The 57,247-nt window shown below is 48.7% G+C and overlaps 3 protein-coding genes and 1 pseudogene across 4 annotated transcripts; all 4 read left to right on the forward strand.

The window, feature by feature from the left end:
- The first annotated feature begins 17,024 nt into the window (after positions 1-17,024).
- On the forward strand, positions 17,025-17,434 carry LOC100762462 (annotated as a pseudogene).
- Positions 17,435-18,644: 1,210 nt separating this feature from the next.
- On the forward strand, positions 18,645-20,657 carry LOC113837381 (paraneoplastic antigen-like protein 8B). Of its 2 annotated transcripts, XM_035449309.1 has the most exons (2): positions 18,645-19,532; positions 19,602-20,657. In XM_035449309.1, exons 1-2 carry the CDS (start codon positions 18,645-18,647, stop codon positions 20,655-20,657), a joined length of 1,944 nt encoding a protein of 647 aa, XP_035305200.1. The 2 variants fall into 2 exon arrangements, with proteins under 2 accessions (XP_035305200.1, XP_035305199.1); XM_035449308.1 differs by having other exon boundaries at positions 18,645-20,657.
- Positions 20,658-30,706: 10,049 nt separating this feature from the next.
- On the forward strand, positions 30,707-32,107 carry LOC100762167 (paraneoplastic antigen-like protein 8A). The gene has a single exon (XM_035449107.1). The coding sequence runs from the start codon at positions 30,707-30,709 to the stop codon at positions 32,105-32,107; it is 1,401 nt and encodes a 466-aa protein (XP_035304998.1).
- A 16,398-nt stretch (positions 32,108-48,505) lies between these two features.
- Positions 48,506-49,096, forward strand: LOC113837378 (paraneoplastic antigen-like protein 8C). Its single transcript, XM_035449562.1, has one exon. The coding sequence runs from the start codon at positions 48,506-48,508 to the stop codon at positions 49,094-49,096; it is 591 nt and encodes a 196-aa protein (XP_035305453.1).
- The last annotated feature ends 8,151 nt before the right edge of the window (positions 49,097-57,247 follow it).

Genomic DNA, 57,247 nt, shown 5'->3' on the forward strand with positions numbered 1-57,247 from the left:
CTTTTTTAAAAATTTGATTTATTTATTTTTCTGTTTGTGGGTGTTTTGCCTGCATGTATGTCTGTGCACAACTTCCGTGCCGGGTACTTGGGGAGACCAGAAGAGGGCTTTGGATCCTGTGACCCTGGAGTTACAGATGGTTGTGAGCTGCCATGTGGGTGCTGGGAGTTGAACCCAGGTCCTCAAGAACAGCAGCCAGTGCTCTTAACCACTGAGACATCTCTCCAGCCCCAAAGGAAGTTTCCTTAAGCAAATGTCATAGCAGATTATTTCTTTCCTTGTGTGTAGGTGTCTGTGTGCTGCTGGATGACATTAGAAGAGGGTATCCCGTGTCCACTGTCTATTCCTTTGTGACAAGGTTTCTCCCTCAACCTGGGACCTCTGGTTTCTTTTTCTTTTTTAAACATCTCCCAATTTTTAAAAATGATTTGTTTATTCTCATTTTATGTGCATTGGCGTTTGGGCTGCATGTGGGACTGTGTGACAGCATCAGATCCCCTAGAACTGGAGTTACTGGAGTGAGCTGTCCTGTGGTTGCTGGGAATCGAACCCAGGTCCTCTGAAAAAGCAGCCAGTGCTCCTAACCACCGAGCCATCTCTCCAGCCCATCTTCACATCTTGCTATTGCGTTTTGTTGTTTAATTATTTTTTTAAATCATAGGCAAGCTCTCAGCTACTTCTCCAGTCCATGTCTACCTACCTCCTCATTGCCTGAAATTCACACCACCCTGCCCCAGAGTCTCAAGCGCCAGAGCTCAAGTTTGAATTGTGACACCAGAGGCAATCTCACCGTTTCTAAACTTCTTCTCCTTTAGTGCATCCCATGGTCCCTTCGTTAGAAGGTGTTTGCTTGTTTTTAATGTTTTTTTTAAGATTTTTGTTTATTTTATGAATATTAGTCTTTTTTGCTTAAATTAGAAATAAAGAAGAGGCTCAGGATGAGACATGAGACTATTAGACATATCAACCAGTTTATTATAGGCCCGGCAGAGTAGAGAGACTGAGAAGAGGAACAGGGTTAATGGCTGACCGCCATCGCCGGTCTTGAGACAAAGAGACAGAGAGAAGAGGGGCAGAGAGAGCATAAATGGGCAGGGGTCTGTCTTTTAAAGGGGTCCTCTACACCTGCGTGCAGACTTAGTTCCCATAGAACCCTGGGCTGCCCAGGATACTGCCTGAGTGGATTCTACCGGGTAACAGGGGCAGGCCAGCATAATGCCTGAACCTTTCAATGTATATGAGGACTCTGTTTGCATGTGCACCTGCTGGCCAGAAGAGGGCATCAGATCTCATTAGAGATGGCTGTGAGCCACCATGTGGTTTCCGGGATTTGAACTCGGGACCTCTGGAAGAGCAGCCAGTGCTCTTAACCATTGGGCCATCTCTCCAGCCAAATAATTTATTTACTTTTTTGTTTTATGTATATGCATTGGTGTTCTGGCTGTGTGAGGGTGTCAGAAACACTGGGACTGGAGTTACAGACGTGTGTGAGCTGCCAAGTTGGTGTTGGGAATTGAATCTGGGTCCTCTGGAAGAGAAGCCAGTGCTTTTAACCTCTGAGCCATCTCTCTAGCCCCTGCTTCTTTGCTTGTTTTTTTGACAGGGTCTCACCCAGTCCAGACTGGCCTTGAACTCACTGTACAGCCAAAGATTGGCTTGAATTTCTGATTCTACCTCCCAAATGCTAGGATCACAGGTGTTTGTCAACACAGTCAGTTTATACAGTGGTAGGATGGACCCTAGGAGTGAACCCTGCACAAACATTCTAGCAACCAAGGTATGCCCTCAGGTCCTGTCTGTCCTTTTATTTAATCACAGCCTTCTTAGAGGGTGTGATGTCACTGCCCACTGTGGTTTGTATTTAAGTTCCCTAGTAACTAATGGTAATAGCCACACTGAGTGTGTGTCTTTTTTTTTTTTTTTTTGGTTTTTCGAGACAGGGTTTCTCTGTGTAGCTTTGGAGCCTATCCTGGCACTCGCTCTGGAGACCAGGCTGGCCTGGAACTCACAGAGATCACCTGCCTCTGCCTCCCGAGTGCTGGGATTAAAGGCGTGCACCACCAACGCCCGGCTTTTGTGTGTGCCTTGACCATTGTCTGTGTACTTTGGAGATGGTTGATTCCAATTTCTTGCCCATTTTAAAATAAGGCTGTCTTCTTATTGTTGACTTGATATTCTTCCAACATCCCGGGCATGGTGGCACACACCTTTGATCCCAGCAATCATGAAGCAGAGGCAGCTGGACCTCTGAGTTTGAGGCCAGCCTGGGTCTATATAGTGAGTTTGAGGCCAGTCAGGACTACATAGCGAGACCCTGTCTCACAAAACAAAACAAAGGGGGCTGGAGAGATGTCTCAGAGGTTAGGAGCACCAACTGTTCTTCCAGAGGACCCAGGTTCAATCCCCAGCACTCACATGGCGGCTCACACCTGTCTGTAACTCCAGTTCCAGAGGATCTGACACCCTCACACAGACGTACATGCAGGCAAAACACCAATGCACATTAAAATAAGAATAAATTGTAATTTTTTCATTTTAATTTGTAAGTGTGTTACTGTGTATATATGCCACGTATGTTCTGATACCAAAGGAGGCCAGAGCTCGGCTCCAGACCTGGTTTTCTTGTTTGTTTTCTTTTTAAAATCTGTGTCATTCTTTACATTGTAACGATAACTCTTTGCACCAGCTGTCTGGGTTCTGCTGTCTCTTTCCGGCCCCCAAATATCACACAGAGTCTTATATTACTTACAATGCGGCTGGCCAATGACTAGGATTTCTTATTTGCTATTTCAGTCTTAATTATCAACCACAATTACTAATCTATCTATCTATCTATCTATCTATCTATCTATCTATCTATCTGTCTGTCTGTCTATCTATCTATATTTTAAAGATTTTATTTATTTATTATGTATACAGTCTATACAGTCTTCTGCCTGCATGCCAGCAGAGGGCAGGAGATCTCATTCAAGGTGGTTGTGAGCCACCATGTGGTTGCTGGGAATTGAACTCAAGACCTGTGGAAGAGCAGTCGGTGCTCTTAACCACTGAGCCATCTCTCCGGCCCCTAATCCATATATTTTTATAAGGACTTATCTTACCGAGGACGACGGCCTTATGCGTCCTCTCTTCCTGGGACCACATGGCGACCCTCTCTCTTTTCTACATTTCCCAGAATCCTTCTTCTCCCCTATTCCTGCCTAACTTGCTTCCCTATTGGCCAACAGTGCTTTGTTTATCAACCAATAAGACAAACATACACACAGAAGGACCTCCCCCACCAATTTACGTTCTTATTTTTATTCCATCCATGGGTGTTTTGCCTGGATATATGTCTGTGCACCATGCTCCTACCTGGTCCCCTTGGAGGCCATAAGAAAGCATCAAAGCATCAGATCTCCTGAGACTGGAGTTACAGGCAGCTGTAAGCCACCATGCGGGTGATGGGATTTGAACCAGGGTCCTCTGGGAGAGCTGCCAGTCCTCTTAACTGCAGAGCCATCTCTCCAGCCCCGAGGCCTGGATTTAAATATGAAAATCATCACTCATTTGTTTCCTAGCTGTATGATTTCAGGCAGAAGACTTAACTTCTCTGTTAGGTACTACAGTGACACGTGGGTGGAGAACCCGCAGGGCATAGGTGACTTGCAGTTAACGCACATGCCACCAGGGGGCGCTCTGGTAAAGATTTTTTAGTAACTCGCCTAGCTTGAATTCTATTCTGTTTGTGGGAATGATCCTCTTCTGACTTGGTACGTGTTTCTCTTTGACAACGTCAGAGGTAATGGTTATCATCATGGCCACAGAGGAAGGCCAATCAAAACTACTGGCTTTTTCAGGGTCAGGGCGGCGATTTGCCTCAGCATAGATAGAGTAACATTTTATGCTGGAATTTCACAAGACTCCTTTAACTATATTTCCAAGAATTGTCTCTGTTTATTTCAATATTTTTTCAGATGGTAGGAATTGAATCCAGAGCCTACTATAAGCACTCCACCACTAAGCCATTATCTCCAGTATCTTTAATTTTATTTATTTACATTTTCCCGCTTGTTTGTTTGTTTGTTTGTTTTCAGACAGAGTTTCTCTGTGTAGCCCTGGCTGTCCTGGAACTCACTCTGTAGACCAGGCTGGCCTCAAACTCAGAGATCCGCCTGCCTCTGCCTCCCGAGTTCTGGGAGTAAAGGGGTGCGCCACCAACACCCCGCCTGGCTTTTTTATTTTTTTTTTAATAATTTTGTTTTCACATCTATTTTTGTCTATTATCTATCTATCTATCTATCTATCTATCTATCTATCTATCTTTGTGTGTGTCATAGAAAATGTGCAGAGGTCAGAAGACAACTTGCTGGAGTCCTCTTTCTTCCACTCTGGGTTCTAATTTTATGCCATCAGAACTGCACAGCAAATTCCCTTACCCACCAAGCCACCTAGGAGTCTCCGCTCCCTTGTTTGAGACAGGGTCTTTCTACATAACCCTGGTTGTCTTGGAACTCGCTCTGCAAACCAGGCTGGCCTCGAACTCACAGAGATCCACCTGCCTCTGCCTCCCGAGCGCTGGGATTCAAGGCAGACACCATATGCTCAACTTCATCAGTTTTGAGGTTGCATCTTCACAAGAGGTTCAGGAAGACCGTGAATTCACTAAATGCATAGGGCAGGTGCGCCTCGTATTCCAGTCCTCTTGCCTCAGCATCCTGAGTGGTTGAGGTGACAGGCATTGAACCACAGAACCCAACCTCGTCCTTCAATGTCCCCTCTCTCGATCACTGCTAGCCGCCATGGTCCACCAGGTGGCGCTATGGGCACAATTATGACCATCTTCTTGCCTCCTAAGGTTTAGGTCCCTCCGTGATCTAAGCCTCTCTGAATGTAGCTTGGAATGACAACGTCCAAAAAAAAATGGATATAGCAAACGGGGTGGGCTGCCGGGAGTCGGATGAGGATACAAGAAGAATCTGGCTGCGTCATCCATTTTCTGGCTGCTGTTGTGACAGATTGCTAGGGAGAGTCACTGGGAGGGAGGGAGAGAGGGAGGGAGGGAGAAAGGAAGGAACATGTCTCCAGCACACAGCCAGTAAGACTTGAGGACTTCCTTCTGCAAGGAGTGTGTGGAATTGGAGGTCCACACTGAGATACCTGCAGTCCCAGATGTCCTGTGGTGACAGCCACAGATACCTACTTACCCTAAAACCAGGAGATAAAGCCTGGCATGATATCTCATACCTGTCATGCCAATGCTCATGGGGCAGAGGCAGGAGAATTAAGAGATCCGGAGGCCAACCTCGGCTACTTAGTGAGTTCTAGCAAAGCCTGAGCTACAGAGTGAGACTCTGTGAAAAAGCCAAAACCAAATCAAACAAATGAAGGAAATAAAAGAAAAAAATGAATTGTTAATTGTTACTTTTTTTGTGGGAATAGGGATGAAATCCAGGATCTAATGGATGCTAGGCAGGGGCTCTACCACTGAGCCACACCCCCAGCCCCTCACTGGGGGATTCTAGGCAGGGGCTCTACTGCTGAGTTTATTTATGTAAATATGAAGGTTAAAAAGGTATCAGGAAGCCCAGCATTGGTGGCATGCTCTTTTAATCCCAGCATTTGGGAGGCAGAGGCAGGCAGATCTCTGTGAGTTCGAGGCCAGCATGGTCTACAGAGCGAGTGCCAGGACAGGCACTCAGAGTGCCAGGACAAGCTACACAGAGAAACCCTGTCTCGAAAACCAAAAAAAAGGGGGGGTATCAGGAAGTTGGTTAATTGTCAGTCACTTGCAGCCAAGCCTGACTTCTTGAGTTTGAGCCATAGATTCCATAATGGAAAGAGAGAAACAGCTCCTGAAAAAATTGTCCTCTGTCTTGCACACAGACACAGACACATACAGACACACACACACACACAAACACAGAGACACACACACAGACACACACACACACACACACACACACACAGACACAGACACACACACACACACACACTTTTAAAGAAGAGTCTTGGTAGCATACCCTCGTGCTATTCTACTATGAACCACCAGATGGCGCTCTGCATTCGGGAGCCATCACCGGAATTTAAATCTGCGCCACATCGAGTTTGTGCTTCTGCTAATTTATGTAAGACAAGAACCTCTATTTTCTTGTTAAAATCTAAACCTCGAAGATCGTAATGCTCTCATTTCCTCGTTTTCACTGAAGGAGAGAAACAACCGTTTTCCGTTTTTATAGAGAAACCCTCGTGTATTTATTATTCTCTACCAAACAGAGGTGAGGGTTAACCGCCATGTCACCATAGCAACAGATAATAAGGGAAGCAACCAATCAGCAATCGGGCTTCTTTGGGGGATTCTTTGTGTTCCGAGCTGGCAACAGTTTCTGAGAGAACCTCAGATTCTTTTGTTCAAATTATCCTGTCAAGGACAGACTTACATAATGAACAGTCTTCCGGCTGACTGTGTTATGCAAAATGGTACCTTTCCCCAAACACCGGCAGGAACAAACACACCTCCTTCACCTCACTTTCGCTTTTGTATTCCATTTATTTGCTTGTTTGCTATCTTTTCCACACAGGGTCTCAGGTAGCCCTGGCTGGCCTTGAACTCCCCATTCTCCTGCCTCCTAACTCCGGATCCTCCTATTTCCACTTCGGGAGTTCTGAAACGACAGGTGTGAACCAATACATCTGGCTTCATGTGTTGCTGGGGATCAAACTCAGGGCTTCATCATGCTAAGCAGGCATCCTACCAAAGAAAGCTACACCCTAGTCCTTGATTTTATTTGAACTGCTAAATGGAACGGTGTTAATCTAAGGGTTTGCCTCATTTCCTGGCATCCAGAAAGGTTTGTTTTTTGTTTTTGTTTTTCTCTTCTTCTGAGACAGGGCTTCTTTGTGTAGCCCTGGCTACACAATCCCTGTAGTGCTGGGATTAAAGTCCTGGCTCAGAAAGTTCTTTATTGGTTCATTAATAATGGAACCTCCAGCACTCGGGAGGCAGAGGCAGGCGGATCTCTGTGAGTTCGAGACCAGCCTGGTCTACAAGAGCTAGTTCCAGGACAGGCTCCAAAGCCACAGAGAAACCCTGTCTTGAAAAAAAATAAAAATAAAAAATAAAATAATAAAATAATAGAACCTCCAGCACCTGAAGTATGACCCCCAGATGCTCCATAGTCTCCGAGACTCCTCTTGACATATCCTGGGTGCTGTACTTTCTCTGTGCAGGTGGATTCCAGGGCTACTAAATCTCAGATAAGCCAGTCAAACCCTCCTTGTGTTTGAGCAAAATATTAGACATAATCTGTTCACCCCTCTTCCTTGATATTTTCTGAACCCTAGATGTAGGGCTTGTGTTGTAGCTGTACCAGTGGAGGGCTGGACACTCCGTGGTCATCTGCTGTCTGTATTATAACAGTTGTGGGTTTCTGTAATGGTCTCTGTCATGCCAGGCTGGAGCTCTGAGATCGTGTATATGACAACGCACAATCCCTCTGTAGATGACAGGGAAACTGCAACCATGAAATCTCAACAGTACAGCCACCTGAACAAGTTGACATGCCAGTGTGGGCGGAGGAAAACTCCCGGAGACTCCCACACCCCGAAGAAGAACTCCAGACAGTTAATGACTGCTGAGGGAGGGAGAGAATTACCGTCTTCCCCAGGGATGAACCTCTAATTGATTATCCAATACAAGTGGTCAGTCCTAAAAAGCACAGACATACGAGCAACAATAAGTGGACGGAACGCTAAAAACTGCATTAGAAGTAAACAAAATCAGCCGGGCGTTGGTGGTGCATGCCTTTAATCCCAGCACTGGGGAGGCAGAGGCAGGCGGATCTCTGTGAGTTCCAGGCCAGCCTGGTCTACAGAGTGAGTTCCAGGCCAGCCTGGTCTACAGAGTGAGTTCCAGGCCAGCCTGGTCTACAGAGTGAGTTCCAGGCCAGCCTGGTCTACAGAGTGAGTTCCAGGATAGGCTCCAAAGCTACACAGAGAAACCCTGCCTTGAAAAAGAAAAAGGAAAAAAAAAGTAAACAAAATAAAAATTAAAGCTAGTGACTTCTTTACCCCGAGTCCCTCCATGGGGAGCCACAGAGAGGCTCAGAGGAGCGGAGAAGCCGGGCTAAATTAGTAATGGATGCTTGGTGAAGGAATGGAAACAGCCTGGAGCTGGGCCTGAGGCGGCTGTGGAAGGTTCAAAGCGTCCAATCGGGGAGAGATGAGAGGGGAAGAGGCATCTCCTTCCCCCCCAGCGGAGTGGAGGGAAGAGGGAGAGAGAAGGAGACACAGGGCAGGGTCCCTCTTCAATTGCCCTTCTGCCCACCAGCTTCTAAGGTCTGGGGCAGGTGGCCACACCCTTCCTCTTGGAAGACTTTGGCCCTCCTACCTAGGAAGCCCCAGGTTTGCCCAAGGAAAACGCCTAGGCATGGTGTGACCACGGGAGGGGGCGGAGGGGCGGAGCTCCAGAGAAGCGGGTTAGCATGTAGCTGGGGCTAGCCCTGAATCTGATCTCTTACCTCTAGCTCCCTAGAGTTGGGATTACAGGTGTGCACCACCGGCCCAACACTGCTCTATTTAGATGCATCTTATTCCATGTTCTCTGGTTATCTTTAAAGACCTAAAAATTAGCAAAGAAAGAAAGCCCAGATAAGGAAACTCCCCAAACCGAATGTAGGGCGGCCTGACCCAGAAACTGACCAAGGCCACTACTATGACTTATTGCCTGGAATTTACCACCCGAGGGTCTTTCAATCTTACCTTGGGTTTGGCACCCTTAAAATTACTTTTATTTGTTTATTGTATGTGTGTGTGGGTAGGGACATGGCTCACACGGGGAGATAAGAGGACAAACTTCTGGAGCCAGTTTTCTTTCCATCATGTGGGATCCAGGGTTTGAATTCAGATCGTCAGGCTTGATAACAAGTGTTTTTACCCACTGAGACATCCACCGGCCCCTGGCTCTCTCTCTCTCTCTCTCTCTCTCTCTCTCTCTCTCTCTCTCTCTCTCTCTCTCATTCAGGGTTTCTCTGTGTTGCCCTGGCTGTCCTGGAACTCGCTCTGTAGACCAGGCTGGCCTCGAACTCACAGAGACCCGCCTGCCTCTGTCTCCCCAGTGCTGGGATTAAAGGTGTGAGCCACCACTGCCTTGAAAAAAATCCTTAAAATTAAAAAAAAAGGGAGGGGAGGGCTGGAGAGACGGTTGAGTAGTTAAGAACACTTGCTGCTCCTCCAGAGGACCTGAATTCGGGTGCCAGTTCCCGAGTCGGTGGCCCCGCAGGTGCCAGGAGCTCCAGCTCCAAGGGATCCAGCGCCCACTTTTGTTTTCTATGGGCACTGCGCTCACACATACACATTACACACACACACACACACACACACACACACACACACACACACGTATATATATTTTAAGTTTATATATTTATTTACTTAACGGTATTTTGAACCAGGGTCTTGCTGTATATAGCGGCCCTCTGGCAGCGACGTCCACTTTCCAAGACCATGTGAAAATAAACCATTAGCATTAAAAAAAAAAAAAAAAAAAAAGCGAAGGGCCGCTCAGGCAAAGGGAGGAAAAGGAGAGAGGAACCATTTTGTTTGTTTGCTTGCTTGTTTTTTAAAGGAGGATTTTACTGGACACCGTGGGGCACGTTCCTCCTTCCAGCACTAAGGAAGCAGAGGCAGAAAGATCAGAGATCCCAGGCTAGCATGGGTCACAGGAGATCCTGTCTCAAAACACGAGTAAGCAAACAAACAAAAAAAAAGAGTGTGCGTGACATTTTAAATGCTGCGCGGAGGCAGGCGAGAGCAACAGCTCTTTGTTTTAATTAATTTATTTTTAATAAACTACTATTAACTAATTGAAAAAGAAACAGCTTTTTGATACACGCATTCGGGGCCGGGGGTGGGGCTGTGGGGGTGGGGGTGGCATTTCCTCCATCAGGACTCAGAAGCGAGGTGGTTAAATTGATTTTGCGCTAATCTGGTTGCCAAGGCAACGGTGCCGGTGGGGCTGAAGAGGCAGCAGAAAGAGGCGACAGAGGACCAACCTGTGTGCTCTCAGCGCCCACGCAGCTCAGTCATAGCCCGCTGCGGAAAACAACCCCGCAATCATTTGCTTATCTGGGGGCGCCAGGGAACATTGTGATGTCTCTAATGCAGTGCTGCCTCTGACTCAGAAAATTCCAGATTTTTCTTTTACATTTTCTTTTAGCTGTCTTAGAGACGACATTTTCTTTTTCTTTCTTTCTTTCTTTCTTTCTTTCTTTCTTTCTTTCCTTCCTTCCTTCCTTCTTCCCTCCCCCTCTCTCTCTTTCTTTCTTTCTTTCTTTCTTTTTTTTTTTTTTTGAGACAGGGTTTCTCTGTGTAGCTTTGGAGCCTATCCTGGCACTCGCTCTTGTAGACCAGGCTGGTCTCGAACTCACAGAGATCCTCTGCCTCTGCCTCCCGAGTGCTGAGATTAAAGGCGTGCGCCACCACCGCCCGGCTCTTTCTTTTTTTTTGAGACAAGAAATCTCTGTGTAGCCCTGGTTGTCCAGGAACTCACCCTGTAGGCCAGGCTGGCCTCGAACTCAGAGTTCTCCCTGCCTCAGCCTCCCAAATGCTGGGATTAAAGATGTGCGCCCTCACTGCCCGCTTTTTGTTTGCTTTCTTATTTATTTATTGTGTATGTATCCTCTTGCACGGGAGTGTGCCACAGTGTGTGTGTGTGTGTGTGTGTGTGTGTGTGTGTGTGTGTGCGCACGCGCACTTGTGTGTAGGTCAGGAGACACTTGCAGGAGTCAGTTCTCCCGTCTATCATGTGGGTCCTGGGGTCGGAACTCAAATTGCCAGCCGTAGGGTCAAGAACCTTTGCCTACTAAGCCAAATCAGCCATCCCTACCTTTATTTTTATTATTTGGGAGTCAGGCTCTCACGTAGCCCAGGCTGGCCTCAGACTCCAGGAAGACCTTAATGTTCTCAGCCTCCTGGCTCTACCACACTGCAGGGTAGATTACAGATGCACAACACCACGCCTTGCTTTGTGATGTTGGCGTGGTACCCAGGGCCTCGGGCGTGCCAGGCAAGCAGTCTTCGGACTGAGCTACATCACCAGTCTTTTTTTTTTTTTAAGATTTATTTATTTTATGTGTGTGAACGTTTTGCTTGGATGTACGTATGTATCTATGCAGCACAGGTGTGCTTGGTACCCTCGGAGGTCAGAAGATGACATCAGACTTCCTGAAACTGGAGTTCAGGGGTGGAGACGCGGTGTGGGTGCTGGGAACCCAACCTGGGTCCCCTGCAAGAGCAACAAGTGCTCTTAACCCCTGAGCCATCTCCCTGGCCCCCTACCCCACTCCAGGCATCTCCGTTTGAGACCACCATATAGCCCTGGCTGGCCTGGAACCCACAGAGATCCGCCTGCCTCTGTCTCCCCCGCTCCCCCGGGGCTGGGATTAAAGTCGAGTCTCACGCACACAGCCCTGCTCAAATATGTTTTCTTTGTGGACAGAGGTTCTGTAAATGACTATATGTTATGCGATTAAAACAAAAGGCCAGAGAGATGATCCAGTAAGTAAAGGCGCTCACTGCCGAGCCTGACTGCCCTGGTTCAATCCCGGGCTCCCGCTTGGTGGAAGAGGAGAAGGAACCCTTCAAGATGTCCTTAAATCGCCGTACAAGTTTGCGCATGCACGTTCCCTCCTCGCACAGATGGCCCGACAAAATGAATAAAACATAGTAAAAGCAAAACAAGCCAGGTGGTGGCGCACGCCTTTAATCCCTGCACTGCGGAGGCAGAGGCGGATGGGTCTCTGCAAGATCGAGGCCAGCCTGGTCTACAAGAGCTAGTTCCAGGACAGGTCCCAAAGCTACAGAGGAACCCTGTCTGGCAAAACCAAACCCAAAACTAAACAAACCAATTCAGATATCTTTGACCTTTTTCCAAAAAGCACTTCAATCCTAGTCCTTGGAGGTAGAGTCGGGATCGTTAATTCAAGAAAGAAAGAAAAGGGAAAACAAACAAACAAACAAACCCCATGCAATTTCCTAAGAAGCTAAAGGGATTGAGTTTGAGGTCAGCCCGGGCTACACAGAGAGATGTATTTCAAATAAATTATACTTGTTCTTGATTACTTGACTACATAAGACGTGATGAAGACCCTCCAACAAACTATTACTTCTTAAAGTGCATTTTCTTTCTTTTTGTTTTTAAATTTAATTTTGGCAATTTCATGCATGGATGTAACATATTGTCATTAGGCGAACCTACACCTTTCCAGTTAGTTGCCCTCCTACTCTCCTGCTTCTCTCTCTCTCTCTCTCTCTCTCTCTCTCTCTCTCTGTGTGTGTGTGTGTGTGTGTGTGTGTGTGTTCGCGCTTGCTCAGGTCTTGAGCACATAACCACAGCTGCTGTGGGTTTGTGAGTGCATATGCTACGTCATAGCCAAAAGACAGAGTTTTCTGGGCACTTTTCCCAGTTCTCCAGCTTCTACCACGTTTCCACCCACCCCCCCTCCTCCTTTTTTTTTTTTTTTTGGTGCCTTTCCCTGGGCCTGGGAGGGGAATTTTTCTTATGGTGTTTTTGCAAATCTCATTCATGTGTCACTCCACAGCCTGCCTACTTACTCCCTCCTTGTCAGTTGCAATATCAAATACCACGCAGGCTCTGGAAAATTCCACTGAGTTCTGGGATGAGAATGGCAGGGAAAAGAACAGCTAATGTTCTTGTTTTAGAATTCTTACTCCACCATCGCTTCAGAATGTACATCCCCCCACCCCAACCTTCTCTCTCTCTCTCTGTGTGTGTGTGTGTGTGTCTGTGTGTGTCTGTATGTGTCTGTGTCTGTGTCTGTGTGTGTGTGTGTGTGTGTGTGTGTGTGTGTGTGTAGGCTGAAGGTTGGTATCACATTTCTTCCTCAAATCATCCTCCACCTCATTTAAAAACCAAAGAATTGCAGGTCAGTGATGGTGCACGTCCTTAATCCCAACACTCTGGAGGCAGGCAGATCTCTGTGAGTTCGAGGCCAGTCTGGTCTACAGAACGAGTTCCAGGACAACCAAAACAGTTATACAGTGAAACCCTATCTTGAAAAAAAAAAAAAAAACAACCAATCAACCAACCAAACAAAAACAAAACAACAACAACAACAAAAAAAACAAATTAAAAAAAAACTTAAGAAAATCATTTCATTCATATGTGTGTAAATCTCTGTACGTGCCGCATGAATGCCTAAGTTAGAGGATAGCTTTTGGGAGTTTGCGCTCTCCTTTTTTGAGGTGGTCTTCAGGTATCTTACACAGGCCCTCAGGCTTGGCATCAAGGGTCATTACTCATTAAGCCAACTCACTGGCCCTCGACCTTACTTTTTGACCCAACGTCTTTTGTTGAAGCTGGAGTTCGCTGATCCAGCCAGATTGGGCAGCCCAGAGAGCCCCAGGGATTCTCCTGTTTCTACGTCTTCAGCACTGAGATTACAGGTGTGTAGCCTTGCTAGCTTTTATGTGGGTGCTGTGAGACCAAACTCATTTCATTAAGCCTATGTGGTGAGTATTGTATTGACTAACCCATCTCTTCAGCAACCTCCCTCCTTTTTTCAGTGCCAGCCTCATATAGCTCAGGCTGGACTGGCACTCCTTCTCCAGCAGCAAAGTCCTGGGTTGCCAGGGTTCCAGGTGCTATCATGCCAAGCCTGCAGCCTCATACGTAGGTTTTTTTTTTTTTTTTCCTTCCTCAAACACAAGAATCAGGAGAGAAAAATTCCATTTGCTCGTTTCTTCCAGCTGTTTCCATGGGAACCTCAGGGGCTGCAGCTAAGCGAGTCACAGGTCCTTCTCAAGTCTGGAGAGGCTTATGACTCTAGCGGAAGTGCCCAGGGGAGGGCTGGAAGGGACATTTGTGGGGCTCTGAATGTCACCGGATGGTCCCCACTTGATCTTTTGCTTAGGGGGATCAGGGTTCTGTCCATACTCATTGGATGCTCTGGAGCTTTTGCACACAAAGGGGCCTCTGCTTCTTCAGTACCACATCCTACCTTCTGGGAGTTTCTGAGTGCCATGTTCTCCATCAAATTTACTTAAGAAAAACAAAAAGCAGACCAAAACCCCAGGCATGGTGGTACCACACCAGTATTCCCAGCACTTGGGAGGAAAGTCAGGAGGATCCTGAGTTCAAGGAGAGCCTGGGCTACATAGCAACACCGTGCCTCAAACAAAACAAAATAACTCAAAATTGCAAAGGCTTAGGGTGGGTGTAGTTGTGCATACCTGCAATCCTAGCTCTGGGGATGCTGAGACAGGAGGATTCTAGGCCAGCCAGGGCTATGTAGTAAGACTTAATGCTGTCCCCTCTCCCACAGATTTCAAGCCAGTGTATAGACAGACTGACCAATGACTTGTACACTTTATACTTTTTTTTTTTTTTTTTTTTTTTTTTTTCCGAGACAGGGTTTCTCTAGGCTGGCCTGGAACTCACAGAGATCTGCCTGTCTGTGCCTCCGGAGTGCTGGGATTAAAGGCGTGAGCCACCAACGCCAGGCACTTGGTATTTTTAATTAAAAATTCATTACATTTATTGGTTTAGTCATTCATTGATTTACTTTATTTTGTATGTGTTTGGGGATCCATGTGTGGGGTTCGGGATCAAAGGACAGCTTGCAGCAGGGATTTCCGTTTCTCTCCTTCTACTCTGTGGGTCCTGAGCATGGAACTCAGGCTGGGTGACAAATGCCTTAATCTGCTGAGCCATCTCAAAGGCTCATTTGCTTTAATTAATTTTTTTTTTCTTACTGACACTGTGTGTCTGTTAGTGTGCACGAATGCCTGCCACATGTATGTGGGGGGGTCAAAGGAAAGCTTGCCAAAAAAAAAAAAAAAGTTCTCTTCTTTCACTGTGGGTCCCAGGAATTGAACCTGGGTCCTTGGGCTTGTCAGCAGGTTCTTTTACCTGCTGAGTCATCTCCCCTGCCCTGAATCATATGCAGAGATGGGTGAATTTATTTGTTATACGGGGTTCATTTTCACACGAGCTTTACCCACAGCTGCCTATGGCAGACGTGACAAAGCTCCAACTTAGGATTCTCATCTTGTCTTGTGGGTGCAAATCACTCCGGTGCCTGCATGGTCATATGCACCCACCCCTAGCGAGTTCCTCGGAATGAATTCCTGGAAGCCGCGTGGCCGTTGAACCCTTGTCTCTTTCAAAGAGACTCGTTATGAACAAGAGAATGAGCAATGGGCCTCTCGCTGCTTTGTGTAACGTCACTTGCATGTAACAACGGGGACCACAGTCAGGAGTTGTGGGCCACTTTATATAATCCCAGCAACGGTGGGCTGAGGCAGGAGGATTGTTGAAAGTCCAAGAACAGCCTAGGCTACAGAGTGAAAGCCTGATGCAAAACAGGACTCAAACTAGGGTATCACAAGATGGCTCAGTGGGTAAAGGTGCTTGCTACCATGACTGAAGACCTGGGCTTAATCCTTGTCCAGCATTGTGGAAGGAGAGAATTGATAGAGTTGCCTTTTCAACGCTACACATGTGCCAAGGCACATAGGTATTTGCACGGACACGCGCGCACACACACACACACACACACGCACACACACTGAAATAAATACATGAATTTTTTTTGGAGCCCAAGCCAAATAACCCTGTGTCTTTTGGGGATAGATAATTATCTATTCATAAAATTCACTTTTTAAAAAATTTACTGATGATGGCTACTGTAAAATGTCACATCATGCAGATATTTTGCGTTTGAGGCTGGCATGGCGTTTCTGTCTGAGGGACATCCATTTTAGGATCAGGAAGACGACAGAAAAGCAGGGAAAATAAAGAGTAGGTGAGCGGTTTGCACAGCACCCGGTTGCCATGGGAACCGTGCCAGCAACCTTCTTTCTACGGAAAAAGCAAATAACAAAAGCCAGAGGAGGAGGATGGGAACCTGAGGTGGTTCTGTTCTGTTTATTTCCTTATTATGTAATGGCCAGCTTCAGTCAACAATACACAGAGCCGTTGTTCAAGGAGGGGCCCCTCCCCCGGCCCTCTCATGGGTTAGGGTCCCTAGGAGAACCCTTAGGAGGAGGAAGGATGGCTGTCACCGTTTCACAGAGAGCAAAGAGGCCTGGAGAGGTTCTAGAAGACTCTCAAAGTCGCAGCTGGGAAAGCAATAAGGATAGGGTGGGTGTAAATCCAACAGCAAGCCTTCTAGACCCTACGGAGTAAGGGGACAGGATGCTCAAAAGCCTTTAAGGACTGGGCCATGGAGATGGGTCCGTGGGTACCCCAGAGTTCAATTTCTGGGGCCGCATGATAGAATGAGGGAGCCAACTTCCTGAAAGTTGTCCTCTGACCTCCATACATGTTCCGTGGCACGCACATGCACCGTACACACACACACACACACACACACACACACACACCAAATAAAACAAAGATTTAAAAATAAAGAATTTGGAAGATCTGATTACAGTGGTTCACACCTAGGATCCCAGCAATTGGGAAGCAGAGGCAAGAGAGGATTGCCAGGAGTCCAGCCTGGGCTATACATAGTGATACCCTGCCTCAAAATAATAATAATAATAATAATAATAATAATAATAATAATAATAATAAAGGATCCGGGTGTGTTAGCATACAATTTTAATCTCAGCATTTAGCCTGGGCTACATAGTGAGATCCTGTTTCAAAAACAGAGTATAGGGCCGGGCAGTGGTGGCACACACCTTTAATCCCAGCACTCGGGATTAGGCAGGCGGATCTCTGTGAGTTCGAGACCAGCCTGGTCTACAAGAGCTAGTTCCAGGACAGCCTCCAAAGCTACTCAGAGAAATCCTGTCTCGAAAAACAAAAACAAACACAAACAAACAAACAAACAAAAAAAACAACAGAGTATAGGAACATTCATGAATGAAATGTGGTCTCCCTTTCCTCAGCTGCCGCTAAGGTGCTCGGTTCTTCTCAGGAAGCTAACTAATGACACTATGGGGTGAGGCCCTGTCTTCATCACTTCATCGGTGGCGGTAGTGACAAGCACCGAGCACAGGTGCAGGCAGTCTGAAACATGGCCTCCATCTCTGAGCTCGCCTGCATCTACTCCGTGCCCTCATCCTTCATGGTCACGATGGTCACGGATGATAAGATCAACGCCCTCATTAAAGCAGCTGCTGTCAATGTTGAACCTTTCTGGCCTGGCCTGTTTGCAAAGGCCTTGGCCAATGTCAACATTGGGAGCCTCAGATGCAAGATAGGGGCGGGTGGACCTGCTCTAGCAGTTGGAGCTGCGCCCGCCTGCCCGCCCGCCTGCACGTGGGCCTGCCCTCTCTAACCGCTGCTGCCCCAGCTAAGGAGAAGACAGTGGAAGCAAAAAAGGAAGAATCTGAGGAGTCTGATGATGACATGGGCTTTGGGTTTTTTTTTTTTTTTTTGACTAAACTTCTTGCTAACATGTCCAATAAAAAGATGAACCTGTAAAAAAAAAAAAGAAAGAAAGAAAGAAAGAAAAAGAAAAAAAGGAAAAGAAATGTGGTCTCCCTAGGTGAGACTGATACCCACTTACTGAGTACCCTATACCGGAAATGATGGCCCTCGGCTCATAAAGGACAGCTAACCTTGGCATCCCTGTTTGGTATTGAGACCTCTATGCCAGGAAGAGAGATAGAGCCCGTGTGAGGTCACACCTCCAAAGAACAATTTAATTTAAAGCTTTATAAAGCAGAGTTGTATCTGTCCCCAGGGGGATTGGGTTGTAGTTCAGCTGGTTGAGTGCCTTGCATGGAATGCTTGGAACCCTGGCCTCGACCCCCCAGAAACGCATTAAAAAAATAACGCAGGCAAGAAGTCGCCTGCATATGCCCGCAATCTCAGTATTTGCGTGGAGGGCGGAAGCAGGAGGAGCCATCGGAAGTTCAAGGTCATTTGTGGTGGCTGCTTGGCAAGTTCAAGGTTAGCCTCGTTTAAAAACCAAAACCAAAGTAAACCAACAGCCCTTGTGGAAGCATCTATGCCTTCCAAGGAGGTCTCTGTCCCCTGAAGGGAGACTGATCCCCTTCTGTGGTGTGCAGGCCCCAGTGACTTTTTTTTTTTTTTTTTTTTTTCTTCAGTCCCCAAGCCCTCCTTCCCACCTGGCCCTTTAAGAGCAGCTGCTGCGATCACAACAGCGCAGACCCCAGCTGCTGCCTGCAGTGTTACTATGGAGACAGGACTAGCCGGAGGGGGCGGGGAGGGGGACTGGGTCCGCGCAGGCGCAGTCTGAGGCTGCTGTGCTGCAGCGGACCCGCTGAGCGTCTAGACCTGGGTGCGCGCTTCGCTTCAGACTCAGAGGGAGCGCAGGCGAGCTGCCGCTCCCACCCCTCACGCCCACCAGGTGCGTTGATCGTCGCCCTCCTGCATCCCACCCTCGGTAGCCAGTCACCCAGGCTGCCAGGGACAAAGGGAAGGGAGGAACAGCTCGGGCCAGCCGGGAGATCGGACACGTAAGCCCCCCCCCCCCCAACGCGGACCCTCGGTTTGCCCCGGGGGAAGATCCTTGCGTTCCGCTAGGCAGCAGGTAGCTAGAGCCCGGGGGTCCCCAAACCCGAGCCCGTGGGTGGGTGGCCCTTGCAGAATACGATTGACCCAGTCTGTCTGTGTTTTGCAGTTCACCCCTTCCTCGGGCTCCCTCCCGCCTTCCCCGGGCAGCGCCATGACCATGAACCTTCTGCAAGATTGGTGCAAGGAGCTGGAAGTGGATATTCACAGGGCCCTGCTCATCACGGGCATCCCTGAGCGCCTGCAGCAGGCGGACATCGAAGCCACTCTGAGGCCAAAATTGGAACCCCTAGGCAACTACAGGCTTCGGACTGTGAGAGCTGTGACCAAGGAGAAGGCTCAGGCCGCCTTGGTGGAGTTTGGGGCCGACTTCGATCACTCTGCCATCCCTATCCATATCCGGGGTGAGAATGGAATCTGGAAGATCCAGAGTAAGGACCGCGGGCAAGACGCGCGGGTCCTTAGGCAGATGAGGCGCCTGTTGCTGGATGAGAGGCCCATGGATGACTTCAGAGAAATAGCCATCCCTCTAGTGTTGGAGGCCCAGGCCCAGGCCAAGGGGTTGGGGAAGGAGGCTAAGAAGGCTGGCTCCTCCGGAGGGGCAGCCAGGAACCGTCGGGGCCGTCGGGGAGGCAAGCGCAGATCTAGAAGCCACAAGTTCACAGTTCAGAAGGGCAAGAAGAGGGGCCGGGGAGGGCGCCGAGCCAGGAGTGAGTCGGACGACTCCTCCGATGACAGCCTGGGTATTGTCATAGAGGAAATCTATGCAGAGGATTTGAGCGTAGATGAGGACCAGAGGGCCCTGTACGCCACGCTCCAAGCAGCTGCCAAAGAGCTCACCAAGAAGTGGGCCTTCCGGGGAGAGCAGGACGAAGGAGAGGGCCCCCGAGAGTTTTTGGCCCTTGTCACTGTCACCGACAAAGCTAAGAAGGAAGAGATCGAGAAAGACCTCCCCGGGACGGAGTCCATCTGCCTAAATATCAAAGATGAGAAGAGTGGGGTCCCCGACTTAGTTGCGCTCCTGGCTGTGAGAGATACCCCGGTAGTGGAAGTCGATAGCGAGGGGGAGGAGGGGGATGAAGAGGAGGAGGAGGAAGAAGAGGAGGAGGAGGAGGAGGATGACGATGATGACGATGACTCTGATGGCGAGTCTCTGGAAAATGGAGAGCTAGGAAAAGAGGGGTTGGACAACCCCGAGTTTGTGGCCATCGTGGCGTACACCGACCCTGCTGACCCCTCTGCCCGAGAGGAGATGCTAAAAATCGCTTCTGTGATTGAGACCCTAGGCTGGGGCGATAAGAAGGACAAAAAAGATGTCCTGCCTCAAGTCCTGTCCGTCATGTCCAAGGACACGTCCGGACCCAGAGTGAAGGTAGAGGAAGCAGGCCGCCAGGTGGACGCCATGGTCCTGAGGAAGGCGGAGGAAGACGGGAATCTTCTGGAATGTATTTCCACTTTGGCCGAAGCAGAGAACTGCCCCAAGGGAAAGAAGTCTGGGCTGGGTCTCCTCCGAGGCTGGACCGCTGAGGGCCACCAGGGTGGCCTCCTGGAGCTGGTGGCACTGCTCGCTGCGCAAGATATGGTGGAATCCGTCAAAGAGGAAGAAGCCAGCAGGTGGGGCGGCGGCGGCGGCGGCGGCGGCAGCAGCAGCGGCGGCGGCAGCGGTGGAAGGAAGTGTGACCACAGCCAAAGTGGCTTATCCGATGTCCTGGCTTTCCTGGCCTCCCAGGAGAACCTAGAATCCAACGAGGAATCAGACGACGATTCAGACACAGAATCAGAGGGAGATTCCGACGACACTGACAGCGAAGAGTCCGAACCTGGTGACAGCGTGTCCAAGAAGCCCCGCGCCAAGAGAGCGCGCACCGGCTCCAAAAGCCAGGCTCCTGCCGGCGCCACCGCGGTCTCCACCGCGTCCAGGGCACGCAAAACCCGCAGGGGTGGCCGAGGTCGTGGCCGGGGCGTCACTCCAGAGAAGAAAGTGGGGAGCGGGGCTGCCACCGAAGACCACGCGGGGAACAACAACAAGAAGAAGAAGGGATCTGCAGGCGCCGGGGGGGCCCGTGCCAGGGCTAGCGAGGCCAAGGGACAGCCAGCTGCTGTTCCCAAGTCTACCCGCGGGAAGAAAGCACGTCGGGGCCCAAGGCGGGCGCCCAAATGCCGTTAGTGCCGCAGATGTCACTACGAGCCCTGTCTCCTGTGTGTGGACCGCCCTATTCTCTCTCTCTCTCTCTCCCCTTGCTTCCCCCTCTTGCTTAACCGCGTGCATTCGCTTTGTGTTCTGCCTGGCTGGCTGTGACCGGTGCCCAGCCTTCCCTCTTAGTTCCAGGAACAGATGGCGTGAGCGATCGTGATGGCCGAAGCCTTGATCCGACAATGAAAAAGAGACAAGACCTTCGGACGCAGTGGCCGGTGGGTGCAGAGGAGGAGATGTGGACCTGGAAGACCCCGATGGGGCTCTGCTCTATATTTGGAGCCCCAACGTGAGTGTGTGTGTGTGTGGGGGTGCCTGGCACTCCTGCCTGCCCATCCTTCCCGCGCACCTGCTTCTGGCCAAACAGCTGGGATCGACTGTGAGCCACCTCTGGCCTTACTGGGCCTGGGGGTGAAACAGAGTGTTGGGTAGTACAAGCATTAGCTGAGCATGGCTCGCAAGGCTCAGGCCTTGCGAGTTTGTGTGTGTGTGTCTGTGTGTGTGTGTGTGTGTGTTGAGGAGAAGGTACTCCAGAGGAGAAAGTCTGAGGTTGCTGGGAGGAGGAGGAGGAATAGAGATGGGAGAGGAGGGGAAGGCTGGTGGGGGGGGTGAGGAAAGGAAGAGGGAGGAGCCCACCCATCCGAGGCTCTGCAGGTGGGAAAGGGTGGGAGCCAAGCCTCCCCCACCAGCCCTGGTCCACAGGTTGAACTGGTAACACTCTGCCAATGTGTTCTGATTTGGAAATTTTACAGGAAATCCAGATTACTGGTTTCTCCGGGCAAACCCTGCCCCTCCCACTGTGGCACCCCAGCTCCACCGCACCAGCTGTCCCTGGCCATTCCTCAGCTGTTTGCCCTTGTAACTCTTGACTTAATCTGACAATGGAGTTCCTTGTCCATCCCCGCCCCCCACCCACCATGTGCAGTAAATACCCCAGATCCCTTTAAAGGGTCAAGTGTCCCTATTGTAGGAAACAGTTGCTCTATCCCACCCTGGTATTATTATCCATCCCCCAGTAAGCCTGCCTGACACTGGCCAGGCTCCAGACCTCTGCTGTCCCTGAGAGCAGCCACTTCAGCTGTGTGTTTTAACTGTAGTGCTACGTGCCGAAGCCCAGGCTGCTCAGTCCTGTATTTTGCTGTGTAGATAATGCTATTCCTTGCACAGCACTTTTCACTCGTGTGTGTGTGTGTGTGTGTGTGTGTGTGTGTGTGTGTGTGTGTTGTGTCTCCAAGTTTCTATCCCCAGGAAGTGACAGGTTCGTGGCGCCTGGACCCTCTAGGATGTAACAGATGTTCTGACCCGTCCTCACAGCCCAGACTGGACAGTCCAACTCCGTGGCAGGGACATACAGAAACTGCAAGGGTTGTGGGTACCTCTTTGTACTCGGAAGCAGCCCTCTCCTTGCTTCCCACGACCAGTGATGATGAAGGGACGGACGGAGAAGCAGGCCAGAGCGGTCTATGGCCAGAAAGGAAGCCTTTCTTCGAGTGGGCTGATGGACTTGGGGGTCTGGTGGAATTCCTGAATGATCTGTGGCTGGGGAGGGCCCCACATGTCACTTCTCCCTGCATAGTTATAGGTACCTGTCCTTGTGTCCTGTGTACCCGGGATCCTCCAGTGAAACATAATGAAGCATCTTTTGGCTGTGGTTTTCTCTGTGGTCTGAGCGATGCTGTGCGTGTGGACCAGGTTGAGTGACAACCCTTGCTATCATGGCTGACATACACTCTTGGAACCCTTGCTATCATGGCTGACACACACCCCTGGCTCCTGCTGCCCCCATCCGTGGCCCTGTGTGGAGCCTCATGCCCTTCCACACTCCAATTCACTCCTAGACCTTGCCACTTTTATTAAGCCCCTCAGCCCCCTAGACCCTGATATAGCTCACAATTGTCCTCACTGTCCCTTTTTTCCCAAGCCTTGCCCCAGGCTCTACCAAAGCCAAGTCCTGCACTACAGCTTGCGGTTTTAGCCTGGTCTGCATTTTACTGCCAGGAATAGGCATGGTGGCCCATGGGGATTGTCTTGGCAGCCACTTATGACACCTGGTAGTGTCACTCCTCTCTCCACACCCTAGAAGAGCTTGCTATGCCACTACAACTCCAAGTCAAAATTTTTTTGGGATCTGAATTCTCTTTGTCCAATAGTGTCACCACTGGCCACCTAGGGGCAACTCAATTTACATAGAATCTGAATGAAATAAAGTGAATATTCGTCTTATTTTGGCAGTCCCATCTGCATGGGCTCAAGCCCTTCACATGGCCAGTGGTGACCACATTGCTCATAGGTACAGAACATCTTTATGGTCACTGAAAGGTTCTGTCACTGTGGTCCACCCCTGATCTCTGCCTCCTATCCCACAACCCCTTCTGGTCCCTGATGACCCCATTAAAAAATAACGATTTCCATAGTCAGAGAGAGCTCTGACCATCCTTAGGCACACTTACGGGCGCTTTTAGGGATGCAACAAGAGGGTGGGTACATCGCCCAAAGATGAAACAACAGCTCTCTCTCTCTGTGGGTTGGAGCTCACTCCTCTGAAAAGCTCGTAATAAAAGCTCTGGAGCCCGGGTCACTGAAGTCTGGAGACCCCAAACACAGAGGCATTTTGCTGAAGACGGTCCAGAGGTTTTGGCTCGTACATGTGAGGTTTCTGCTGCTGGCTTCAGGATCGAGCAGCCTTCCTCCCCAACTTTCCAACCCTAGTGCACCATGCAAGCTCAACAGCCCCTGGCAAAGAACTCTGGCTCTAAAGCTTCGGGGTCCTACCTGGCCCAGGAAAAGTGAGCGAGGGTGGAGGGAAAGCAGAGCCTCTTAGAGTCAGCTCTCAGCAGTGGGAGTGGGGTGTATCCCACAGAGTCCCCAGCGCCTTTATCACCGTGTGCATCATGCAGAGTGGTACGGATTAGCTGACGGGTTTGTTGAATGGTTGTAACGGTTAACTTTTTGGGGATGGGTAAAACAGACCCCAGGTGCACTTGGTGAGGAACATTCCAGAGCGATATTGTCTCTGGAGGGAGCCGAGGGTCGAGTAAAGAAGAGCAGAAGGAAGCGTGGAGGCCCTGAGGTCCCCCCACCCGGGTGGAGGCTGTCAGACCCATAGTCCGCGCTCGCTTGCAGGAGCAGGTGCAACCTGCAGGGAGCCCCAATTGGTGTAGGTGGGTGGGACACGGCTGCCCCTGGCGGCGGAAAAGGCAATCACAGTGCTGGTTGCGCAATGCGGATTCTTCCAGGCTGCGTTCCTGGGGACAGGTGCTTTCCTGGGTGGGGCGACAGTTGACACACTCCCTAGAAAAGGACAAGATCTATGTGTAAGATATGCAGGACTGCTGGCTAGAAAAGGCCCCTAAGGCAGAAGCCTGAGGATGACAGAGGCGACAGAGGCCTGTGGCAGGCACATGCCTGAGGGAGACCAGCCAACAGGCCCCAGGCAGTGCAAGCTGAAGCTACAAAGCAAGTTTACGACCATCAGCATGTAATTACCGGGTCTTGTCTTCAGCGCAAGGGTCTGAGCTGGGCCTTAGGGAAGCAGTGTCACCAAGAGACTAGTTAGCCTCATGAGATGGCACACGCTTGTAATCTGAGCACTCAGGAAGTGAAGGCAGGGGGGCCAGGAATTCCAGGTGAGCTCTCCTTTAATCGCAGCACTCAGAAGGCAGAGGCAGGAGGATTTCTGTGAGTTCGAGGCCAGCCTGGTCTCCAGAGTGACCTAGAGAAGCCTTGTCTCGATAAATCAACCAGCCAACCAACAACAAACACAAAAACCAAAAGGGATGCTGGCTAATAGAATTCTAGAGCCTGGAATTTAGGAAGAGGAAGCTGAGGGTGGGGTGGTCCAGGCAGATTTTCTGGATGTCCTTGCCAGGGACATCATCTATCCTGTCTGTTGGTTGCCTTAGACAAGGGCATCGGTGCTGTAGATTCTTGGGGTCATGAGTAGGTGCAATAAAGGGAAAGAGAGGGTTTTGGGGAGCTATGACATCACTCCTTCCGGTATCCAAAGTCTGGTGCCCACAGAGAAACCAGATCTTTAGTCCTCCCACGTCCCTCAGGATGCTCCTCCTAGCATTCAGGTACGCAGAGGCGTCGTCTCACAAGAGATGCAGAGGCCCCATTGTACCACGAGGGGGCGATCAGTGATCGCGGGTTCAAACCACATGCTCACCAGGGTTTTCTGTGCCATTGGCATGGAAGCCCAGATCAGGGCCTGTGCCTGGCTGCTTCAGCAGCTCCTGGGAATTTTCGAGAAATGTGTATTCCTGATCCCACCCTGGATCTTCCGAGCCATTTCGGGGATGGGCTTCCTAAATTTGTTTTTGTCAGAAACCACCCGGGTGACTGTGAGGGCAAGGGCTCTACCACTGAGCCACGCCCCCAGCCCCTCACTTGGGGATTCTAGGCAGGGGCTCTACCACTGAGCCACACCCCAGGCCCTCACAAAGGACAAAAGCCTACCTGACTGTGTTTTGTCCAAGAGTCTCTTAAGAATGTGTTTTTACATCGTTGGGGCTCAGGGTTTTTTGTTTGTTTGTTTGTGTTGCTTTTTTTTTTTTTTTTTTTTTTTTTTTTTTTTTTTTTTTTTTTTTTGGTTTTTCCAGACAGGGTTTCTCTGTGGCTTTGGAGGCTGTCCTGGAACTCGCTCTGTAGACCAGGCTGGCCTGGAACTGACAGAGAACTGCCTGCCTCTGCCTCCTGAGTGTTGGGATTAAAGGTGTGCACCACTACTGCCCTGCTAGGGCTCAAGTTTTTAATCCGTGGAACATTCTAGGAAATGGTTTTAGCATTTATTTACTTGGCTGCTGTAACCATGAATGTAATCCCAAACTTGTGGTCGCTTGAAGACAATTTTAAGGGTGGGGGAAATGGCAAATGGGAAAGTGCTTGCCACGTTAAGTATGCAAACCTGAGTTGAGCCTCCAGCACTCATGTAAAAGCCTGGCACAGTGTTCCGGTAGCCCCAGTGCTGGGGAGAAGGATCCTGGATTCTGGGACTGGCCAGGCATCCAGCCTCGCTGAATCAGTGAGCTCCAGATTCAGCAAAAGACCTTGCCACAGAAAATAAGGTAGAGAGGATCTGGAGAGATGGCTGAAAGGTTAAGAACACTGGTCGCTTTTCCATAGGATCCAGGTTCGATTCCCGGCAACCATGCTAAGTGACTTTCAACTGTCTGTAGCTTATTTCCCAGGGAGCTCAGACACTATCTTCTGGCCTCACCCATGTCAATTCCTGGCTTCTGCACGCACACACATGTACAAACACTTGCACATACTCACATGTATGAACACACACACACACACACACACACACACACACACACACACACACAAATAAATTTGTACTGGCTGGTTTTATGTGTCTACTTGACACAAGCTAGAGTCATCAGAGAGGAAGGAGCCTCAGCTGAGGAAATGCCTCCACGAGATCCAGCTGTAAGGCATTTTCTCAGTTAGTGATCAATAGGGGAGGGTCCAGCTCATGGTGAGTGGAGCCATCCCTGGACTGGTGGTCCTGGGTTCTATAAGACAGCTGGCTGAGAAAGTCAGGGAAGCAAGCCAGTAAGCATCAGCCCTCCATGACCTCTGCATCCACTCCTACTTTCCAGGTTCCTGTCCTAACTTCGTTCAGTGATGAACAGTGATGCTGAAGTGTAAGCCCAGCTCACCTTATGGTCATGGTGTTTCATCACAGCACTAGTAACCCTAACCAGCAGTCTCCCCAAGTTGCTCTTGGTCAGAGTGTTTTATTGCAGTGGCACAAACATGGTCAGGACACTGGGCTTGGGAGGAATTAAGTTGAATGGAAGACTGTTGAGCAAGAGGGACCCTGACAGAACACAGGACGAGATGACAACCATCAACCGTCTGCACCCCTAAGGTGGGTGGATTAGCACAACATGCTGGAAAAGTAGAATCTAGGAGGAACCCCTACACCACTATTTTGGTTAGTTTCATTTAGCATGACTGTGATTATTATTTGTTGCTGTTGCCTTGACACCTGCTAGGTTCGCTTGAGAAGAGGAAACCCCCACGGAGAAAAGCCCCCATCAGACTGGCTGTAGGCAAGCCTGTGGGCCATTTTCTTGATTGATGATTTGATGCAGGAGGGCTCAACCCACTGTGGGCGGTGCCACCCCTGGGCTGAAGGTGCTGGGTGGATAAGAAAGCAAACGGAGCAAGCCAGTAAGCAGCACTCCTCCACAGCCTCAGCCTGAGCCCCAGATCTAGGTTCTTGGCTCAACTTTTCTCAGTGGGGGACTGCAACTGCAAGGTGCAATAAACCCTTGGCTCCTCAAGTTGCTTTTCGGTCATGGTGTTTATCACAGCGATGGAAAAACAAACTAAGACAACCCCTAAACCTTCTCTGGAGTTGGCATTTCTAGAAATTGGATGGGTTCTCAACTAAAATACACAGCAGGGTAAAAGAGAAACCTGAAGTCTAGCCAGGTATGGTGGCACAGGCCTGCCGTCCCAGGACTTGGGGCACTGATGCTGGAGGGCCTTGTGTTCCAAGGCAGCCTGAACCACACAGTCAAAGCCCATCTCAAAGCAAAAGATGTGGAGCAGGGCATGCTGACTCATGCCTGCAATAGCGCTGGGGAGGAGATCAGAAGCACAAGGCCGTCTTTGGCAAATAGCAAATAAGAGGCCAGCCTGGGCAATGTAACATCGCATCTCCAAGCAAAAACAAAACCCAACCAAATACAAAAGAAACCCAAAGGCTAAAGAGAGAGGAAGAAGATGGAAAAATAACCCTAAACACAAAGCAGAGATGGATAGCAAGGTCGGTGTTGCAGAGATGTGTTGTCTTGGAAACTGCTCTGCAAGGTGTTGTCATGGAAACCGCAGGACCATGTGTCGCCATGGAAACCAGGACTCCATTAGGGATGCTTTAGAACCATTTTAAAATCCTTTGGCAACCAGGGTGGCTCCTTAATGTGAGATCAGGCAGGCAATTGATTCCACTAAGCACTGTGTGTATACATACATACATACATACATACATACATACATACATACATACATATTTTTTCTACATGAATATGATTTATTTATATTTATTGATCTTATTGACATAGATTCTCACAAAGCCTAGGCTGGCCTCAAATTCGAAATGCAGGTAAGTATGACTTTGAACTCTTTATTTTTTTTATGTATTTATTTATTTATTTTGGTTTTTCGAGACAGTGTTTCTTTGTATCTTTGAAGACTGTCCTGAAACTAGCTGTTGTAGACCAGGCTGGTCTCAGACTCACAGAGATCCACCTGCCTCTGCCTCCCAAGAGCTGGGACTAAAGGCAAGTGCCACCAACACCTGGCAAACTCTTTATTTTTTATTTTTTATTATTTTTCGGGGGGGGGGTTGAGGCAGGGTTTCTCTGTGGCTTTGGAGGCTGTCCTGAAAGTAGTTCTTGTAGACCAGGCTGGTCTGGAACTCACAGAGATCCGCCTGCCTCTGCCTCTGCCTCCGGAGTGCTGGCATCAAAGGTGTGAGCCACAACACCTGGCCATAAACACGTTTTAACTTTTTTCCTCTTAAATGTAATTATCTGTTAAGTATTTTGAGTTTCATCACAAGTCTCTCTGTGTGTACATACTATTTTTCACTTATTTAAAAATATTTTGTATCTCATTTTTATTGTTTTAAAGTTATTTCTTTTTTTTGTACATATTACAACTATATGGAATGACAAACGAGGTACAGGTTTTGGGATGGCAAGATGGCTCAGTGGGTAAAAGTGTCCCCCGCACAAGCCTGGGGCCTGAGTTCAATCCATGTGGAAGGAAAGGACTGACTCCAGCAAGCTGTTCTCCAATCTCCACAGGTGTGCACTGGCACACACACACACACACACACACACACACACACACACACACACACGATGCATTTTGATTATGCTTGGAGAAAGTCATATTTCTTAAACTCTGCATTTCAGATTGATGTCCTGTGTGTGTGTGTGTGTGTGTGTGTGTGTGTGTGTGTGTGTTTGGAGGAGGGTTTGCTTGCATGTGTGTGCTTGTGGTGGCCAGAGGTCAACGCTGGCACTTTCTCATTGCTCTCCACTTTATTTAGAGACAGGGTTTCTCTCTGTAGCCCTGGCTGACCTAGAACTTGCTCTGTAGACCAGGCTGGCCTTGAACTCAGAGATCCCAGCCTCCTGAGTGCTGGGATTAAAGGCGTGCACCACCATGAATTTTGGAGGCAGGGTCTCTTGCTGGCCTGGATCATGCCCTGTGGTAGACTGGCTGGTCAGAGGGTTCCTATGGTACTGTCCATATCTGTTTCCAGCACTGGAATTATAGGTCTGTGATGCCACACCTTTCTTCTTTCATAGGTGCTGGGGCTCTAGACCCAAGTCTCATGTTTACACAGCAAGTATTATTTCACTGTCTCAGCCCTTCAGTTTCCTTTTTGGTTCTTGTTCTTGTTTATTGAGACAAAGTTTCTCTGTGTAGTCCTGGCCATCCTGGAGCTCTCTCTGTAGACCAGGCTGGCTTTGAACTCACCCTCTGCCTCCCGAGTGCTGGGATTAAAGGTGTGTGCCACCACCTCCCATCTCCTCAGCTTCATTTTTTGATGACAGAGTCTTCCAGTTGCTCTTAGTGTATGGGATAAATCTCAGTTTCTGGGGTCACCGAAGTTTCCTTTTTTTGTAGTTTCTTGTGATATGGTTGGTCAGACTCAAACACAACCCAGTCATGGGAATTTTCATCTAAGCTACCTCAACTTTAGTAAACTTCGTAAGCTAAGTAGCTTTCTTCCTTATTTCTTTGTTATTTACTTATTCAGCAGCGCCAGGATTTACTCCAGGGCTAGGAAAGTGTTCTACCACCAGGCTGTTATCAGAGGTTTAAGTTATTTATTTATTTTACATGTGTGGGTGTTTTGCCTTCATGGATCTGTGCTACAGGTGCATGCAGTACCTATAGAGGCCAGAAGATGGCGCAAGATTCCCAGAATTGTTGGCTGGTGTGTGTGTGGCGGGGGTGGGGGGGTGGGGGTGGGGGGATTAAACCTGCGTTCTCTGCAAGAGTCACTGGCGCTAACTGCTGAGCTATCTTTCCAGCCCTGGTTACTTTGTATTCTAGCAAAAACAAAACAAACTAAAACAGTAATTTAAAAATTATCAGAGTTGCCAGACGTGGTGGCACCCAGGAAGTAGAGGCAGGTGGATTCAGGACAGCCTGGTTTACACAGAGAGTTCCAGGACAGTCAGGGGTTGCACAATAGGACCCTTTGAGAGGTGTGTGTGTGTGTGTGTGTGTGTGTGTGTGTGTGTATTTAAAGAGGAAAAAAAAATAGTGCTAGAGAAAATAGCCCTGGATGGATGGATGCAGGATACTTTTTTGCCCAGTGGACGTCTGAACAATCGCAGTGGCCGCAATTTCTATACATCTTTCCTACTAAGCCCAACTGCAGAACCACAGTGGGCCGCAAGGATGCCTAGCAACCAGCGGCGGGTTGCCATGGAGACCGCCGGGGATGCAAATCTGAGGACCTTGTGCAGGAATCAAGTGCGCATGAGCGCTCTTCAACGCCAGCTTGGTGGAGCTCAGGGGATCAAGGCCCTGTGACCTGTGCAGACTGGAGCTGGATCCGGGCATAGGCACAACTTCCTGGCTCTTTGGGGCCCGGTGCCGACTCTCAGGAAGCAACTGCACTCTAGCCTCCTGTCCTTGGCTTGCCTGGACTGTCAGAAGCCGGGGTGGCCAGACCATCCGTGTGAACCTGCAGAGCTCCAGGCTCCAGGAAGAGGCCAGGGCCAGATTGCACCATATTCGGAACACGTGAGCACCTGGGGCCCAGGTTGGGGAGGAGGAGCTCGCGGGGGTGGGGTGGGGGGGGTAGCGAGGCCTCTTGCAAGGCCAGCTGTGTAGGAGACAGGGGGGAGCTATGCGTCTGTCCATCTTCCAGGGAATCTGACCTCACTGTCTTATCACCTGCCAAATTCATATTTGGCAACCACCTCACCTCCATCCCGTGCCTCACAGATTATTTGTTCCCAGGCCAGAGCAGGAAGATGTCGGAGCCTAAGGCCATGAACCTGCTGGAGGATTGGTGCAGAGGCATGGGACTGGATATCCACAGGTCTCTGTTGGTCACTGGCATCCCCGAGCAGTGTGGCCACTCGGAAATCGAGGAGACCTTGAATGGGGTCCTCTTGCCACTGGGCACGTACCGAGTGCTCAACAAAATTTTTTTGCGGCAAGAGAACGTCAAGGCTGCTCTCGTTGAGGTTAGCGAGGGTGTGAATCTAAGCTCTATACCCCGCGAGTTTCCAGGGAGGGGCGGTGTCTGGAAAGTGGTCTGCAGGGACCCCACCCAGGACGCTGAGTTCTTAAAAAATCTGAATGAATTCCTGGATGCCGAAGGGCGCACTTGGGAAGACATGGTGCGACTCTTGAGGCTTAACCAGCACCCATCATTCCCGAACTCAAACCAGCCTCCACCGAACTGGGCAGAAGCCATGGGACTGCTTCTGGGCGCGGTGGTACAGGTTATCTTCTACATGGATGCTGAAATCCGCAATCGGGAGGAAGAAACGAGGGCTGAGGAGGCTGAGCTGATGGCAACTTGGGCTTCGACAGCGATGAGGAAAGTGAAGAAGGAACCGGGGCTGGGCGTAGAGGTGGGCTCGGCTTTCAAGACGGAGGACCAAAACTATTGGAGGAATGCAGGGGACCGCGGTGACCCTCCAAAACCTCTAGTTCGCAGGGCTGGAGGTAAAATTCGCTCCAGGAGAAGGAAGCAGAAAAAGAATCCTAAGCAAGAACCAATATACTGGAGAAAACCCCAAGGCAACAACTACAACAACAAGGCATATTTGGAAAGCGCCGAACCTGCGGCTGCCCAAGGCTCAGAGACCCCAGACTCTGTTAAGAGCAACAAAAAACCCTTCGTGAAGCAAGAGGAGACATTTTGGAAGAAGAAACGAGTCTGGAAGGATCCCAACGAGCTCTCTCAGAGTACACTGCCCACAGCAGAGAGTCCTGGGAGTCTGGAGGACTCAGATGGTGGTCCTGAGAGCCCTCCAAAGAAGAAAGCCATGACCTGGGCCTCAAACAGGATCCCTGCCCCCATGAGGAAGAAGAGAAAGATGAGCATGGGCTCTCTCTCTTATGTTCTGGTTGATTCGGAAGCCACCAAGAACAAACCTGTGATTCCCAAGAAAGGGCCTACTTCTAGAAGGGCCATGTCGGCTCAGAGGGCTCCTGGGGGGACCCAGCCTGCAGATGCAACGGCTTCAACATCCAGGGCTCGGAAGACCAAGCCGGGAGGCTTCCCTGGTGTCTCCAACAGTGAGTGGATAGAGAATGACTTGGTTAAAGTGGGGATTCAGGGGGGAGAGCCGAGGGGCTCACAGGACCCCAGTGCATTAGGGGACGTATTCACACGCTCCCAGGTGATGGTTAGTGAGTGAGAGCCTGGGCCTCACTCCTAGAGCCCTTGCTAGACATCACTGGGGTCACTGCTAATCCGTGACTGTGTCACCCATTTCCCTCCAAAGCAGTGTAGTGGTTTTGGGGCATTTAGCCATGGCATATACTTGTAATCCCAGCCCTTGGGAGGCTGAAGCAGAGGGTTGAGACTCTGAGATCGGCCTGGACTGCATAAAAACGTATGATTTGAGATTCTGTTGTATGTTAGGGTGCAGGACTCTAGGGTGCTGATGTTTCTAGGGCCTGGCCATGGTCACGGACTTGGGAGGTTCCCAGGCAGTAAATATCTAATGAATCCTGACCCGACTTCCCTTCTTGGGATGTTCTGATTTATCTACAGATCCCAGAAATCTATGATTTGGGGAACCCTGTACCCGACCGAGGAGATGGAGGAGTATCAAGGAAGATGTTTCAAGTCGGGAGCAAACTTTTTCTTTTGTGGTTGACTTTGGACTATCTGGGGGCCTGTTCCATGTGTGCGACCCACACAGGTAATGGATGCAAGGCCTCAGGAGGGGAGGGTTGTGGGGGCAGGTACTCTCTTTGTGTCTTTTCCCTCAGTTGGCGCTTCTTCTCACCTCTGCTCACCCTCAAAGGCAGAGGAGGTGATGAGTAGCTTCGGAGAATTCCAGAACATTCTTTCCGCTTTGCCCAGAGGGGCCTCATGGTTTCGCTTACCCACATTGTGCGTCCATTCCCCTCTACTTCCTGCTTTTTCTTCTGGAGGCCCAGCCCGCCCTCAGAGCCTGAGGTCCAGAAGGACAGGGTGACCATTTAGTCCCTTGTGTTGTCAGCATTTGGTAAGTCAGGCCTTTCTCTTCAAAGCCTGCATCGTGTGTGCAGTCTTCAAGTTCGATACTCTAGCAACCTAACCGGAAGTTGGTTAGATCCCAAGAGTTAGCTCTGGGGAAACAAAACAAAACAAATATCTGCTTGTCTTTGAATTTTTCAGATTTCAGAGTCTTTAAAGAAAACCGAGGGCAGGGGAGATGGCTCAGTGGGTAAGAGGGCTTGCAGTACAAACACAAGGACCTGAGTTCTAGTCCTTAGGAGGCTTGTAAAATGGTCAGGCATGGCTGCCTTGGCCCATAACACCAGCATCGGGTGTTGGAGACAAGTAGATCCCAACAACTTGCTGGCCAGTCAGCCTATCTGAAACGGTAAGCTTCTGGGCTGGGGAATCCCCCAGTGAGGGGCTGGGGGTGTGGCTCAGTGGTAGAGCCCCTGCTAGCATATTGCAAGGCTCTGGGTTCCATCTTCAGAACCAATAAAAAGCAAAATGGAATAAAAATGGCACTTTAGTTCCCAAATGGGTTAATGTCCTCTCAAGGAAGCCTGTGGGGGAGAGGAGAGGTTGGTAGGGAAAAAAAATCAGTTTTTAGCTCTAATTCTGTTGACCTCTACGAGACCCCCTATCTTTGAGGCTTTAGTCAGTTGCTCACATAATAGTAAGACATGGAAAACCTCTCTCTTTTCCAAAGTTTCTTTAAAATAGCCTGTTTTCTGCCCTCTGAATTTAGTGCCATTAAATCTGACCATGCTGCGTGTGAAGGAGAGAGGATGGCATTGCCACCATCAGTGGTTTCTAAGCTACATCCTGAGGACTGGTTTTTTTTTTTTATGTTTAAAGTTGTGAGAGGCTGGATATAAGGCTCAGTGAGAAAAGAGGCTTGCCACCAAGCCTGAGTCTCTGGGTTCGATCCCCAGCATCCACATGATGGAAGAGAAAAGCAACTCCCGAGAATTCCCCTCTCACCTCCACAATCATTTCGTGGCATGAGCATGCCAGTAAATAAATATAATAAAAAGTTTGACATTCGAAATAAAGTAGGCATAGTGACACGTGGCTGTAATTCCAGTGTGTGGAGGCTGAGGCAGGAGAATTGCTGTTAGTTCAAGGCCAGCTTGGGCTACAGAGTAAGCTCCTGTCTCAGAATAAATATGTAAATAGGAACTTTTTTTTTAAGTGTTGAAAAATGACAACTCAAACTGTGTTGTAATCCAAAAATACTGGAATATTCCCTTGTGTGTGTATAGGATAACTGTAACTAGTCATTGGCACTGTACTTTGTATATAATTGTAATTTGTGTGTGTTTGTGTTCATCTGTGCATATGTACACAAGTGTGTATGTGGAGACAGAAGATTGCCTTCCGTGTTACTCCTCAGCCGCCATCCGTCTTTTTATGAGAGGCGGTCTTCTTACTGGCCTGAAACTGGCTAGGAGGCTGGCGGCCAATGGACCCCAGGGATCTTCCTGTCTGTCTCCCCAGCCCTGGGGCTACGAGCCTGTGCTACAATGTTGCCCTCTCTCTCTGTCCTTCCCTCCCTGTCTCTCTCTGTCTCTCTTTCTTTCTCTCTCTCTCTCTCTCTCTCTCTCTCTCTCTCTCTCTCTCTGCATAGGTTCTGGGGATCAAATTCAGATCCTTGCTCAGTTTCCTAACTGAGGCCTCGTGGGCTGCCCCCACTCCCTAAGTTTCTTCTAGATGTGAACTTTGAGGAGAAAGGTAGGAAGGAAGAGAGAGGGATTTGGTCCCCTGCATGTCCTGTAACACAGTGTCCAAAGTGAGTCTTCATCTGTGTGTTTCGCTTTCCTGTTCAGCTGTGATTGACAGCAGAGTCCCTGGCTAATCTGGGCTGCCCTGGTACACAGCTGGATTTCCTTCCAGCCCTTGTGAGTTTTCACGCTCTCTTCCTGCTTCAGTGTTCTTGACCCAGAAACTGAGATCCGTTGTTAGACATTTGTCAGTGAGTCAGTCAACCAACCACCAACCAGGCCCATTTCTTGTGATAATCCTTGAGACACCTTCGCTAAAGTAGCGCCTTGATGCAACCATCAATGAATGTAAATGTGTTGTGAGTGGAAAATAAAGTTGTGCAAATGACATCTCGTGTGGTCTGTCTTTTTGGAGGACGCTCTTCCTGATGAGCAGTAAGAGACCCCTCACATGACCATTGCTAATTTCCCCTAAGAGAAGAAGCTAGGGGCTGGAGAGATGGCTCATCCATTAAGAGCACTGACTGCTCTCCCAGAGGTCCTGGGTTCAATTCCCAGCAACCACATTGTGGCTCACAACCATCTGTGGTGTGATCTGGTGTCCTCTTCTGGCACACACTGTATACCTGATAAGAAAATAAATCTTTAAAAAAAAAAAAAAAAGAGAGAGAGAGAGAGAGAGAGAAGCTATTGTTTTTGTTTGTTGTGGCCTGTCATCCATGTCCCCAATGACCTTATGGCTTCTAGAATAGGAAATAAATGATGTTGAATGATAGAGAGTATTAGTTTATTTAGTTACTGATGTTTTGGTACTAGGGATTGAATCTAGGACCTCATGCATACTAGGTAGTTACCCCACTTGCTGAGCCACACCCCCAGCCCCTCACGGGGGATTCTAGGCAGGGGCTCTACCATTGAGCCACACCCCAGCCCTTCACTGGGGGATTCTAGGCAGGGGCTCCACCACTGAGGCATTTAACTAGCCCCTTTTTATGTTTCATTTTCAAGCTAGGTTTCAGTGTGTTCAGTGTAGCTCAGGTTGGCTCTGAACTTGTGACCTTTCTGTTTTATAGACCTGTATCATCAGGCCTGGTTGATGCCAGTTTATTATAAAAGTATCTGGAAAGTGAGAACTCTTTCTTCCTTCCCACCCCTTGGCAGAGGCAGAGGGCTTTAAACAATCTCTCCTCCTCCTCCTCCTCCTCCTCCTCCTCCTCCTCCTCCTCCTCCTCCTCCTCCTCCTCCTCCTCCTCCTCCTCCTCCTCCTCCTCCTCCTCCTCCTCCTCCTCCGACAGGGTTTCTCTGTGTGTAGCCCTGGCTGTCCTGGAAATCCAAACATTTCTCCCCGGGGGGCTGGAGAGATGGCTCAACAGTTAAGAGCACTGGCTACTCTTCCAGAGGACCTGGGCTGGGTTTCCAGCACCCATGTGGCTCAAAACCATCTGTAACCCCAGTTCTGGGGCATCTGACGCCCTCCTGTGGCCTCCACAGGTACTGCCTGCACGTGGTACACAGACCATGCACGCATCAATAAAAATTTAAAAAAATATATATTCCTACAATAAAGCACACACCTGAAAATGCAAACGTGACAAAGTCACACGCCTGCGTTATGTGTGGAGGTCACATCTCCCTCTTGCTGCCCCTTGAATGAACTCTGCGGCAGATCTTGCAAGGGTCATTCCCCTCCCCCCTCACCATTTGTTACATAGCATCAGTTTTAATTAGAACAGGTTTTGCCTTCAAAGATCAATTTTGAAAATCCCAGCTTGAACTTTTTATCTACTCTGGTAAAGCATGAAAAGCCAGGGGAGCTGTGGGCTCGGCTGATCAAGTCACGCACAAGTGAAACAGAGTAGGGTCGAGTGGGGGTGGGGGGGCGCCTGCAGATATTATGGGAATGTTCTAGAACAATGGCAAATGTGTAACCAATGTCGGCAATTAGAGGCCGTTTCCATGCTCCAGGAGAGCTCAGGATGTTTCTCTTCTGCTTTTTAATCTTCCAAGAGAAGTCTGAGTACTTACAGAATGTTCCAGATTAAGTCTGACGTAAAAACTTTTTACCATTATTTTCTCAAGACTGTGTGGATTTAACTGAGCTTTCTTTTCCTTCCTTCCTTTCTTTCTTTCTTTCTTTCTTTCTTTCTTTCTTTCTTTCTTTCTTTCTTTCTTTCTTTCTTTCTTTCTTTCGTTTTTTGAGACAGGGTTTCTCTGTGTAGCTTTGGAGCCTGTCCTGGAACTAGCTCTTGTAGACCAGGCTGGCATCGAACTCACAGAGATCCTCCTGCCTCTGCCTCCCGAGTGCTGGGACTAAAGGAGTGTGCCACCAACGCCCGACCCTGAGCTTTCTTTCATCTGTGCAAGGAAAGCTGCTTCTAAAAGAGTCAACAGGGAAAAATAGAGGGGGAGAAATCTGAACTAAATGACCAGAAAGAAAAGAGACGAGGGAGGGGCTCATAAAACCCATCCCTAACTGAGGATTGGCAGTTAATGGCTGCTGGAGGAGAGGGCGTGGCCACTGGCAAGTATTACCGTGGGTTACATTAATTAGTCTATTAATTTGTCTGAGCAAAATTAAGGATGGATTTAGAACTGCATCTCAAGGACAATTTATTGGAGTATAAAAGAAAAGCACCCCAGGGCAGGCAAGCTGTAAGAGGATGGAGACTAAAGCCAACATGGAGGCCAGTCACATAGTGGCCTGCAGAGAGAGGAGCTTTAGAAAAAAGAATAAAGGGGTGGGCCGCTGGAGAGATGACTCAGAGGTTAAGAACACTGGCTGCTCTTCCAGAGGACCTGGGCTCAATTCCCAGCACCCACATGGTGGCTTACAGACATCTGTAATGAGATCTGGTACCCTCTTCTGGCCTGCAGGCAGAAGACTGTATACATAATAAATAAATCTTTATAAACAAATATATAAATAAAGGTAAGTCCCTACTACTGGGATTATTCACACATTAGAAGACATAACTCTTTATGCTAAACACCTTATCAATAAGGTTAGGAGATTACACAAAAAAAGTTCAAAAAAATAAGACCAGGCAAGATGGTTCAGTGGGTAAAAGGTGCTTGCCACCAAGATTGACAACCTGAGTTCATTTAGCACCCAATGTGGTAGAAGGAGAGAACTGACTCCTGAAAGTTGTTCTCTGACCTCTGAGTAAGTGCCTTGACAACCCACTACCCCCCCAACACACAAATAAATACCAAACCACATTCATCAATATGGTTAAGTTAACCAGATTTTTTTTTTTTTTTTTTTTTTTTTTTTTTTTTTTTTCGAGACAGGGTTTCTCTGTGTAGCTTTGGAGCCTATCCTGGAACTCACTCTGTAGACCAGGGTGGTCTCGAACTCACAGAGATCTGCCTGCCTCTGCCTCCTGAGTGCTGGGATTAAAGGAGCTCCCCACCACCGCCATAGTTAACCAGATTTTTATGTTGCTCTTAGAAGCATTTCCCAACACATTTGAGCAGATATTCGCCCTCCCGGTAAATCGTCCTTACTTTGGAAGTCGAATCTCTCGGCCTGAGGACCAGTTATTTTGAAAAGTTCACCCCTCTGTGGGCGTGTCTATGACTGAAAAATCCGATGGACTATTTCTGCAAAGCATGTGCCTCGTCCTGCTTCATTCCTCCACCCGGTGGCCACAGAAAAGCTTTGGTCCCATAAAATGAGTGAATGAATAATAGATTGGGGTCACATGCCCGTGCTAGCACCTGCTGGAGGCCACCTAAGACTTTCCCATTCAGGTTGAGTCTACTGTGTGAACATTTGCTGGGAGTGTTGGGCTTTTTAAAGCCCTAGCTTCTTTGTTTATTATCAGTGTGCATGCATGCGTGCAAGAGAGAGAGAGAGAGAGAGAGAGAGAGAGAGAGAGAGAGAGAGAGAGATGAAGCCTTTGTGTGCCACTGTGTGAGCATGGAGACAGAGGACAAGGAGGAGATGGTTCTCTCCCTCCACCAGCGAATCTGGGAACTGAACTGCGGTTGTCAGGCTGAGGCAGCCACTGTGCTTACCCACCACTATTCCACCCTGGTGGTGTTTTTAAATTGAAAAACTAAACTGTCTATTTCCTGCATCTAGTTCCAGGATTTTACCCAGGAAGACAAGACAAGCCCCTGGAGACCTGAATGACTTAGCTGGATAAGGGCTTTGCTGCCAAGCCTGACCATCTGGGTTTCCTGGGACATCACTCCACAAACACCCCTGACCTTCATATGCACAAATATTCATACAAACACACAAAATAATGAATAAAAATGTACGCTAGGCATAGGAGCAAACATCTGTAATCCCACCACTCAGAAGGCTGAGTCCAGCCAGATCTCTGGGGGTTCAAAGTCAGCCTGGAAACTTTGAACTGCATAGTGAGTTCTAGGACAGCCAAGGCTATGTAGAGAGACCTTGTCTCAAACAAATATTAAAATAAAAGTTGGCTGCCCTGGAACTCACTATGTAGACCAGGCTGGCCTCGAACTCACAAAGATCTGCTTGCCTCTGCCTCCACAACACTGGCATTAAAGGCATGTGCCAGCATGCCCAGCTATTATTATTTTGTTTTTGTTTTGAGGCAGTCTCAGTATGTAGCCCAGGCTGTCCTTGAACTTGCAGCAATCCTTCTGCCCCAGCCTCCTGAAGATTACATGTGTGAGCCATGACACCCAGCATTTTGTGCATTTTAATGACAATAAATGATCCGTGGCCCGGTGAGATGGATCAGTGGATAAAGGTGCTTGCTGCCAAGTCTGACCTCCTAAGTTTGATCTCTGGAAGCCACACACAGTGGAAAGAGAGAAGAGAACAGACCTCCTCAGGCTGCCCCCCCCCCCACCTCCATACTTGTACCTTTGTGTATGTGCTGCGGAATAAATAATAAAATTTACAATGTGAATGAAAGGTTGTGTTTGGGTACAAGTTCCTCATGCTAAAGCCCATTTGATCTATTCAATATGTTCTCTGAAGGAAACCATCACACTCACAAAACCTTTAGTGCTTATTGTGTACTATTTTCAGCACCCAATAACGAAGGACCTCCAAGTGTGACCAAAGTCACGCAACGGATAGAAAACTTCTTCAGAAAATCAACTCTATAAATGATAGAAAACAACCACTGCTCTCTACATGATTTCTCCTAGGTCTAGGTACCTTCAACAAACACTAACACGTTCTATTGTTACCCTAGATACAGAGAGAAACGGGAGGGACCAGCTCCCCATTTCGGCAGCCATGACAGTCTAACACGTGCTTGTCTGACCTTGCCTTGGTCACTAGGAGGTCAGATGCCTGCCTCGTGTCAAGGAACCAATCAGAAGTTAGGTGGTGGCGCTATGCTTTACGGCTCTGGGTGTGCTTTATGGACAAGTGCACAGTAATGACTCGCAGAGCATAGCAATCGCCCTGGGAGGGCCTATGGGCCATAACAACCAGTTGACCAATCAACACAGGGCAAGCCTGGAGGCACACCAATCCTGAGCTTGTGTGTACCCCTAGACACTCCCCTTACGCTGCCCTATATGAGCTCTATGTCGTGGCTTCTCCACCATGGTGGACGAATGAAAGGCCCAAGCTAACATGGGGTTAGCTCGTTAAACAACTGCAATAAAACTTCTTGCTGTTTGCATCAAGCTTTCAACTCCTCCTGGTGATTGGGGTCGGGTCATTGGGGTCCTGGGCAGAGATCCTGGGGGCCTGAGCCTCTGAGGGGGTCTTTCCCTAGATACAGCAGCTCTACTAGATTCCCAGTGTACAGTGGTACAGGCAGAGGCTGAGGCAGGAGGATCTCTGTGCATTAGAAGGCAGCATGTGTTCCATAGTGAGATGCTGATTTACTTATTTATTTACTTAATGTGTGCAGATGTGCCATCTACATGTATTTCTGTGTATTCCTGGTGGCCACAGAGTCCAGAAAAGAGCATCAAATCCCATGGGTTTGGAGTTACAGATGGCTCTGAGCGCCATGTAGGTTCTTGGAACTGAAGCCAGGCCCTCTGCTAGAGCAGCTGGTGCTCTGAACTGCTGGGCCATTTCTCCAGCCCCAAGGCCTTGTTTTTTTAAAAAGAAAAATGTTACTCTTTCTTTTTGTTTCAATGCTATCCTTCCTTGCTCCATCGTTCAGACAAGGGCAGACTCCAGCTTGCTCCCACAGATCCTGAAGAATCCAAGAGCGTCTTGATAGGGAACTAAAATAAAAAAAAAATATGTATTTCTGAGTAGAAGTGCAAAATCTGCACTCATTTACAAGGGAAATCACCCTGGCCGGACCTCTAGAACAGTAAGCTGAGTGTTCACACCCATTACACAATGTCATGCTGTTTTAGCATTCTTATGTCATCGAGGGTGAGGACATTGTTAGCAGATCCTCAGTCCATTCCTGGACAGGGAGAAATGTCCAGCAAGTGGCAGCTGCTGGCTTGGGCAGCCTTACAGGCAATGATGTGTTCCTGCAGGGAGTGGGGGGTGGGGAAGGGAAGGGAGGGAGTGTCCTGGCCAGGCCCTCTGTGTCTTATTTGGCGACAGATATCCAAGAAGAAATCACAGGAAAGAAAGGTTTTATATTAGGCCCGGAGAAAGAGGAGAAAAAAGCAAAAGAGATCCACCGTGGCTGTGGTATACGATACAAGCTTGGCTTCTAACAGATTTTATTTTTAGGTCACGCGGTTTGGTCTTTATTTTCAAAGGAGCCATATAAAGGCAAACACAAGAAGTGACCCTTAAGCTCATTGTCAAAATAGCACATGGAGACATTTTAAAAGAAGAAACACAGGGCGTTAGACATTTGAACAGTGCGGAACTGAAATTACAGAGTGCCCCCCCTCTGCTTGTCCCTTACCGACCCCATAAAGGCAGTGACCACAGTGGTTCTCATTTTCCTTCCAAGAGAGAAAAAATATTTACTTATACACCAGCATGCATCTCTTTGTGTTTATGTAAAAATGCATGCATTGTTAGGATAAAGCTTGAAGGGGGCCTTGCGTGGGGGACCATGGTGGATTCCATGGCAGGTGAGGGTGACCCAGGCGGGGGACAAACACTCCAGGCAGACAGAGCTTAAATGATAAATTTTATTAGAAAGGAGAGGGAGGGGGAAGGAAAGAGAAAAGATGTAAAGAGATACAGAGACAGAGAGAGAGTGGACAGAAGAGAAGAGACAGGGAAAGTCCTGTGTGCCCCAGGGGAACACCAGCAAGAGAGAGCTGGAAAAGAGAGCATAAGTGGGCGGGGTCTGTCTTTTAAAGGGGTCCTTTGCACCTGCGTGCAGACTACACAATCATGGAACCCTGGGCTGACCAGAGCACTGCCTGCATGCATTCTGCCCGGTGATGGGGGCAGGCCAGCGTAATGCCCGAATCCTTACATTCCCACCTTTTATTTATTATTTAAAAAGGTGAGGAGTTAGGTGTGGCAGGTTAGGGAATTAGGGCGTCCAGTTCCCAAGACTGCTTCCTGCTGACCTTGGGGAGGGGCACTGACCATCTTTGGTGACCCGAGAACACTGGGATGCTGCCATGTCCTGGGGTAGCTGGTTGTTTCATCACAGTCCAGGCACCTCTTAGACCTTTCAAGGTGTTGGCAGAGCAGAGGACAAGGTTAAGTTTAGGAAAAAATTTTCTTAGGTCCTGGTAATTGAGGGGAGGAGGATCATAAAATAAGACAGGAGTCCCAAGATGAGGAGGAAAGGGAGTCCCGGGAGCAGGGAAAGTTTGAATAATATTTATCTGGAGTGAATCTGACCTGTTTGGGTGGGTCCAATTCAGCTCCCTGGAACTTACAAAAATCCTTTGAGTTTTTCAAAATGTAAGTTTCAGATTTACTAGCATTTCTATGTCAGTTTTTTTGTTTGTTTGTTTGGTTTTGGTTTTCGAGACAGGGTTTCTCGGTGTAGCTTTGGAACCTATCCTGGCACTTTCTCTGGAGACCAGGCTGGCCTCGAACTCACAGAGATCTGCCTGCCTCTGCCTCCTGAGTGCTGGGATTAAAGGCGAGCACCACCAACGCCCAGCTCTATGTCAGTTTTAAGAGTGTTAATGCTTTCAACCTAATCATTTCTGACTTGAGTATACTGCCATTTCTACAATGCAAATTTCAATACAGATCATAAACAGTGGGAATGCATGTCTGCATCTCTGTGTCTGCATATGTTTGAGTGTATGTACATAGTGTAAATACGTTTGTTTGCATGTATCTGTCTATGCATGCTTAAACACTTGTGAACAGTAATGGCTCACGTAAAATAATGAAATGTTAAATATAGTTCCTTTTTTTATGCATGGTGCTGGGCTAGAACTCAGAGCCTTCTGCAAGCTAGGTAAATGCCCTACCATGGAGCCACACTCTTGGCCCCTCACTGGGGAATTCTAGTAAGGGGCTCTACCACTGAGCCACACTCCCAGCCCCTCACTGGGGGATTCTAGACAGGGGCTCTACCTCTGAGCCACACCCCAGCCCCTCACTGGGGGATTCTAGGCAGGGGCTCTACCACTGAGCCACGCCCCCAGCCCCTCACTGGGGGATTCTAGGCAGGGGCTCTACCACTGAGCCACACCCCCAGCCCCTCACTGGGGGATTCTAGGCAGGGGCTCTACCCTCACTGATGCTGTCTCCTTCAGGTTACAACTGAAGCACTCACAATGCTGCCTAGAGTATAGCAGATGTATACTAAATATTTGTTGGATGCACACATGATCCATCTCCATTTTGAAGATGGCTACAGCTTTGTTTATCAAGTACTCTCATGTGCCAGTCACCATGGTCAGCCCTCTAGATGCAACTCTGCATCCACTTTTCATTACAGTCACAATCACTCTCTGTAACGATAACTCTTTCCGCCAGCTGCCTGCGTTCTGCCGCCACTTTCCGGCCTCCAAACAACACACAGAGTCTTATATTAGTTACAGTGCTGCTGGCCAATGACTAGGATTTCTTATTGCTAGCTCAGTCTTAATTATCAACCATAACTACTAATCTATAGATATTTTTTAAGATTTTATTTATTTATTATGTATACAACATTCTGCTTCCATGTCTATCTGCACACCAGAAGAGGGCACCAGATCTCATTACAGATGGTTGTGAGCCACCATGTGGTTGCTGGGAATTGAACTCAGGAAGAGCAGTCGGTGCTCTTAACCACTGAGCCATCTCTCCAGCCCTAATCTCTATATTTTTATAAGGACTTATCTTACCAAGGACGCCGGCCTTATGCGTCCTATCTTCCCGGGATCACGTGGTGACTCCCTCTCTTTGCTACATTTCCCAGAATCCTCCTTCTCTCTTAGTCCCGCCAATCTTGCTTCCCTATTGGCCAACAGTGCTTTATCAACTAATAAGACAAACATATACACAGAAGGACCTCCCCCATCACCTCCCAACTTACAGGTTGAGAAACTGAACTTAGGGGGAAACTCTCTGGTTCAAATCTCTGCTGGTCCTGTGCCCATTGCTGTAACAAATGACCACAAGCTTATTGGCTTAAAGCGACACATAGTTACTGACAATTCTGGGGGTTTCCAGGCTGGAATTTGCAGGTGAGGCTGGCTGCTTCCTTTGGGGTTCATAGATTCATTTCCAGGCTTTTCCGAGACTCCCTTACTCGTTACTCTTTCTTGTATCACTCAGAACTATTGTTGCCATGGGCACCATCCCCTCTCTGATCCCCACCCTGCTAAGTTACCTTTCTACTGATGAGACAAAGCACCATGGCCAAAGCAACTTAAAGAAGAAAGCATTTAATTGGGGCCTTGCTTACAGTTTCTGTAAGGATTCAGGCATTATGCTGGCCTGCCCCTGTCACCTGGCAGAATGCACTCAGGCAAAACCTTGAGTTTCATCCAGTCTACAGACACCCCTTTACCCATATGATCCTGCCAGCTTTGAAAACCGGCTCTCAGCAGCTTCAGAGGCCCAGGGGCCCTGGAAAGGACTTAATCCCGCCCCACTCAGTGGCCCCTCTCCCGGGGCCTCCCGGAGCTGCTTGTGAATAGTTTTCTTTGGGCCTCAGCCAGGGGCGGCTCTCCCCCACCCAGGCTGCATTTGAGGGCGGGGTTCACCAGGTGCCTGCTGGGAAGGTCACATAGGCCACCAGTAACAGACTGTGGTGGGGAGGGATGCATAACTCTGGGCTTGCTGCAGCTGAGGCTGGGGAAGCCTCAGAGGCCTGTAGGCCTCTGTGTCTCCCTCACTCGCCAAAAGCCGTTCTCTGCGTTCTCTGCCCTGTGCCGAGAACCTGGCCGGAGTCTGCGAGTCTCGGACCAGAAATGAACTCAGGACCTCTGGAAGAGCAGCCATTGTTCTTAACCTCTGGAGCCATCTCAACAGCCCCGTTGTTTTCCTCAAAAGACAGCAGCAAAACCTCTTTCCTCTGTAAGCATCCAGCCTCAGGTATTTTGTTATAGCAACATAGACTGGACCAGCACAGCACCTTTGGCTATAATCATGGTGTGGATACAATAGGCTGCGTGTTTCCAGGATGGTCCTTGGACTTTGGACCAAATGGTAAAAGATTCAAGAAGCTTGGCTCATAGTTAGACCTGAGAAAGAACAGGGTAAGCATTGGTGAGGAGGAGATGTCTGTGATGCCTAGAGCTGAGGGGATTGAATGAGAATAATGTCCCAAGCTCTCACTCCTCCAGAGTAACTGCAGCGAAGCCAGCACCACCCCCTAAACGGCAGCAAAATGTGTTCCAGGCTCACTGAGCCCAACCAGTATATTCTATTCACACCACACCATGGCCTCCTCTCTGCAGCAAACATTCTAGTCTCCTCCCTCCCTCCCCCCCACTGTAAACAGACAGAGCAAGCCTGCCTCAACCACGGGACTGGGCTCCTAAATGCATAGTTTGTCCCTTCTGAACACTCAGGTATGCTCAGCACAGCACCCGCAGCCTGGCCAAAGGTAACTTCTCAGTAAACACTGGTCTGTCAAATAAATGAACCGTTCTGTTGCTGGCTTCTCAGCTTGGAATGTGCCTAATAAAATCAGGGACATGCAGCCGGGTGCCAAGGACTCATAAACCCAGTAGCAAATATTACGGGTCAGCATTTTTACTTCACTTTTGAGGGAGAATGCATCTCTGGGTTACAGCACACAGTGCTATGCATAGAGATGGAGCGGACTGGGGCTGGAGAGATGGCAGATTCCTGCTCCTGTTGAGGACCCAAGTTCACTTTCCAGTATCCAGGTCATACAGCTCACAACCACCTGTAACTCCAGGTTCAGGGGACCTGACGCCCTCTGCTGGCCTCCTAGAGGACCTGCATGCATGCGGCACACACACACACACACACACACACACACACACACACACACACACACCTTATATAGAGCTGTTGAAGGTGATCTCTCTCTCTCTCTCTCTCTCTCTCCAGCCTTCTTCTTCTTCTTCTTCTTCTTCTTCTTCTTCTTCTTCTTCTTCTTCTTCTTCTTCTTCTTTGGTTTTTCGAGACAGGGTTTCTCTGTGTAGCTTTGGAGCCTATCCTAGCACTCGCTCTGGAGACCAGGCTGGCCTTGAACTCACAGAGATCCGCCTGCCTCTGCCTCCCGAGTGCTGGGATTAAAGGCGTGGGTGACCACCACCTGGCTTATTTTTACTTAATTTTAAAGGCATATATGTATTTATTGTTTTATGTGAGTTACAGATGGTTGTGAGCTGGCATGTGGGTGCTGGAAACTGAACTCGGGTCCTCTACAAGAGCAAGTGCTCTTAACTGCTAAGCCATCTCTCCAGTCCCTTCCTACCCTCTTTTTGTGTGACTTTTGCAGTGATGTGATGTAATAAGCCAGGGCCTGGAAGGTCCTAGGCAAATGCTCAGCTGCTGAGCCCTGTCCCCAGCCCGGTGTCTTTGGAATTTGAGAAAGGAAGTGTGTCCACAGGGCTAGATTCACACTGCTTCCCACGTTGCATAAACAATTACATTTAAAATATTTAAAAATTTCTTTTTAGGTGTGTGTACCTGTGTGGGTGCCTAAAGGAACCAAGGAGTGCATTATTATTGCACTCATAAAGGTTATTTATTTATTTATTTATTAAGACATGGTTTCTCTGTGTAGCCCTGGCTGTCCTGGCACTCACTCTGTAGACCAGGCTGGCTTTGAACTCAGAGATCGATCCTCCTCTGCCTCTTGAGTGCTGAGATTAAAGGTGTACACTACCACCGCCCGGTTTAAGTAGTTAGGTTTTTAATATTTGTTTATTTAGTGCCAATCTCACTGTGTAGCCTTGGATGGACTGGAACTTGCCATGTAGATCAGGCTATGTAAACCAGGGTGGCTTCGACCTCACAGAGATCAACCTTCCTCTTCCTCCTGAGTGCTAGAAATAAAGGTGTATGCCACCACCCTTGGTTACTGGTAGTTGGGAGCTACCATGAGGTTGCTGGGAACCAAACTTAGGACCTCCGCAAGAGCTGCCAGTGACCTTAACCACTGAGCCATCTTCCAGGCCCACTCCCTGTTTTTCCAGAGGGTCTGAATTCAGTTGGAAGTTTTCGTGAGGGTCGGCTCACAACTGTATTTCCAGTTCCAGGGGATCAGCGGTCCTCTTCTGACTTCCAAGGCACCAGGCACGCATGTGGTACACAGAGAGAACACAACAACCATAAATACACAGCAAAGTAACAAAAAAGGAAAGACTTTTAAAAATAACTTTCCATGTGTGTATACTTAGATGGACCCAGCTGTTCTTATTTTATTTGGGGAGCATCAGTCTGTTACAATCTGTTGCTTTTAACATTAATGCTCGGGCTGGGGTGTATCTAGGTTGGTACAAAGCTTGCCTGGCAGCTAGGGGCCCTGGGTCCCATACGCAGCACTGAATCAATCAGGCTCGATGGTGCAGGCAGTGTAGTAGCTAGCTAGCCCCGGAGCTTGAGAAGTGGAGGCAGGAGGATCAGAAGTTCAAAGTTTTGGTTATACAGCAAATTCAACCCAGCCTGGGAGACATGAGATCATGTCTGGGGGCCGGGGAGCGGGAGGTGGGGAGAGGCAGAGAGACAGAGACAGAGAGAATGAAAGAAAATGAAAGAAGCCTCAAAGTGATGCTCAAATTCTCTGGCCGGTGGATACAAGCTGGCTTCTGCATCCTTACCGGTTTTGTCACTATTCTTTAACTACACTCTAGCTTTCTGAATCCAAGCCTCGCTGCAGGCTTACTTTGTATCTTCCTTGCTTTTCTGCCCACGCCCTGCCTGCGAAAGGAAGTGAGGAGCTGACCCTTCCTTCCTATAATGACCCCTCTTGGCCGTGGCTGCTGATTTCAATGCCGCAGTGCCGGCCAATGGCAGAGACAGTGCTCTAGCGGTTGCCATGGAGACCGCAGAGCCGCAGTGCGAAGGAAGCAGTGACGTCACTGCCGGAGCAAGTGCAGCCGCCACCACCATCACATCCTGGTCTTTAACTCTGTCACAGGGCACGTGAGGGCGACCTCTGGGCCAGCAGCGAGGGGCGACCTACTACTCCAAGTTGCCAAGTCGCCACCCACGACACTCAGGGAGGCAACAGCAGCAGGGAGACCAGCGGTCTCGGGTCCACAGAGATTGTCAAGGCCACCCGGCAGTTCAGGAGAGTCCTGCATCATCAAACTCTCTTTGGAGCGGCCTTGCCCAGGACCTGAGAGCCACAACCACCCCAGCTCCAATTCGATGGCCGACGTGAGTTGCTAGGAACTTCCAAGCGTGAGCTCAGAGGGAGCAGGCTGCAGAAGGCTGAGATCCCCTTGACTGGGTTGGACCAATTTGGTCTATTAGTAGCCTCGCCCGTGAGGCCTCGTTTTTCTCATTACCCTCAGAAACAGCTCCCCACGGCACCCTGGATCCTTCCGTGGGTTCTCGAGGCAGCTCGACCGCGCAGCAGCGCGCGTACAGCTGCCTCAAGGAGCTGGGCAAGATGGTTTTTGGAGTCCAGGACATTGCATTATTAGAACATGGATGCAAGGCCTTGGAGGTGGACAGTTACAAGTCCCTGATGATCCTGGGGATCCCAGAGGACTGTAGCCACCAAGAATTTGAAGACATCATACGTGCCCCCCTTAAACCACTGGGCAAGTTCGAAGTGGCTGGGAAGGCCTATCTAGAGGAAGACAGATCCAAGGCAGCTATCATTAGGTTGGCCGAGGACCTCAATTACGACGTGGTTCCCAGGGAGATCAAGGGCAAGGGCGGTATGTGGAGAGTGGTCTACATGCCCAAATGGCAGGACATCGAATTCCTCACCAAGCTCAATTTGTTCCTGCGGAAAGAGGGCAGGACGGTAGAGGATGTGGCCCGCATCCTCAGGCAGGAGCTGTGTCCCACCCCAGTAGGTCCGGGAGAGCCACTTTCTCTGGAGCGGGAGGAGACTGCAGACAAGGGGGGCACCGCCGTGGGGCATGGGACGCCCCGTCTAAAGGGCCCAGCGAAGGAGAGCAAGGCTGAAGAGGGCAAGAAGAAAAACAAGAAAAGTCGGCGCCGACAGCAGGCTTCTGATAAGAGGCTATGAGGTGATATGTTGGATGAGTGTGATTGTATAGGGGGGCGGGGTGTGCGGAGGGAGGGTGGGAGTCGTCCCAGTGGGTATGGGATGACAGTGGGAGGCACATCGCATTTTGGCACTAGAGAGTAAGTGTGGATACGAGGTGCTGGGCCAGTGAGTTGGTGACCTTTGAACCAGAATGAGTGTCACCTGGGTGTTGGGCATGGTTGGTATTTGACTGCTACGGATTGCATTGTGTCAGGGTTTTGAGCACGCTACCCAAGGGCTCTATCAGAAACCCTGCACCCAGCCCCCTAGCTGGGAGAGTCTAGGCAAACTGTTGATGAGCTAGCTATAGCTTCAACGTGAGCCTGGTACTCTCATCTGAGTTAACTGCTGGACTACAGCTGAGTGGGTGTGGCTAACGTCTGGTTGGATGTGGGTCATCTCTTTTATTTATTTATTTATTTTCGTTCACTCTACATATGTCTATTTCATACCTACTGTATCCCAGAATGGTACTTGGAATAAAGAGGGGTGAAAAATCCCAACAGTCTGTGACACTCATGGCTTTGGAGCCTATCCTGGCACTCGCGCTGGAGACCAGGCTGGCCTCGAACTCACAGAGATCCACCTGCCTCTGCCTCCCGAGTGCTGGGATTAAAGGCGTGCGCCACCAACGCCCCGAGAGTGTGGGATTCTTTATTCATGCAACCAACAAAATTTCCCTGAGCATCTACAATGTGTCAGGTACAATTCTTGCAGTCAACGATTTTTAGCCTTGCCCTCGTGGCTCTAATTCCGTATTTGAGGAACTGTGGGTAACATTTGAGACTGTCAAAGGAAAAGTGCGTGTGTGGGTATTGCTTGAGTGAAGGAGAGCAACTTCTGATTGAGAAGGGTCCCAGAGACTTGTAAAAGACTTAGTGACTTGGAAGCCGGCAGGACCAGCCCCTCAGAGGGAACGAAATCCACAAAAGTGCATGCCACTGTTGCCATAGAGACCACAGAGGGGACAGGTAGGTGCCTGCTAGCCATTGCCTGAAGAGAAGGTCCACAATGTTGAGCTTTTGAAGCTGTTTTGCTAGGCTTGCCCAAACCAGAGCTGACCCTGGAAGAACTTGTCGTGAAAATTCTTGCTGGGAACAAAGGTCGCTATTCTTCCGCCATCGCCAGGGGATTGATGTTGAGGACAGTTCATAAACCATGGTTGACATGTGGGTTACCCTTGGGCCCCACTGAGGACTTTGCTTTTCTGTATGTGTCCCTAAAAAGCTGTGGCTGTTCAATACATGGCAACTCTCCCTTTCTGAAGGGAGGGTCAGGGGTGAGAGTCTTCAACCCCCAATGGCACCTGAGATAAGCATATAGGTCTCTCCAATTTAAGTCCCAGGAATCGTGTCTTAGCAGGGAGACACTCTTTTCTAGAAAAAAAGTCAGATTTCCCAGAGAGAGAGAGAGAGAGAGAGAGAGAGAGAGAGAGAGTCACTAAGCCAACCATGATGGCTCATGGAATCTCAGCACTTGGGAGGTGAAAGCAAGAGGATCAAGAGTTCGAGGCCAGCCTTGTCTGTATAGCAAGTTTGAGGCTGGTCTGAGCTACATGGGATTCTGTCTCAATAGCTAATGAGCCCTGAGGCCTAGAGACAAGGGAAAATTTGGGAGCATAGCAGGAGAAAGTCCTTATGCCCAGAGGTCTCCAGGGAAACCAGGAATGGTCTTTGCGATGGGAAAGATGAAAAACCGGTTCTTCCATCCAGAAACCTGAGAATTGGAAGTGATTGACAGCCCTGGTGATCTGTGTTACTTGTTGGGCCAGGGCATCTCAAGCTCTTAGAACCAAGACCAGAAGTGGCCACTAACCTGAATGACCCTGATCACCAGAGGCTTCCTAAGCTCCCACAACCATGGCCAGAGGTGGCTAATAGCCCAAATAGCCTCTATGCTGTCTGTATGACTGAGACCAGGCCAGACCCTTAGGCCCTTAAGCTAGCACAGGTAGCCTATCTCCAGAACCCGTCTTCTTGGAAGAACTGGCATGTACCTGAGTTGAGTTTCAATATAATTACTCTTCCTTTATGCAACAGGGATAGTATTATACCAGGGAAGTTTTTCTTTCTTTCTTTCTTTCTTTCTTTCTTTCTTTTCTTTTTCTTTTTTCTTTTTACTTTTTTCTTTTTTTTTTTTTTAGTTTTTTGAGACAGGGTTTCTCTGTGGCTTTGGAGGCTGTCCTGGAACTAGCTCTTGTAGACCAGGCTGGTCTCGAACTCACAGAGATCCTCCTGATTCTGCCTCCCGAGTGCTGGGATTAAAGGCATGTTCACCACCGCCAGGTACCAGGGAACTTTTTTTCCGAATTATACCGGACTTAACTACGTTGGGAATAAACTGCCTGTTATTAGATGCCCCAAAATCTTATCCAAACTGAAATCAATCTGTACCCGGTTTTCATTCCTATCTCTTCGAGGGGGTTTCACTTCCCTGTATGACACCTGCAGGGACCCCCCTCAGAAAAACACACAGTGAACTCCAGCTGTGGATGGGTGGAGAGAATGTCTCTTTTTAGGACACCTACAAACTTCTGTGACTTCAGGGATCTGCCATGGCTCCGGGTGGATTGCTTTTCAAAAATGTAATTTATAGGGGCTGGAGAGATGTCTCAGAAGTTAAGAGCATTGGCTCCTCATCCAAAGGACCTGGGTTCAATTCCCACCACCCACATGGCAGCTCACAACTGTAACTCCAAGACCTGACACTCTCATACATACACATAGGCAAAACCACTAATGCACATAAAAATATGTAAATTAAACCTCTCTTTAAAAAATGTAATTTATCCGGGCATTGGTGGCGCATGCCTTTAACCCCAGTACCCGGGAGGCAAGGGCAGGTGGATCTCTGTGAGTTCGAGGCCAGCCTGATCTACAGAGTGAGTGCCAGGATAGGCTCCAAAGTTACACAGAGAAACCCTATCTTGAAAAACAAAAATAAATAAATAATGTAACTTATGTACACACAAAAATTTAATGTTTTGAAACAGTGTCTTGCTATGTAGCCTATGCTGGTCTGGAACTTATTACATACCCCAGGCTGGCCTCTATTTAGCTCATGATCCTCCTGCCCCAGTCCCCCTAGGGTTGGAGTTACAGGCTTGCACCATCACCTAGGCCTATGTGTTGATTTTTCTACTATCTTACAACATGGAGACTCCCATATCTTGTTTGTTTGGGGATACTGTAGCTCTCTGTTAGCATCTGGCCTCCGCCTCCCAAGTGCTGGCATTATAGGTAGGAGTCTTTCTTTGATCTTTACCTCAGTGTTGTACTTCGATGGGCACCAGATACATCTTTTTAATTTTGTCTTGAGACTAAACTATATAGCCCCGACTGGCCTGGAACTCATTACATAGACCAGGTTGGCCTTGAACTAACAGAGATCCACCTGCAAATACTTCTGGAATGCTGGGACTAAAGGTGTGCACCACCACACCCAGGTATGCACAGATCTAGCAGTGATTTTTTTTTCAATCCCCCTTTTTGATTTCATGGAAGTTACTACTTACCACCACAGCCAAAGGCTCTCTACATTCCCATCCGGGCCTCCACACCATTGGGAATACCTGTCTCTGTCTGTATGTCCTCAGCAAGACAAGACATCAAAGGGAGTTTTCCAATTCAGTGGATTGACATAACCTAAAGTCACAAATGGAGACACTAGTTTCTATTTCCCAAGCTGGCTTTTTTTCTGGTACCAGCCTCAACATCCTTTTCTGGTACAGTGATTGGCGGAGTAGAGCTTTTCCTGCTGTCTCCACAAACACCTTTGAACAACTTCTTCTTCTTCTTCTTCTTCTTCTTCTTCTTCTTCTTCTTCTTCTTCTTCTTCTTCTTCTTCTTCTTCTTCTTCTTCTTTCGAGACAGGGTTTCTCTGTGTAGCTTTGGAGCCTATCCTGGCACTCGCTCTGTAGACCAGGCTGGCCTTGAACTCACAGAGATCTGCCTGCCTCTATCTCCGGAGTTCTGGGATTAAAGGCGTGTGCCACCAATGCCCAGCTCACTTTTGAACTTCTTACAAATCCGTGGTCAAGAAGCTTGTTTGCTCTATAGGCTGTAGAGATGCTGAAGCCTGGGAAAGAAGGGGCTACAGAGCCTGACCTCCTGAGTTTGATCCCCAGGTCCCATGTGGTGGCAGGTTTCCACTTAAGAATCATGCATGGCACCAGCATCCACCCCAACACACACACACTGGCAGGGGCAGTCGGATCTCTGTGAGTTCGAGGCCAGCCTGGTCTACAGAGAAAGTTTCAGGACAGCCAGGAATACACAGGGAAAGCCTGTCTTGAAAAACAAAACAAAATAAAACAAAAACAAAAACAAAAACAAAACCCCCAAAAAACACATACCCTCTAAAAAAAAAAAAAGGGATAAAAAGAAAAGAAGAGGTTCTTGGCTCCATATTTAACTTTTCAGTCCTGGCCCTGGAGTTCCCATTGTCAGAACACTGTGTGTCTGTGTCAATTATTACATTAGCCTGATCTTACGTCTGTTTGATGCATGTTCTTTAACGTAACGGCACAATGGCTGCGTAACAAAGGACAATGTGACATTTTTCTTCTCATTTTGCAGCCAGAGACATGCATGTGTTTCCTGGTATTTCTCCTATGGCCACTATATCTGTGACAGGCAACTCGGACCGCTATTAAGTGCTGCCCAGGAATCCAGAATCCATGAGACCATTCTCCTTGGGAAGTCGTTGGAACCAGGTGACATTTCCTGACAGTGCACTGCAGACTGTTGTGTGACAGGAACAATTTGGTACTTACCTGCATCCATGGTGCAGATGTCAGGCAGAAAGCCCCAAGAAAATTACAACAACCCTCCCCCTAAGCCCATTTGAGGAGCAGGTTTACCCTTCTTTTGTTCTTTGTGGTTGACACTCTACTGTGTAAATGTAACCTAATGAAATAAATGGATGTTAATGAAACCACAGTGTGTCCCTGAGTATGCTGGGGGCGGGGTAGGGGAGCCATGTTAGACTTCCTTTGGGAAAGGGATCTGGTTACTTTAAAAAAAGAAAAAAAAGTGGGTCGGTAAAATGGTTAAGTGTGGTGGCTCGAGCTGAACCCTCAGCACCCATTGGGAAGAAGGACCAAGCAGATTCTCAAAAGTTGGTCTCTGGCCTCCACATACATGTGTGTGCATCTCTCTCTCTCTCTCTCTCTCTCTCTCTCTCTCTCTCAAACACACACACACACACACAGAGAAGCAAAGGCATTATTTTTTAAATTCCAAAAACTCCTTGGATGAGCTTTATTTAATATTTTTTTATAAGAGATGTTATCTGATGCCACTGGCTGAGAGAACACGGAACACCAAGTTTTTTCTTCTACCTGACTGGCTTCCTGGGACCCCCCCACCCCCACCCCAGGCTGTTTTCTAACTCTGAGGTAGAAGCTGGAACACTTTGTTTAGGCTGTGATTCCCACTCTGGGAGGAGGAGACTGGAGGATGAGTTTAAGGCCAGCCTTGGCTACTTGAAAACCTGTCTTAAAATTTATTTTTTTAAGCCCCAGGCTGTTTATGTAGCTCTGTCGTAGAGTGCTTGCTTGCCTGGCTGGCATGAAGGAAGCCCCTGAGTCCAATCCTCAGTGATGCAAAAACTGGGTTGGGAGGTGCACACCTGTCATTCCAGTATTTGAGAGGAAGAGGCGGGAGAATCAGAAAGTTAAGATCATTCTCAACTATACATTGAGTTCACTCTGTATGAGGGGCTGGGGAGATGGCTCAGCAGTGAAGAACACTGGCTGCTCTCCCAGAGGACCTGCCTTCAGTTCCCAGACTTACTGCATCTGCAACTCCGTGTCTAGGGACCCACTACCCCATCTACCCACAACCCTGGGTACCAGGTAGGCAAGTAAAATGTAAAATAAATTTTGTTTAGAAATTGATAAAAATAAATGAAACAAAACACACACAACAACAACAACAACAAACTAAACCACAAAACAGTGACAGGTTCTATCCTTCAAGCCAGGCATAGTGGTACATTCTTTTAATCCCAGAATTTGGGAGGCAGAGGCAGGAGGATCTCTGTGAGTTCAAGGCCAGCCCAGTTTTTCTACATGAGGAGTTCCAAGACAGCCAGGGCTACAAACAAACAACCTCTCCCAAAGCCCCCCAAATAGCTAGCTCTTCAGGTACTCAAACTATCCTTTCCTGAAGAGAAGAAGGGAAGCCACCTTCTCCTACTTTGTTCTTTTTATTTGTTTAAAAATATTGTTGTATTTATTTGTGTGTATGTGTGGGAGGGCCAGAGGACAGCAGGAAATTGGTTCTGTCCTTCCATGGTGTGGGTCCTGGGGGTTGAACTCAGACTTAGTGGCAAGTGCCTTTATCTGCTGAGCTGTTTCGACTGCCCTTATTATATACTTCTTTAAGACAAAGTCTCACTAGCCTGGAATTGGTCTTCTCTGCCTTCTGAGAGCTGGAATCCCAGTGAGCCACAGCCCTTGGTTCTTTCAGGGACTCTGTCTGGCTCTGTAATTATTACAGACCCCAACTAGTGAGAAATTAACTTTTTTTTTTTTTTTCTTAAAGTTACGAGTCCGGGGAATCCTTGTGAGAAAGGAAGATACTTTGTAAACTTTGCAAAGCCTCAGGTCTTTGTTTTCGCTTGTGGATAGAGGGTCTCGCTCATGCCAGACAATAATAACTCTAGCGCCATCAACATCCCAAGCCTTTGGGAAGGATCAGAACAAGATAAGACAGGCTGGGAAAACAACGGAATGCAAATATGGAGGAGGAGAGTTGGTTGACTCGACTCCTCAGCACTCTCTTCCAGGGGATGTCAGCCGTCTCCTGTGGCAGCGGATTTGTGTCCTGCCTTGTGTCAGACAGAGGGAAGGGACAGCGAGAATCTTCCCTGCTAAGTTTCTTCAGTAACCCTCATACTGAAGGGAGAATGGCTCACATCTTCGGATTCCTTCCTCTGCAAAGCTACAGAACCACAGTTCCATAATGCTCTGGCATACTTTGGTTCGGATACCAGCCTGTGTGTATGTGTGTGGTCATGTTTGCGTCGTGTGCCCTTGGAGGTCAGAAGAGGGCATTGGATCCCCTGGAACTGGAGTTACAGACCGTTGTGGGTACTGGGAACCGAACTTGGTCCTCTGCAAAGAGCAGGAAGTGCTGCTCAAACTTCCTGGGCCATGTCTCCAGCCAGCCCCACGATTTGGAATTCTTTATAACCCCGACCTAGTACTTGCTAGGCAAATGCTCCTCGATTTAGAACGTATCATATGCCGCCATTATTAAAGCCGGTGTCTCCGGGCCGTTTTGGCGTTTCCTTTCAAAGCACCTCTGCTTTGGGGAAGAGGCCCGAGGACGGTGGGTGCGGCCAGAGGCTGGGCTGCCTCTGTGCCTGATCTGTGGAAGTTACAGCTAAGTCTCCCAGAAGCTCAACCAGGGCCCCTCTGCTGGCCTGGTTGCCTTGGAGACTGCTAGTCTACAGAGGCAATTACCGTTCAAGGCTGAGGGTTGAGCGGCTGAAATGCAGCCACGTGAAAAGGAGGAATGTTTACCCGAGCAGAGTGAGCAGAAATGGCCCCCTGACGCAGGGGAAGATGCAGGCAGGATAGGACCCATGCTAAGCGATGCCGCCCCTACCCCGCCCCAGTCTGAAACAACATTCCTGCACCTTCCTTCTCTCTCTCTCTCTCTCTCCCTTTCCCCCTCCCCCCCTCATTGCTAATAATCTGCCTCCAAGGTCTTCCTGAGTTAAATACAATCACAAGCGTTAATTTCACTTTAATTTTTAAAGATTTGTTTAATTTTTTTTTTTCTGTGCATGAGTGTTTTGCCCGAATCTATGTGTGTGCATGTTTGGTTCTTGTGCAGATTAGGAAGTGTCCGATCCCCTGCAACTGGGTGACTGTGAGTGACCATGTGGGTGCTGGGAACCAAATCCAGCTCTTTTTCAAGAGCACCAAGGGCTCTTAGTCACTGAGTCACCTCTCCAGCCCCTGGGGTTGTTATTTGAGACAGGGTCTCTTGTAGCCCAGGCTGGCTTTGAACTCTCTTTGTAACTGAGAATGACCTTAGTCTCTTCATCCTCCAAGTACTGGGATCACAAGTGTGCACTCCATGTCTGGTAGATGTTTTTATATTGGTATTAAATTAA

The sequence above is a fragment of the Cricetulus griseus genome, chromosome 9 (genome assembly GCF_003668045.3).
Source record: "Cricetulus griseus strain 17A/GY chromosome 9, alternate assembly CriGri-PICRH-1.0, whole genome shotgun sequence".
Taxonomy (NCBI): Eukaryota; Metazoa; Chordata; class Mammalia; order Rodentia; family Cricetidae; genus Cricetulus; species Cricetulus griseus.

Coding starts and splice junctions, on each gene's coding strand:
- LOC113837381 (XM_035449308.1), top strand. CDS start 18,645: ATGACCATGAACCTTCTGCAAGATTGGTGCAAGGAGCTGGAAGTGGAT.
- LOC113837378 (XM_035449562.1), top strand. CDS start 48,506: ATGGTTTTTGGAGTCCAGGACATTGCATTATTAGAACATGGATGCAAG.
- LOC100762167 (XM_035449107.1), top strand. CDS start 30,707: ATGTCGGAGCCTAAGGCCATGAACCTGCTGGAGGATTGGTGCAGAGGC.